We start from the raw sequence: 72,089 nt of genomic DNA, 5'->3' as shown, positions 1-72,089 counted from the left end.
AGGCAAGCAGTTGAGCAGGGTGAGTACAGTAAGCAGGCGAGCAGTTGAGCAGGGTGCTTACTTCTCTTAAAATCTTTGTTTATCATTGTTGTGTTCTGGGTTTGGTCCTATTATTGTTGAATTGGTTACTACAGTTGACTGGGTGATTCTCTTATTCTTGATGATCATTTGATGCTTATGGATCCAGTTTGAAAATTTATGAAAAGTGGTCCTTGTAAGAAAAGAAGTAGGGGGTTGTAGCTCCCTTCCAGGAGAGACTGGAAAACGAGAGAGAGAATTGTAGCTCTCTGCAGGTTGCAGCCTGCGTACTGGTAAAGGACTGCACCAGTACAAAACCATTGTAAAAGGAGTTTCTAATTTGAAAGAAGATAGAGACATATTGCAGCAGGTGGTTTTCACCCACATTGGGTTTCCACCTTACATCTTGTGTTCTTTGGTGTGACTATCTGTTTTCTTTTATTCATGCTCATTATTTTATGGTACTGACATGCAAAAATAATTCAAAGAACAAATAAAGAAGATTTATTAAAAGAATTAGATAATACTGATTCACCCCCCCTCTCAGTATTATTTCCAACAAGAAGTTATCCGCTGAAGATTCCACATGGGAGGATGAGAATTTTATACACAGGCATCCAGCACTACTCAAGCGTTGAGGACAACACTTTTTTGAAGGAGAGGGGCATGTTGGGTCCCTATAATACTAGTGATTCTCCCATTAATATTGTAGTTGTATCCCTTATTAATATTTTTTTGCCCATATTGTCCCTATATTGTTATTACTGTGCCCCATAGAATCCCTCTATTGTTATTTTTGTTCCTTTATATTATTATTTTTAGGTCGGCTTGGTTATATTGTGATCCTTTAGACTCCTATATATAGAAAGGAGGTTTTTTCATTTGAATAATCCAAGAACTATTCATTTGTGTAATGTAAAGGAGGTTGCCCCCTCAAAGAGGTTGAATTCTAAGGTGTTGATCTATCTTTTCTATCTTTTGGTGAGCTAGTTTCATAACAAAATATCTTTCCAAAAGGTGAACCCTTAAGAACATACGAATCATAGTTGGACTCCTACCTAAATAGACATTAGTCAATTGTAGTACTAAAATTTGTGAGTTGAGTCTCATAACTGTATGACAAATACCATGAAAAATAACATCAGACAATAACTTAATCACTCCGCTATACTCGTTGATATTATTTGTAGAGCAATTGATACAAATCCCTTATAAACTCACTAACTTGCCATTTGGAGAATTTATAGCCCAACTTGTAGAAGAAATATTCTGAGTATATGACTAACTCCATGAGAATAGCCAACATATGGTCCGAGGCATGTTGACATCTGCAAACCGGATGTAAACATGATTAACATAAATCATATGAAACTCAGAAGGGAACATAATGCAAACACACCTGTATATAGCATGTACATAGTCCACTACGCAAAAACTCAATCATATTATTTCTTAAGGTAGAACCCATTTCTAGGCCACACCAATGGAACTCCATCGAAATCAATAAGCTCCTAAGCCCCTTTAGCAAGAACACATTTGAAAATTTATGGACCTAGCCACATTCACTCGAACTTCCCTGATCCTAATTTATCAAACTGTTGATCACACAACAACTCAAGGTCTCCTTCTGAGAAGACACGAGGTTTGACTTTCTTATCATATTTTGACTTGATACGTTTCTTATGGGATTCATTAGCCATCACATCGTCATGTTGAGTTTCATCTAAGCATGTTAGATGTAAGAGATGCTCCTCTTTGACAGAAGTGGAAAGGAGGAGTCCAATACGAAGTTCAAGAGATGGAATTTCACATTCAATTGGAAGGATTGCTTCAAGACCATAAACTAATTGGAAAGGTGTGAACTCGGTAGAAGTCATAACAGAGGTTCCATATGCCCACAAGGCCGCATAAATGATCAAATTCCAGTCCTATTCGTGAAACCCTATCATACACTAAAGAATCATTTTGAGAATGTTATTGATTTACTCAACTTTCCCATTCAGCTGAGGGTATTAGGGAGTGGAACTCTAATGGGAGAGTCTTAGCTTGGAAGCCAGTTCAGACATCATGTGATTACGAAAATATTTTCCATGGTCTATAAATATATCCTATGGATCACCAATCCATGTAATGTCATTGTCAAAGAAAAAGAGAGTAGTTGTTTCACTAGTGTTATTGTATGTAGTCATCGCCTTGACCTACTTGGTAAAATAGTCAACCTCTATGATGATATAGCCATGCTCTCCAGTTGAGTGAGGGTTACATGTCATGAAATTAATTCCCCATTTCCCAAATGGTCAAACGACAATAACGAGGTGTAAAGGAGTAGGTGGAGCATGGTTTTTATGATCGTATATTTTGTGGGCATGACACTTTTCAACCGCAAGAAGGTAGTCTCAAAACATAGTAGGCCATAAGTAGCCAACACGCAAAATATTCTTTGCGATGGCATAATCATACATATGAACACCATATGCCCCAACATGGCATTCATTCATAACTTTATTTTCCTCCTCATGAGTGAGTAACCTTCGAAAATCCATTTCGATACCGCGACAAATAAGGGTGTTGCCTATTCTAATATAGTTCTTAACATTATATCGAAGACGTCGTTGGTCAGATCGAGAGGTCTTAGACTAGAAAGTCTAGGTTTGGAGATATATGATAATGTATCCATACGACGGGTCTGATGATGTGATTGGGAAAAGTGACTTGTCTAGAATAGAATCACCAGATATTGTTTCAGTTTCAGTAATGTGAAGATCGCAAATTAGCTCAGCAAAAACTAAGAATTTATTTGACTTGGATTTGATGAACTCCAAATAGAACTCCTGGAGGATGAAATTCCACTTGGATTACCTATCCCCAAAAAACGTTTCATGAAAATATGTACATCATGGGGTTGCAATCGGAAATAACCATAGTTTTGCGGAGCAAGATATAATGGTGAAACCTTTGGACAACTTGGACAACTGCCAAAGACAAATTTTTGACATGAGTATATTTGATCTTAGTATCATTCAAGTTTCGAATATAATAATTAATAGGATGCTTAGTCCCTACATCATCCTCCTGGACCAATACCATAGTGATGGTAGTAACTGGAACAGTAAGGTACAAGAAGTAATCGCATTGGTAATCTGGGGGATACAAGAAGGATGCCTGAATTAGAAAATATTTCAATGCATCGAACACCATTTTAGAAGCCCCATCCCAATGGAAGGGAATCCCTCTCTTTAACAAGTTAGTAAATCCTTTGTTTAGATGACATAGTTGGGAATGGACCTCCGAAGAAAGTTATCCTTCCCTTGGAGTTGTTGAAGTTGAAGGAGGAAAGAAGGATAAGGGACGTATAAGATCACTTTGAATTTAAATGGTTCAATACGAATTCCATGTTTCAATACAATGAAACCGATAGGTCGACTGGAATTTACACAAAACGCACACTTGTACAGATTGAGTCCAATGTTATGATGTCTACAATGTAAAAATATGGCCCTAAGATGCATCAAGTAATTAGCCTGATGTTTCGAGTGAGCACGAAAATCATCCAAAGATGGTTGCACCATGGAAGGCATAATTCATTTCCCTTGTTGGGCATGGCTTCTCCCAAGGATAGTTTTGGGGCTAAAAGCCAATGTTTTGGGACAATTTTGTAATAAATTTTTAAAGTCTCCACATTTTGTGGTCACGGAGCACAAAGGTGTCAAGAGTCATAAAGGGTTGTCCACCCTTATTTTGCAAAGTGTAAGGTCAGTTGTAAAGATCCACCCATGGTACATGGACCATGGGATTATATAAAAATGATATAAGTAAGTAATCTCTAGGGAGATAGTGAATAATGAAGTGAGGAGTTAAGCATTGGAGTCTAAGTGTTCTCGGGTCTTAGTGTAGGTAGAGCCTTTGCAGTTGAGTGCGTGGACCCCAGCAGCTGAGTGAGCAGGGCGGATAGAGTCTATATTAACTTAAAGATATCAATAAAGGTAAGTATTCCGCAATTACTGTGTATCTAGTTCTTGTTAATACATATGCTTATATTGCGTTTGGGTTTAATTTACACTGTTTATGTGATTCACGAATATATGTGATTATATTGGTTAATTGAACGCAAGTAAGAATATTAGTTTAAGCGATGCTAATTGTGATTGATTAGTAAGATAAGTAGAACACTTAAGATAACTTGGGAACCTATACAGTAGGTTGTCATAGCTGCGCAGAAGTACTTGGATCATGGGTTAAGGTTGCGCGAAGGTAAATCATACACCTTTGCGGAGGTACTGAAGGGTAGAATAAAGGGGTAGACTGATAGAGCCCTAAGGCTTAGCGACCTGTGTGAAAATAGAGGCTGAGGGTAAAAACTGACATCACGACCATCTCAGGGTGAAAAAATGTGGTTCCAGCATCCCCCCATACTGCTTCGAATGAGATTTCAATCCATGCTCCTATTGGATTGAGCGGTCCTGACCTAGGTTCATAATTAATCAGCCAAACAAATCCCTACATTACTGGCCCTTTCAGCATCAGCCTACAGAGTGTGGACTGAAGTTTCACCCGAAGCAGTATGGGGGGATGCTGGAACCAAGTTTTCTCACCCTTGAGATGTATGAGGTGTTGATTTAGTCTAATTGTGCCTACCTTCGTGCAAGTCTCCTCGTGCACTCTGCTGACCTGCGAGACCTTCATGATCTATTATAATTTCCTTTGCGTATCCCTAACTAGGGGCTAAGGTGCTTTCGCGCTACTATAGCAGTGATCTGTGGTATTTCCCCAAAATTTATTGTGGATCTTACTTATATTTTTAAAGGTATTAGTTAACCTTGTGTAAATAGATACTTTATCTCACATTCACTTAATTATCACAGTCACATATGTTCGCGCATCATATAAATAGTGGAAACACAATTCATACCCAATACATTCAATGTAGAAAATAGGAAATAAATACATAGAATGGATATGAAACTCCTCTTTATTAATGCTCCAACTGTTACAGACTCAACTTTCCCTATGCACTTAGCTATAGGGGTCCACGCACTCAGTTGTAGGGTCCTCGCGCTCAGCTGTGGAATATGATGCCTCTGCACACTTAGCTATAGATCCTTCTCCTACTCTACAAGCTAAACTAGACTCTACACTTCTGATCTTTCGCTACACTTCTATTCCATCTTTAGATTTCCTTTTTCTCCTAATTGCTTGGAGCCTCACTCTATTTATACAATTCCATGGTCTGTGGACCATGGGTAGATCTCTACAGCCAACATTACATTACAAAATCGAGGGCAGAAAACCCTATGACTCTTTTACAAACTACATGCTCCGCGTGCACAAAATGCAGAGTCTTTACATCAGGGTTACAAATTTTGACCAAAATCTGGGCTATAAGCCCCAAAAATTCCCTTGGGGGATCCCGTTCCCAAGAGTCCACCAACACAAACATCGTGACTTGCCTTAAGTCACTCTATCAGTGCAGATATGTTTGCGTGAATACCTCCCAACTCTACCTCGATCATTGCAAGATCGACAGCGCACTGAGTAGCTGCCTGCTGCACTTCGTGGACGCGCTCTTCAGAGACCGCTGTAGTTTAACTGCATCCTTGAACCTGTTCCTGTGTTCCTTGCATATACACGAGCTCTGCTTCAATAGAGACAGTAAAGACGTACAGCTCATCAATCCATGGTTGTAAGCATACTTTCAAAATTGTTTCCTTATGTCGAGCATCATACACCTGCTCCTTAAGCACTTTCACCTGCTGCATTCTCACGAGCCTTTGTGTAAGGGAAACCATCTACGTGGTTCCTTCTCCTTCACCGTACTTCTTATGTAGCTCGCACACCTCTGTTTCTAGGTGCTGTATGCTTGGGTCCTCCTACAGAGTAGTGAGAACCTCGAGTGACTCCTCGAACAGCTTTGTACAGTCTTTCATTGTGCTATTGACCTCTATCATTGCTGCTGTAATTGTGTTGGTGCACTGTTTCTTAACCTTTGGTGGAGTTGAAGGTTACACCTTCAATTGTAGTTTGGCTATCTGAAGGTTCAAATCCAGTTGAACCTTAGCCATCTCTCCCTTTGCCTGGTGCACCCCTGCTGCTAGTTTCTGGATTTGCACCTCCACTAGTTGCTCTGCTTGGATGGCTAGCTCCAGGACTATCTAGCAGGCTTCCTCGACCACCTACACTAGCTATTGGTTTTGTGCCACTACCTCATCACGCTGCAAGCTTAACTATTCAATGTTGATGCGCTACTCACTCGTGACTTGGAGCACACGAGCTCGTCCGACATCATTTTTTATAATGAGTGCTCCCTCTGGCATCACTATAGTGTTGGTCATTCTGGCGAGCAGCATTTCCTCAGCCGCGGACGTGCCTACTATGAGGCTAGTTGATAGTGTACTAGCTTGTGGAGTGCACACCTGCAACTCCTGTATCCGCGCTTGGAGAGCCCCCAACACCATCTGGTTTTCCTCTGCAAACTACTGGAGGGCCGCCATGGTCATGTCCCTCACTGTCTTCCCAATGTCATGTAGATCCCCCTCAGTGAGGGTGATCAGGTCAAAAGTAGTTTTCGAAGCCTTAGACTTCTTCTATGGCCCTACATGATCCATTGGGGACTATCCTTTCAACTATGTGGATGTTTTCTATGGGTCTGCACCACCTTCCTCTATAGCCATTTCCTGTTCGAGCGAAGGTGACCTCTGGCCTTCACACTCCTACTCTGCTTCCTTAAGTTGTTACTCTACCACCTTTGCAGTGTCGCACGCCTCTTGGGCCTTGGATGTTGTTGCTTTGTTCCTACGTTTCTCTACCAACTGTGCCATCCATAGTTTTTCCTCATCCTTTTTCCTTTGCGAGGTAAACTTCTCTGCTTCCACCCTAGAGCTGACCGAAGCGCGCCACTCTGGTAGCCATGACTCAAGGATGATGAATATGACATCATGCGTTGCTAGATAAGGGAGCTCGTGCCAAGTCTTTGTGGGGTCCTTCCTTGTCCTAATGTACACATGGTGGAAATCTGTGTTGAGCTATTCAAAGCTCTGCAGACTGTTATAGACTGTGGGTAATAATCGTGGCTCATGATTAATCCCCATTCTAATGTTCATCTCCATGAACACCCAGAATATTTTGTTGTCTCTGATCCACTATGCATCTCTGGTTGCCCACATCAAAGCATACTTCACTGCCTCTGGAATATCTTACGCAATAATTGGGAACTATTTGTCCTCAGGTACAACCATAATGCTATTCCAAAATTCTCTTAGAGGTTTAAGTAAGTTATAAAATAAATTCTCCTTCAAGAGATCGAAGAAATTTAGGTTCATGAATGTTTGGGCTCGCAATAGCTCAGTTCTAAAATTTCCAAGTGATGCTTGCTGGACACCCCTTTGTAATTTATGGCGCCTTTTGAATTTGAATTTGACCATTCCCCCACATTTGGTCCATTAATGATCACTTGGTGACAGATTTTCAAGAATCTAGCCCATAAAGTTTGCCTTAACTGCCTGCTTCCCTCTCAATTTGGTCTCAAACCAAGCATCACATCATGAATAGTGACTGCAATGGTCACTTTCCATCCAACCCATGTGACAACGCAGCTACCCTCGTGCTATCACGGACCTTGTGATACTTCGCTACTACGCACAGCCCTAACATCGTTCAGCTCCTTGGCAGAGTAATTTATAGTCCCATGCCTCCTTGTAGCTACTTGGAGCACTAAGAGTGTGTTTCTTGTGGCTAGTCAGATGGCTGGGCCACCTGTGTATGCCTTCAAACAACTGCCATTAACTTTTCCTGGGAAGAGTTCTCCATTTAACCTTACCAACTGAACTGCGCCACTGTCTGTGATTTCCTTAATAACATATGGTCCCAAACAATGCATTCTGAGCTTGCTTGGGAATTTATCGAACTTGCTATCATACAACAACAACAAATCAGTCACCTTGAAGGTTTGAAACTTAATATGTCGATCATTCCAAGCCTTTTCGCACTGCTTTTGCACCTGCTCGTGGAATCCAGCGAAAAATCGTTCTTCTTCGAGCTCCTCCAACTGCATGAGCCTATCCTCTAGGGCTTCGTGATCTTTCATACTTGTGAGCACCACTATGCGTAGACTAGGCACGATGTACTCCATAGGCATTACAACTTCCACGCCATAGACATGCTGTAAAGGTGTCTGTCCCATCAATTTCTTGCATGTCGTCCTATAAGGCCATAATACTGTCGGTATGCATTGGTCCCAATCACTTTGCTGCACGTTACATACTTTGTTTATCGCATTAGATACCTTGTTGAATGCTTCCGCGTGGATAATCTTCTTTTCGATTGTTCTTCCTATGTAATATCTCCCCAAAATTAAGAGCCATTTGCACATTTTCCCCCCCAACACGCGTTTACTGATCATACCTTTCAGTGCAGAGTTCATGTGCATCCGCGCAGGTTGTTTTCCATATGCCTACGTCCACCTGGCCAGACTCACACGTGGATCATCCTGTCCATTGTATTTGTCTTTCAATCACACCCTAGGCTTCCCAAATGACATGTGCATCATTCTCCTACATTCGCGCAAGTTGTCAAAGCTCCCTTTCTGTGCACCCCACAACCTCGTAGGCATAGCACGTAGTACCCAATCCAAGGTCTGGAAGTGTTGCTTTTCTAGTACCTCCCTTTCAAATTTATTCAAGAAGGTGTCTACCCCACTTAGACCATCATAGGTAGGCAGGTCTCTTACTTATGTCAATATGTAGCATAGTGACTTTTTCATCATATTTCAATTTAGTGTAGTTACCTCATGTAACTGATTTTTCCATCACTCCATCTCCTCATCCGAATCCAACGTACAAGAACTTTCGTGCTCCCATGAAATCCACCGATCCATGGTGGGATTCACCCAGTCCTGGTTTCACGCTGTTATCTTATAGATGCAGTGCAAATCATCATCACTTTCATAGTCACACACCATCTCTGTATAGTACGATCCTTCAGTCGAGTCCAGTGGTATAATTATGCATAGTGACTTCTTTTCGAAAATCATTTTCCACTTTTTCAGATTAGTCACCTCGTTCATGTCAATGGCCGAATCAATTCCCAACAACGCGAGGTAGGGATTGTGATCATCAACAATCTCTATCACTTCAAAGTCTGCCAGTGCGCTCACTCCCTCAATGTACATGGTTATTCCCTACAATCGTCCATGGGTATTATTTTCTGTTGGTTCTCCATTCACAGTTGAATAGGATACCACTGTAGAATAGGTCTCCCCATTCACTCCCATGTATGCTTCGGCAAAACATTCACATCTGATCCTAAATCTAGGATAACTTGATCCATTTTGTATTCTCCAATCTGTGACATTAGTCTCATTTCTCTTCCTGTTGTTGTCTTGTGTTTTTCAATCTTCCTAACTACACGCAGTTCTCCTCATGCGGTCCAAGCGCATCTATTAATGAGTTCATGTAACCCTTTTACTGCCTTACTATCACACAGTAGCTTCATACATGTCTCCAGGAATGTTGGGAGCATAGATGGGTACATCTCCAGCTCTGATTTATATTTGTTTCCTGAAGTGGAGGCCTCAGCGAATCTCTTCTTAGCATCCATGAAAGTTTCCTGAGTGCGCTCCAAATCAAACTCCGCTTCTTTTGCCAAAGCTTTGTGAACACAAGTACTACCTTCTAGTTGTTTGCCTTTGTCATCTCCTATCGTGATTCCACTTTAGAGCACAATGTTTACATTTGGATCTTCATCGCGTGCCTTAGAACTCATCATCTACAGGTTATGAGTTAGGGGAGGCAATAACGCTCCTTTGTTGCGTATCCTAGCTATCAGTGTAGGACAATCTTCGGTCTCATGATCAAACGAGTTGCAATACAAACATGAAAGGTGCGATGGATTTATACAATCGTGGGCATAATGTCATGGCCCTCCACAATTGTAGCATATCAACTGTCTGCGACCTCTTCTAGGTCCTTCTCTACCTTGCCCTCGTCCGCGCGTCTGAAATCTTGTTCGCGCCATTCCTGCATTTTCATCAAGGGGTCATGTTTCAGCATAAACTATGTAGGTGGGAGTTCTAACCATCATTAACTCAGAGCTTCTACAGGTGCACTCATCGTGTCCTATAGATCTACAAAAGTTGCAGAACAATTCTTGTGAATTTTTCCTATACTTCTGTAACAAATGGTAGTTGTTTGTGGCATGTTTTCCAGTTATTTTACAAATCGTGCACCACAAAGTAGGCACTATGCTAGGTCTTTCTTGTGCTTTCAGCCTTAATGACATTTGTCCTCCTCTTACAAGGTAATTTGCAAAAACTGGGCAGTGGTCCTTATCATGACACTGACCCTTGCATTTCACGCACCATACCTCTTCGTGCACTTTTGGTCAAGCTGTCCTATCTTGTTTCAGACTCTACATCTCAAGGAATAAATTCTTTAGCTGCACATGGATTTGTTGATCTCCCAATTTAGGATCTTGCATCGGGGTCTCATGCAGTCTCCTCATGATCTATAAGGCCTTTGCCCGAGTTGTTAATTTTTATTGCGACAGTGCACTCCTTAGATGTGGCGTTAAGGATGCTAGAAACCATTCGCGATGTTGTCGATACATCAAATTCATATTAGCTTCACGAATCATGCATTTCAGCCTTTGATCCAACTCCCAATGAGTCTCACTTGGTAGCATTGTTATCCCTTTGAATCCAATGATCCACTATGATTCAGAATTTGGCTAGTTAAATTCTCTATTTAGTGCTGCTTGGATATCTGTGATTCTCGCATTTGGATTATCATTGGAGTGCTTAATATACCAGGTCAGCACGTGGTCCTGTATGGAACTAACCAGTGTTTCTTTATTTATATTTCCATATATAACTCCTTTTGCTTCCCATACAACCCTTACCATGAACTAGAATTAGTTTGGATCCTCATTTCCAAAACCCTTGAACATAGGAAACTTCATTGTGGTTGCCATATTGAATCGCGGTGGTAGCGGAGGTGGTATGGGTGAAGATGCAGGTGATGGTAGTGAAGATGGTGGAAGTTTGGGTGGGGGTGGTATTCACGGAATTCTTTGCCTAATCAGATGGATCGCACTTCGCGGCGAGACCTTTGTGAATTCTTCCTTATCCCCTTGTGGAGGTGAAATCCAAGGGCTAGTTTCGGGTCTGTTACTTCCTTTGTTCCTGTAAGATTTTCCACTTCCCGTAGCTCTGAACATCAAGGTAACTGCATAACCATGTTTTCGCACAATAGCATTTTAATCCAAGTATTCAAATACTTTACGTAATTACCTCATAGTCCTTTGAGAAAGTGTTGCTCGGATTCATTATAGCTCACTGAGGTGTCAACCGATAACTCAGTAATGAATCCTCCTACAATTCGAGCCAATGATCAATGGCACATGTGATATTATCATCCGATGCTTTCAACCTTCACACTAACTCTCGGGTCCACACAATAGGATTGTCGAGTTTCCACCTTCCTTGGCTATTTGTTAGCTTCGTGATCCACTCGTACAGATTAGTAGGGAAAGATGCGAAGAAGATTTCATGGATCTCTATGTACATGTAGTAGTCTAACGACTCTAGTTTTGTTAGTTGCGGGTTCTTTTCTCCTACGCCATGAACTCATGAATTATTCTGTCCAACCAACCTTCAATTTCCTTCTCAGTTGGATTCCAATGATACAACATCAAATATCTCTATGCAGATTCTTGTACAGGCAATGAAACCATTTGCTGGCTTGAGGGGGCTTGATCCAGGTTTAGAGTTAATTATCCAAACAAATCCCTACACTACTGGCCTCTTTGGCATCAGCTCGCGGAGCACGGACTGAAGTCTCACCCGAAGAAGTATGGGGCGATGTTGGAACCAAGTTTCTACACCCTTGAGATGTCTGAGGTGTTGATTTAGTCCAACTGTGCCTACCTTTGTGTAGGTCACTTCGCACACTGTGTTGATGTGCGAGACCTTCCTGATCTGTTATAATCACCTTTGCACAGCCCTTACCAGGGGCTGATGTGCTTTCGTGCTGCTAATGCAACGATTTGCGTTATTTCCCCAAACTATACCATGGATCTTACTTATATTCTTAAAGATCTTAGTTAATTTCTCATAAATAGATACTTTTTCTCGCATTCACTTAATTATCACAGTCACATATTTTCGCGCATCATATAAATAGTAGAAATGGAATTCATACCTAACACATTCAATGCAGAAAATAGGAAATAAATGTAGAATGGATATAAAACTTCTCCTTATTAATGCTCCAACTAGTATAGACTCAACTCGCCCTGCGCACTCAGCTGCAGGGGTCTATGCACTCACCTGTGGACTACTAGGCCTCTATTCACTCAGTTACATAGCCTTCTCCTACTATACAACCCAACCTAGACTCTACACTTTTGATCTTCCGCTATGCTTCTATTCCATCTTTAGATTCCCTTTTTCTCCTAACTACTTAGAGCCTTGCTCTATTTATACAAACGCATGGTCGTAGATATCTATAGCCAAAATTACATTACAAAATTGAGGGCGGACAACCCAATGACTCTTTTACAAACTACGCGCTCCATGCCCACAAAATGCGGAGTCTTTAAATCAAGGTTAAAATTTTTTACCAAAATTTGGGCTCTAAGCCCCAAAACTGTCCTTGGGGGATCCCGCGCCCAACAACTCCACAGGGTGATACCAAAAGAGACAGTAGTGTATGCATTTTTTTGGCTAACTAATGTTGAAACTGGGTCAGGCCCCACAAAGCCAAAAAATGGTTATGTTGCTGGGATTGGAATCTACATAAGAGATGTGTGATTTCATATCACTGGGATCCAACTAACAAAGAGGTCGAATACTGGTTGGATAGGAAGATCCACAAATTCACGGCGTAGGAGAATAGAAATCCATATCTAACAAAGGAAAAATGGTTGGACAGGTACCTATATATAGAAATCCATGAGATCTTTTTATGTTCCTTTTCGGTTGAGTTATACGAGTGGATCATGAAGCTAGCAGATAACCAAGGAAGGTGGAGACTTGACAGTCATATTGTCTGGACCCCAGAGTTAGTACAGAGATTGGAAGCCTCTGAGGATAAGATTGCTCATGTTATCGTTCATTGGCCTGATTGCATCATAGGAGTATTCATGAATGAATTCGTGGTCGATACCTTAGTTAGTTACAACGAAGTGGAGCGGCACTTTTTCAAAGGTCCGCGAGGTAAGTACTTGAAGTCTTCAAATACCTGGATTAAGATGTTATTGTGCAAAAAATGGGTTATGTAGCTACCTTGATGTTTGGAGCTACGAGAAGTGGAAAGACTTATAGAAATGAAGGAAGAAAGGGACCTGAATATAGCCCACTGATTTCATCGTCGTTGGGTGACAAAGAGGGAGTAGCGCAGGCTTTCTCCATGAAATGCAGCTTAGTTAATAAGACAGGGATTCTTGCGACTACCATGTCCATCTACACCACCTCCAATGTCACCACCATCACCCGCGACTTCACCCATACCACCACCATATCCACCATAGTTCAGCATAGCAAATTCAGTGAAGCTGCCTTTGTTTAAGGGCTTGGGAAATGTGGACTAAGGCCTAGTTTTGGTTCATTGTGAAAGCTGTATGGGAAGCTCATGGTGTCAAAGATGATCACATGAAGAAGGCAACATTGGTTAGTGCTTTGTAGGATCATGTGTTATCTTTATACATCAAGTACTCTAATGATAACCCAAACGATGGGTTGGAAGAGATCTAGACCTTGCTAAATAAAGAGTTTAGTATGCCTAAATCTGAGGCACAATCAATTGTGGGTTCAAGGAAATCGCAACGAAACTAGGTGAGGCACTCTAGAAATTAGATCAAAGATTGAAGTGTAAAATCCGCAAAGCCAATATGAGATTAACAGATGGACAAAACCACGAATGGTTCGTGGCTTCGCTCTTCCCTCACGTAAGGGTTCCACTGTCACAATAGAAGATTACGACTTAGGCAGAGGCCATGGAGATTTACATAAGATTGCATGAAATTCCAATGCAAGATCCAAATCTAGGGGTTCAACAGATCCATGCGCAATTGCAAAATATTTGTCTTGAAATGCAAAGTTTGAAGTCGGACACAACAGTTCGAATGGAGGCACACGAAGAAATATGGTGCCTAAAATGTAAAGGTCAGGGTCATGAAAAAGACCACCGCCCAGTCTCTGCAAACTGTATTGTAGGAGGAGGACCTATGCCTTTGAGGCCGCAACCTCAAGCAGGACCGAGTGTGGGGCATGTGTTGTAGTGCGCTATATGTCAGGTAGTAGAGAAACATACAACTAATAATTTCCATTTGCTGCAGAAGTTCGTACAAACACTGCAACAACTATTCTACAACATTTGAAAATCGGTAGGGCATGACGAGCCAACTGTTGAAGTTATGAATTGATGATGGATAGAACACCCACCTATAGAGTATAGGTAGAAATGTGGCCTCCTAACCAAAGCATTGGGATGGCGTGAACAAGCTTTGAGGGGCACAGATGAGGCCATGGCAGAATAGGACTTGGTAGAGGTTGGGGACAGTTGATCTATTACAATTGTGGAGGACAAGGACACTATGCCCATGAATGCACTAATCCAACACGTTCGTTGTGAAAATATTGTACTCAGTTTGATCTTGAGACAGAGGACTATCTTACGCTGATAGCGAGGATATGCGACAAAGGGGTTCTACCACCTCAACCGACTTAGAACCTGCAGATGATGAGGTTTGAGCCTTGCGAAGAGGATCCAAATGTGAATATAGTTCTCTGAAGTGGAATTTCAATGGGCGATGATAAGGGGAAATAGCTGGAAGCCAGCACATGGGTTCACAAATCTCTGGTGAAGGAGGTTGAATTTGATTTGGAGCATGCATCCGAAAAGTTCATGGAAGCAAAGAAGAGCTTCGCTGAGGCCTCTACCTAAAGGAGAAAGGATAATCTTGAATAGGAAATGGACCCTTATATGCTTACAACCTTTCTAGAAACCTACATGAAACTTATACACGATAGCAAGGATGTGAAGGGGTTACAGGAGCTTATAAATAGATGTGTCCGAAACACTCTGGGTGAACTGCGTGTTGTATGAAAGATTGGTAATAATAAATCAAGGAAACAACAAGAGATGAGACTGACTGCATAGATAGGAAAATATGAAATGGATCAGGTTATTCTGCATCTGGGGTCAGACACGAATGTTTTACCAAAGCAGACCTGGGAGAGGATGGGAAGACCCACGGTGTAGTGGTCTCTGATTTAGTTAAGGATGGAAAATTAGCAGAACATCATCCCCATGGGATGATTGCAAGGAGTAATTGTATATATTGAAGGCGCGAGTGCATTGGCTGACTTTGAAGTGATAGAAATTATGGATGACATCAACCCCTACCATGCACCCCTTGGCATTAATTGGGCTACTAACATGAACGTGGTAATCAACCTAAAGAAGTGAAAGATGATATTTGAAAAGAAATCGCTTCGCGTAATAGTATCCCTAGATCCTGCTGAAGGATCTCGTTATATTGATCCAGTACACGATCACGAAAATGATGATGATTTGGATTGCATCTATAAAATCACAGCGCAACACCAAGATTGGGTGAATCTGACAGTGGATGGAAGAATTACATGGGATCATGAGAGTTCCTACAGCTCAAACTCTGATGAAAAATTATAGCGCTGGTAGAATCAGCTACATGAAGTAACCACACTGAGTTGTAACATGATGACCCGTCACTGCGCTATGTATCTTCAGAGGTAAGAAATATAACTAATTATGATGCCTTGAATGATGTAGATGTATTTTTGGATGCATTTGAGAGGGAAGTACCAGAGAAGCAATGCTTCCAGGATTTGGAGTGTGCATTGCGCACTATGCCTGGGAGATGGTGGGGTACATAAAAGGGTAGCTTGGACAATTGGTGTGAGTGTAGGAGGATGAGGCCAACATGATTTGGGAGGTTCAAGGTATGAGTGACGGAAAAATATGATTGGAAGGATGATTCATGCACACACTTGGCCAAATGGGCTAAGGCTTGTGAAGCGAAACCCCAACCTGAATGGGTGCACTTTTTTTGTCACACCTTGGATGTCATCCCAATGAAATGGTACTTGGAAATATAGTTATACCAGGGTACAGGTGAATGAAATATTTTGCGTGAAGGACTCATAATGATGTTTAGTTTCGAAGATGGGTTTGACTGTATTGACGAAGTGCTACAAGAAGTAAAAGAAACAATCTTTAGGATATCGCTGGATCCTTTGGATCTGATTCAACCCGATTAGACTAGTCAGCTAAGCCACTGATATAAATGGAAAATGGCATCAACCCATGGCATTCATCCACCCATGGAATTTACCTATGGTATTGTAAGTGGCATCCACTCATGGTATTTATCCACCCATGGTATTATAAGTGACATCCACCCATGGTATTCATTCACCCATGGTATTTTCCCATGGTATTGTGACATCCACCCAGGTATTCATTCGCCCATGGAATTGACCCATGGTATTGTGACATCCACCCATTGTATTCATTCACCCATGGAATTAACCCATGGTATTGTGACATCCACCCATGGTATTCATTCAACCATGGAATTGACCCGTGGTATTGTGACATCCACCCACGGTATTCATTCACCCATGGAATTTACATGCGCTATTGTAACTGAAAAATACTATAAGTAACAAGTCACATTTTGTAAAAGGTCAAATGGTTCTCCACAATGTAGCCTTTATATTGATTATCGGTTTTAATAAAAATTTTATTTTTGGTTTTATTTACTATGTGTTCTGACATTTTCTTTCTAGCATTGCAATTCTTTAGATCTTGGGGGCCTCCCCCACAAGATCCATTTCAATCTTTTAGATCTTGGAGATCTCCCCCCAAGATCTGGATCAGTGGTATCAGAGCAGGTTACAATTCGATGGGAATGAGGGTTTCATGCATATTTCAGTTTCAAATTTTGGTAGCACTATTCAACAAACTTCAGGCACGCACTGCGACCTCCACAGAGCACTTTCATGGGCCAAGTAGGAAGAATTTTTCTTCATTCCTTTTTGTTGAGCCCTGAAACTACATATCTTGTACACACTTTGCTAGACTTTTTCCCTCACCTAGACCTCATAAGCTATCAAAAATCATTGCATATTGACTCTAAAAGTGCATTTAAAGTTGTTTTCTAATTATGTTTTGTGTTTACTGTTTGAACTACATTTTTCTCATTAGCTGCGGAATCGAGCCACTTTCCGTAGTTGATTTTGTTAAACTCTAGGTTGCAGGTGTCATCAAGAAAAACAGGACACGTGGGCAAGTTAGAAATGACCTGGACATGGATCAGGTCCTATTGGTTTAGCCGGATTCATTAAGAAAATCCATGGTCAACAGTGGTCAAATGGTGGTCCAACGTAGGAGTCCTATGGCAACCGGACTCTGTTTTCAAACACATGATGGATTCCTGGCCATTTCTACATCCCTGGGGTCATGTTGACACCTGTAGACTACCCCACAATGTGAATCCAGCAACCACTCTTGATAGATTGAATAATCTCGGCAACCAGTATGCTAGGCTTACGAACGCTCTCCTTTTACGTGTCTTCAGTTAAATATATTTCATAGGAAAACAATTATGAATCTTTTGTTATAAATAATGTGTTTCCAAACGGATAGAGTTAGCCTTTGTTGATGTAATTTTGCTGTTAAGTTTATTGTGCCTTGAAACTAGTCCCACTGTGGTAACGAGAGGATTTATCCTCTATTTTGAAATATAAAGAAGACTCTATTTTTATATGACTGTGAGCATAATTCTAGACTGATAGCATGTTGACCGAGGCTGTGCAGAGGGCCCCTGTACGCTGAAGTTTTGTTTTTCTTATTGCTGTAAAGTTTTTATGAATTGTTTCATTATTTCCATTGCACATATTTCATAGTTATCCACCTGTGTATATTTCATTTATGGTATTAACATTTCATTTCTGTACATGAATTTTCAAGCTTTGTATACTATTGTTAACACTGATCAGTGTGTGTGTGTTTTAGGATAGAGTAGGCTGGAGCATTTTCATACAATTTTTGCAATAACTAGTGACATGAGATTAGCCTCTCTGCTCACTGTGCTTTTCTTAGTTCTTTTTTAATTCCAGCTATGCTTTGATTTTAGTTTTAATCAATTGCTTTGTTAGTTAGTTTAGATAATCAAATTTCTCATATCATTGACGTTATCTCCTAAAGCCATTGCTTAGACTACCTGGCAAGCTATCAGAATATGAATGATGTGATTTGATTTTAGTTTTATTTTTCTGCAGTTAGATATCAACTTTCTCATATCATTGACGTTATCTCCTAAAGCCATAGTTAGACTACCTGGTCAGCTATCGGTCTATGAATGATGTGATTTGATTTGATTTTTACTTTTCTGTAGTCAGATATCAACTTTCTCATATCATTGATGTTATCTCCTAAAGCCATAGCTTAGACTACCTGGTGAGCTATCAGACTATGAATGAAGTGAATTGATTTTACTTTTATTAGTTTGTAGCTTTTGATTTATTTGAGTACAATAGCTTAACTCCTTTTTCTTTTTGTATTTAGATAAGCAGCAGGGATAGTGATTTGCTGAGCAGTAGTTTGTTATTTGTTTGATTTGAATAGAAGCACATTTCCATTCTTGTTCAAGTGTTAATTTCATCACTAGTATGTTTTAAGACCTTCTGAAGAGTTAAGTTCTGGAAATTGTTATAGAGGACATAATTGCCTTAAAATCTATACCCAAAACTTGGCTTCTAAAGTATTCTTAAAACTTAGGAGTAGGATTATCATTTGCGTTAGGCAACAAACCAAGATAAAACCCCCAAAAACAAGATAAAATTGACAAAAAGTAAGAAAGAGTCTGTCTTGCACATATAGTGTGCCACACTTCAATAGTTTATGTCTCCCAGATTAACAATTAATATAGCAATTTAAGACATACTAAATTGACTAAACATTTTTGGCACCGTTGCCGGGGAAGTGTAACTAGGTACCCAATCTCTTACACAAAAAAGGGAAAATTTGATAACTTCTTGAAGTATGCTCTCCTCTTGCACGTAGTGTGATCTGGAGGATCAGAAAAGAGAGTTGTTAGTTCAATAATTTCTTGATTATGCTCTCCTCTTGCACCTAGTGTGATCTGGAGGATCAGAAAGAGAATTATTAGCCCAACTTGAAAGAAAAAATAAAAATAAAAATGAAATGCATAGAGCAAGAGATTCTAGGGGAAGGTTTATAGCTAGGGCCAAGAGTTCAATTTTCACAACTCTAGCTACTGCAAGGCATAGACAAGATTCACCCCCATCTACTCCCAGCCTTTCGATTCTTGTAATTCAAGGAGCAGCAGCTGAATTAGAGGATGATCCTACACTATCTACTAAATCTGATCTAGGAGCAGAACCTTTCTTCACTTCTATAGGGGAACATATTGTAATCAAAGAAGTAGAATCACCTGAAGAAGAGAAGGAAGAAACTCTCTCTCGTCCACCCTTGATAAAAGAACCAGAAGACTCTAAGGAAACTCCCATGACAGAGGAAGTAGTAAATGGATTTGGCGGTAGAGGTAGAGGAAGAGGAAATAATGGAGGCAACAATGGTGGAGGTGGAGGTGATAATGGTGGAAATAGGGAAGGAAATAACTCATTTGGATTCCGTATAGTTGATGAGGAAACTCATAAAACAACGAAAAACATCTCACCATCTGTCCTCCCAAACTTTTATGGGTTGCGAAGTGAGGACCCTGAAACATTTCTATTTGAGTTTGAAGTCTTGTGCCGAACCTATGACTATATGGGAGACTCTCAAAAACTCAATCTGTTTCCTTCAATATTAAAGGGAGCTACTTTGAAATGGTTCATGGGATTAGTCACTCAATCTATTAGGACTTGGAATGATATGAAACAAACATTTTTGGATAGATACCTGGACTATTGCATGCCCACCAATCATAAGGATGAGGTATTCAAAATGATGCAAAAAGAAGATGAAAATTTGGAGGATTTACTTGAAAGATTTCAATACAACTTAAATAGAGAAAAAATGAGTAATTTAGACGAGGAAACCTTGAAAGCCCTTCTATTAAAAGCCATTAGATATGAATGGATAGATATTTTAAACATGATGGGGTAGGGAGACATTTCTCAACTTCCACTTCATGACATAGCAGAACTGTGTGTCCATCTCTCGAGGGGAAAATCTAAAATGGGAAAAGGGCCTAGAGATCTTTCTCTTATTAGAGCAAACAAATCTACAACTGGATCAGTAAGTAGGGCAAAGATTGGTAATATGCTTGATGAATTCAAACTGATATTCTAGGGAGCCTTAGTGAACAACTAGACACCCTTAAAATACAAAACAAGAAGAAAACAAAAGCTGATGCCTTGGCCATCTTTTGTCCAAGATGTAGGAAGAAACATGCTCTAAGGGAATGCCCCTTGGATGCAAAAGTTGTAGAAACATGTATGATTTGCTCAGAAAGTCATGAGACCAAGGATTTTCCTTCCATTCCTGGGCTCAAAGTTGTCTTTCGGGAAGATCCAAATTCAGTAGAGTCCCTTTGTTTTGTTTCAAGAAGACCCTGGCAGGGGCAACAAAATCAAGGATTTAACAACACTATGAACTTTCAGCCCCCGCCAAATTGGAATTCTTGGCAACAACCTTAGCCCCAACCTCAAAATCCATATCAATCATGGGCACAAGGAATGTAAAATCCTTATGGGATATTTACTCAATTTTATCAATATCCTCCATCTTTTCAAAATCAGCAAAATCCACAACTTCCAAATCAAAACCCACAACTTTCATTTCCATTTCCACAACAACAACCTTCCCAACAAAATCAAAATCCTAAACTCTTACTTCCATTTCAACAAAAGACAAATCAACTACCGGCCCAGCCATTGCCAAATCCTAACAACAAAAATCCTCAGAATGCTTACATGGTAGAAGGACAACAATTTCCTACCTATATGATTGTTCCTCTTAATGATGTATAACTCAGGTCTAGTAGAATTTTAGAAAAACCTTCTATAGATGTTCAAGAGCAAGATACCTCTGAGGAGGATTCTCTTAAAGCCGATAAAGGTTCTGACAAAGCATCTCTTCAAAACCCAAACATTCAAAAAGAAAAAGAAAAACAGTCAACCCCCACAACTCCTATAGTTGAGAAACCTGCGTCTTCATCCATACCTCCTTTTCCTGAAAGATTACAAATTGACAAAGGGGTGGAAAAACAAATCTTGTTGCCTGACTATGATTTTCTAGATGAATTAAAGAATGTCTGTATCAAGATTCCCTTGCTACAAGCCATTAGAGAGATTCCTACTCTAGAAAAAGCAATAAAGGAGTTGAGTCTTAAAAGACCAGGAAGGAAACCAAGAGATACAAGAAGAATCCACCTGGTAGGAAAAATTGCAGATATCATGATGGGAAAAATTACCATGCAGAAGTATGTAGATCTAGGTAGTCCAATTGTCAAGACACATATAAATCGGATAGAAATTCCAAATACTTTGATTGACTTAGGCGCTGCTATAAACATTATGAGTAGATAGACTATGGAACAACTTAAACTTCCTAATCTTCTTTTTACACCCACCTTACTACAACTTGCAGATAGATCAATAATCAAACCAAATGATGTATTAGAAGATATTTCAGTCTCCTTAGATTCTTAGGAATATCCAGTATATTTCATGATTTTGACTCCCAAGAGTAATTTATGAGGGCACCCACTCATCTTAGGAAGACCTTGGCTGGTCATAGCTAATGCTTTCATTAGTTGTAGATCTGGGAATATGTACATTTCTGATGGTAGTTTGATAAAGAAATTCAATTTGTATCCTCCAGCAAAAGCAATTATAGAAATAGGAGACAATGAATGGGTTGATGATGAGGACATTATATAACCTATCTTTACCATTTCTGAAATTAGTGAAGATAGTCAAATTCTGAGCACATTAGAAAATTTTGAAACATCTTCAGAATATGACCACACACAATTGTAGTTAGATTCTGACATTGAGTATTTATCATCAAGACAAATGTGTCTTTACTCTATGGAAGAGTTCGGTAGTTTTACCATTAAGATTTTTCCAGGTAAAATGTTGAATATCAACAAAAATCTGGAAAAGTCACAACGGGAAGAAATAACCAAAATCTTGCAAAAACCTTCTACTGCATTTGCATGGGAGTATACTGACATGAAAGGTATTGACCCTAAGACTTGCATCCATCATATCTATATAGAGGAAAACAGTAGACCAATCAGATAACCTCAGAGAAGGATGAATCCAAATCTTAGGGAGATAGTGAAAGAAGAGCTCCAAAAGCTACTCAATGTAAACTTCAATTATCCAATTTCAGATAGCTGATGGGTTTCTCCTTTGGTTATAGTACCTAAAAACAATGGTAAATTGAGGGTATGCATTGCTTACAGGGAGATGAATAAAGCAAATTTTAAGGATCACTTTCCTTTTCCCTTTATCGATCAAGTATTGGATACATTAGCAGGCAAAAATTATTTTTCATTTTTGAATGGTTTTAGTGGTTATAATCAAATTCAGGTAGCACCTGAAGATCAAGATAAGACCACATTTACCTATCCATGGGGAACTTTTTCTTATCGAGTGCTTCCTTTTGGATTATGTAATGCACCTGCAACATTCCAAAGAGCAGTATTAGGAACTTTTTCTGATCTAATCCATGATTGTGTAGAGGTCTATATGGATGATTTTACAGTTTATGGTGATTCATTTGAAGAGGCATTAGAAAATTTGGAAAAAGTCCTTATAAGATTTAAAGAAACAAACCTTTAATTAAGCCATGAAAAATTCTTTATGATGTTTACTGAAGGTATTGTTTTAGGACATCATATTTCAAGGGATGGGATTAAAGTTGATAAATCAAAAGTCGAAGTCATCTCCAAGTTGCTTATTCCAAATTGTCAAAAAGATGTTAGAAGTTTTCTGGGATTTACTGGATATTATAGAATATTTATAGAAAACTTCACTAAAATAGAATATCCACTCTTCAAACTGCTTACAAAATACTGTGAATTTAAATGGGGTCCTGATTGCCAAACAACATTTTAAACTTTGAAAACAAGAATATCTGAAGCACCCATCTTGAGAGGACCAAATTGGAAACTTCCTTTCCATATTTCTACAGATGCTTCAGATACAGCTCTCGGAGCTGTGTTGGGTCAAAAAGAGTTAGTTCCTTATGCCATTTACTATACCAGTAAAAATTTAACTCCCACTGAGTTGAACTATACTATGACATAAAAAGAGTTCTTAGTTGTTGTTCAAGCAATCAATAAGTTCAGACATTATATAACAAGCTATGAAACTTTTATTCATATTGATCATTCTACAATTAGATATCTAATGAAAAAACCTATTACTAATGGTAGAGTTACAAGGTGGCTCCTACTTTTACAGGAATTCAATATTACTGTGTTGGATAGACCAGGGAAACAAAATATAGTGGCTTATTTCTTGTCTAGGTTCAGAATACTAAAGACGATTTTCCTGTGGAGGACAAGTTTCCCGATGAATATTTATTTGTAGTAACGACTAAGACCCCTTGGTATGCAGATATAGCTAACTATTTGGTTACAGGGAAACTACCTCCACATTTATTTCCTGGTGAAAGAAGAAAGATTATTCAAGAGAGTTCAGAATATTCATGGATTTCTAACGAATTGTTTAAAACAGGGCCAAATCTTGTGATCAGAAGATGTGTTAGGGAAGATGAAATGTCTGATATCCTCAAAGAATTTCATGATGAACCATGTGGCTGACACTTTGCTGACAAAAGGACAGCCTATAAAATTCTCTCTTTAGGATATTATTGGCCATCCCTTTTCAAGGATGCAAAACAATATGTCAAAAGGTGTGTCAGCTGCCAAAGAGTAGGGAAACCTACCCTTTCAAATGAAATTCCATTGCAGCCACAGGCACTCATTGACCCCTTTGAAAATGGGCTTTAGACTTCATTGGACCTATTAACCCACCATCAAAACAAAGTATATATTGGTATGTACTGATTATGTCACTAAATGGGTAGAAGCCAAAGCATTACTTTCTGCTACTGAGCATTCAGTTGTTAGTTTTCTTTATGAGGATATTTTTACTCGCTTTGGTGTTCGAAGAGAAACTGTGACATATCAGGGAGGTCAATTGACATCCAATCTGGTGGAGAAGCTGATGGAAGAATACAAAGTCAAGCACATAAAATCTACTCCTCACCATCCACAAGCAAATGGTCAAGTGGAGTCTACAAACAAAGTTATTGAAGGCATCATTACCAAGACTGTTCATCTACATAGAAGAGATTGGGCAGATAAGCTTCCTGAAGCCTTATGGGCCTACATAACTACATGGAGGAATCCAACAAGAAATTATCCCTATGAACTTGTTTATGGGGAAGAAGTCTGCTCCCCATTGAGTTCCAAGTTAAAACTTTCAAGATGGCAGTCCAGTTGGGAATGGACCTATTGGAAGACCGAAAGCATAGAATGGAGTAGTTGAATGAACTAGAGGAGATCGGACAAGAGGTAATCTTAATAACTGATCTAGTTCGATATCGAAGAGCTAAGAGGCATGACAAATACATCAAAGAGAAAAAGTTTCAAGAAGGAGATTGGGCTTTGCTATTTGATTCCAAGTTCAAATATCTCAAGGGTAAATTTCAGACTCATTGGCTTGGGCCATATGAGATTGACAAAGTCTTTAGCAATGGAGCGGTAAGAATCAAAACCATTGATGAATATCAAACTCCTCTTATTGTGAATGGTCACCGATTAAAGATCTATCATAAGCCACTCTCAAAGGAGGAATTTGTCAAAATCTTTCAGGATAATTCTGCAATAAGGCTGGTGAAGAAAAATCCTTCTTCTCCACCAGCCTAGTCCTTGTTCTGTCTTTGTTTTAAAACTAAATAAATAAATAAATTGTATAAGCCTGAAAACCAATCACTGATTGGTAGTCTTATAAAGAAAATATAGGGTGAAAATCAGAACCTTCTGATGCCCTACATTTTCCAAAAAAAGAGGGGTCTCTGTCTCGCTTCACAGTTTCATGTCACTTCACTTAATTTCACTGCACTTCACTCCATTTCACTCCACTTCACTCCATTTCACTTCATTTAATTTCATTCCACCAATAAAAGTATTTTCATGACATGTTTCATTCACTCGGTCATCATTCATCCGTCTCCATTTAGTCATATGTCTACAGTGTCAGTTTCCACAGCTAAAAACTGATTTCACAGCCAGTTGTTAATTCCACAGCTAACACTCTGTTATTCAGAGCTAACAGTTAGATGTTAGCCAAAAAAATAATAATGGGAACCAAATGCAGGTATGATAAGGAAATTTGTTGAAGATATGAAGCACCTAAAAGCATCAACAGGGAGCAGCTAATCAAAGGATAATGGATGGAAGCGGCAAAAAAAATTCCAAGGTATCAGTAAGATTCATTTCAAATAGCAATTTAAAAGCACATTTTATATAGTTATAAAACCACAACTCCATTATATGTAATGATTGGCATTGATAGCTTCCACAACCGTTCCACGAACTTTACACGATTCCTCCACGAGCCTTGCATTAATTTTTAAATGGCCTCATGATCAGCCTCCGAATGTAACTCGTGTTCATTGGTACGTTGGCATTCCACCTACCCAATTGGGTAATTATGAGGGTGTAATCTATTTGATCACAGCTCTTCCCAACCGCACAAATCCACACCCATTTTGGAAACATGATCACGCCTATTCCGTAGCCTTCTATCTCAAAAGCCAAGTTCATTCTATTCCCATACTATTTCGTTTGTCATTTCTACCCTATTCAGATAAGCCTCTGCTCCGCTTCGTGAACGCATTCCCTACCTGTTCTCTATTTATCCATTTACAATCACTGATTTTTTTCCCATTAACCTTGTCCATTCTCCGCTAACCCAGCCTTCTCACCTCCATTCTTCCATTACTCACGCAGATGTATTTTGAGGTAGGGGAAGGGAATGGGTCTTTTACTAAGAGAAGAACCGGAAGGGCCCAAATTCATGGAGGGGTTTCTACAATTGAAAATCATACTCAGGAGGGCACGGTGGTTGAAGTTCATTTAGAAATTCAGAGGCTACAATAAGGAAATTATGAAGACTTTTTTGAGGTTTTTTAATGGTGTCGAAGTTGAGGTTGGAGACCTTAAATTTTATGAAACAGAATCATCTATAGCAATCGCAACAAAACTCCCACAGGAGGGAGAATGGTGGTTCAAAAATAAAAGCTTTGAAGAGAGGGCCTGCAAGGTTATCCTACGCAATCCATATATGGATATAACTATTTTCAAATGTGGAATCCCTGTCTATGATTTAGAAGAAAAGTAGGCCAGTCTATTATTGATAATCCAAAAGTTTATTACATGTGAGGGACGATTTGGGTCCATGTATATGTACCACACCCGGTTGCTGATGAATTTTCTAGAAAATCAAACCCTCAATTTGCCTTACTTTTTATTGAATAGCCTAAAAAAGATGTCCACAACTATCCAAAAGAATCTGGAGGACATAAAACCCCACCTGTACCATCATGGCCTTGTGAAAATTTTGATTGAAAAACAGTTGAAAGAAAAGAAGGACACCTGGGAACAGTTTTTGGTTAGAAACTTCTTTCAAGATTCACCTGAAACACCAGAGAGCAGCTCAGCAAGGAAGAGTAGGAGAAAGAAAACCAGTATGAGAATTCAAGACACTCCTACTAACATAGCCAAAGAAATTAATCAAGAAGAGAAGCTGTCTAAAAGTAAGAAGGGAAGAACTGAGGATAGGAAGCAAAGAAAATTAAAAGGGAAAAGAAACATTGAGGATGTCTATCACACCCAGAACCTTCCTCAGAAGAGGACCATCAAATACTGTCTGAAAGACTAGTTTATCTTCAAGAACAATCAGCTGCAACAAAGAATAAAGGAAAAGAAAAATAGAGTGTGGAGAAAGAGGACACTAGCTCACAAAATTTAAGGAGAAGCTCCAAAATTAAAGGGAAATCGAGGACAATACAAACTAAAGGGCCCCACTTGAATGATTTAGGAGGGGAAACACTAGAAAAACCTTCAGCAATCTCTCCTGGCCGTAGCCCCCACCATACTCCTATTTCTTAGCCAGATTTTGACATGTGTCCTTCTCGGCCAGATTTAGAGATCAGTCTTTCTCAACCAGATTTTGAGGACAACCCAAGAAAGACTACACCTGAGATAGATCCAAACCAGCAAGAAATGTATGATTATATAGAGTTGTTGGAGAAGATTGCCACAGATCCAGGCACTTCATCTACCCAGCCTAATGCAGCACAGGAAGCTCTAATCCAATCACTGAAACAAGAAGTTTTTGAACTGGAGGTCTTAAATAGACACATCAAAAGAGAAAATGAAACATTAAAGGAACAAAGCAGATTGGATAAGATCATTCACGACAACACCATGTTGCATCTTGGGCTGTGGCAGAAGAAGAATAGGAAGTTGAAGAAAAAGAGCAGGAGGTTGAGTAGAGCTCTTATCAACCTCAAATTTAGGTGCTTAATGAGGAAGCCTAGGATGTTAGTGGTACCAAGAAAGAAGAGAAGAGGGCTGGACATGCTACCAGAGGTCTCAGAACAAATGAACTGAAGAAAGGATGGTCAAATTTTAGTTGCATGGGGACATGCAACACCTTCACAGTGGGGGTATGTTGAGTCCTGAAACTACATATCTCCTACACACTTTCCTAGACTTTTTCCCTCACCTGAACCTCATAAGCTATCAAAAATCATTGCATATGGATTCTAAAAGAGCATTTAAAGTGGGTTTCTAACTATGTTTTGTGTTTGTTGTTTGAACTAGATTTTGCTCATTAGCTGCGGAATCCAGCCACTTTCCGCAGCTGATTCAACTTTCCATAGCTGTTTTTGTTAAACTCTAGGTTGTAGGTGTCATCAAGAAAAAACAGGACATGTGGGCAAGTTAGAAATGACCTGGACATGGATAAGGTCCTATTGGTTTAGCCAGACTCATTAAGAAAAGCAGTGGTCAACGGTGGTCAAATAGTGGTCCAACGTAGGAGTCCTATGGAAACCAGACTCTGTTTTCAAACACATGATGGATTCATGGCCATTTCCAGATCCCTGGGGTCATGTTGACACCTGTAGATTGCCCCATGATGTGAATCCAATAGCCACTCTTGATAGATTGAATAATCTTGGCAACCAGTATGCTAAGCTTGTGTACGCTGTCCTTTTACATGTCTTCAGTTAAAGATATTTCATAGGAAAATAGTTATGAATCTTTTGTTATAAATAATGTGTTTGCAAACGCATAGAGTTAGTCTTTATTCATGTAATTTTGTTGTTAAGTTTATTGTGCCATGACACTAGTCCCACTGTGGTAACGAGAGGATTTATCCTCTGTTTTGAAATATAAAGAACACTTTGTTTTTATATGATTGCGTGAGCATAATTCTAAACCGATAGCGTGTTGACAGAGGCTACGCAGAGGGCCCTTGTATGCTGAGGTTTTGTTTTCCTTATTCCTGTAAAGTTTTTATGTATTGTTTCGTTATTTCCATTGCACATATTTCATAGTTATCCACCTGTGTATATTTCATTTATGATATTAACATTTCATTCCTATACATGACTTTTCAAGCTTTGTATATTGTTGTTAACACTGATCAGTGTATGTGTGTTTCAGGATAGAGTAAGCCCGGGAATTTTCATAGAATTTTTGCAATAACTAGTGACATGAGATTAGCCTCTCTGCTGACTGTGCTTTTCTTAGTTTTTTTTAATTCCAATTATGCTTTGATTTCAGTTTTAATCACTTGCTTTATTAGATAGTTTGGATAATCAAATTGCTCATATCATTGATGTTATCTCCTAAATCCATAGCTTAGACTACCTGGCGAGCTATCAGACTATTAATGACGTGATTTGATTTTAATTTTTCTTTTTTGCAGTTAGATATCAACTTGCTCATATCATTGACGTTATCTCCTAAATCTATAGCTTAGACTACCTGGCAAGCTATCAGACTATGAATGATGTGATTTGATTTTAGTTTTACTTTTCTGTAGTTAGATATCAACTTGCTTATATCATTAACGTTATCTCCTAAAGCCATAGATTAGACTACCTGGTGAGCTATCGGACTATGAATGAAGTGAATTGATTTTACTGTTATTAGTTTGCAGCTTTTGATTTATTTGAGTACAGTAGCTTAACTCCTTTTTCTTTCTGTATTTAGACAAGTAGCAGGGACAATGATTTCATGAGCAGTAGTTCGTTATTTGTTTGATTTGAATAGCAGCACATTTCCATTCTTGTTCAAGTGTTAATTTCATCACTAGTATGTTTTCAGACCTTCTGAAGAGTTAAGTTCTGGAAATTGTTATAGAGGACATAATTTCCTTAAAATCTATACCCAAAACTTGCCTTCTAAAGTATTCTTAAAACTTAGGAGTAGGATTATCATTTGCATTAGGAAATAAACCAAGATAAAACCCCCAAAAACAAGATAAAATTGACAAAAAGTAAGAAAGAGGTTGTCTTGCACATATAGTGCGCCACACTTCAACAGTTTACGACTCCTGGATTGACAATTAATATAAAAATTTAGGACATACTAAATTGACTAAACAATTTTTTTGCAGGAATTTTTTTTTTGGTGGCGAGATTGAAGATTAGATCTGAAACATTTGGTACAATATTTATAAAAAAATAACATATCTGGATTTTTTGCAAAAAAATACCAAAATTCGAAAAACAAATCGGCCAAATTGGAGTCTAGATGAGGGAGATATCGCTGATATAAAATCAGCTATGTTGTAGAATATTTTTCTGACAACAACTGGTGGACGACGACTCCTATCATTTTTTGAAGTTTTTGTGCAGAATTTCAGAAAATGGATTGTAGATCTGAGCTCTTCTTGAAAAATCACCCAATTTCAAAAAAGAAATGTGTCGAATTGGAGTTCGGATGTGGGAGATATCTCTCATTTAAAACCAACTAATTTTTTAGAACTTTTGTGACGGCGGAAAAAATTGCAGCATGAATGGAAGATTCTAGGGTGTCCAGAGAAGGGTTTCCAACGCATGGGAAGATTCAAAATGGTCATTCTACTTCCAAAAATAGGTTATAATAAATATTCTGAGCTATATTTACCGAGTTATGTCCATTTTAATTCTGGAGCAACATTCGGAGTAGGTTCCCATTGGAGACATGCCCTCCCACTACACTTTAGTAGGCACTTGCTTCACATTCATCAGTTTTAGCATAGCAACATTCGGCTTGGGTTATTTGGAGATGTGCCCTCCCACCCCAGGCTATGTAGGCACCCGCTACTTCATCAACAACCCACATCATGGTTATGGGTCAACTGCACAAAGTCCTTGTCGTCGAAGTCCATTTGCTAGGCCGCACACTGTTAGTATCACAGTTGGTCACAAGCTTTATAGGGTATCTCTATCCTCGAATCTTCGTTTGTCATGGTTATGGGTCATCCACAAACCCACACTTCATCGAAGTCCATTCTCTAGGCCACACACTATGAATATCACAATTGGTCACAAGCATTACAGGGTATCTCTATCCTCGGATCTTCATTCATCATGGTTATGGGTAATCCACAAACCCACATTTCATCAAAGTCCATTTGCTAGGCCACACACTGTTAGTATCATAGTTGGTCATAAGCATTACATGGTATCTCTATCGTCATATCTTCATTCAAGATGGTTATGGGTTAACCACATAAAACCGTTCTCTTCAGTGGCTCTTCATATTCAACAAAGGCTTCACAGGAGGGAACTTCACACAATGGGGACCATTGTTTCTTAAGGAGGGAGGAATGATCCAAATGGAAAATGGCATCAACCCATGTTATTCATCCACCCATGGAATTTACACATGATATTGTAAGTGGCATCCACTCATGGTATTTATCCACCCATAAGTGACATCCACCCATGGTATTCATTCACCCATGGTATTTTCCCATGGTATTGTGACATCCACACATGGTATTCATTCACCCATGGAATTAACCCATGGTATTGTGACATCTACCCATGGTATTCATTCACCCATGGAATTGAGCTGTGGTATTGTGACATCCACCCATGGTATTCATTCACCCATGGATTTGAGTCGTGGTATTGTAACTGAAAAATACTATAAGTAAAAAGTCACATTTTGTAAAAGGATAGATGGTCTACCACAATGTAGCCTTTATAGTTATTATCAGTTTTATTAAAAAGTTTCTTTGTGGTTTATTTACTGTGTGTTCTGTCATTTTCTTTCTAGCATTGCAATTATTTAGATCTTGGGGGCCTCCCCCACAAGATCCATTTCAATCTTTTAGACCTTGGAGGCCTCCCCCCAAGATCCAGATCAACCACACGCTAGAATGCTATAATGTGACTGGAGAAGTAGAAGATGTGGATCCATGAAAGATTAATATCCCTGAAACCAAGGGTCACCACGAGGTCGAGGGACCACGGATTGAGAATCCTGATATGACTGCACCACTAAAAATGAAATAGGTAAATATTGGTACAATGGTGGAGCCCAAATTTTCGATGCTTGGAGCTTACTCGGATGACATGACAGTAGATAAGGTCGCTGAATTGCTCCATGAATTCTAGGATTTGTTCCCTACCAAGTTCACAGAGTTAAAGTGGATAATAGGATACCTGGGCATTATGAAGATCACGTTAAAAACTGATGCAAATCTAGTTATGAAAAGACCCTATCATCTCAATCCGAAGTGTAAGGAGAAGGTGTCCTTAGAGCTAGACAAGATTCTCGTGGTAGGCATCATTGAGCCTATAGAAAAGTCTGATTGGGTAATCCTAATGGTGGTACAGGAAAAGAAGCCGAAGGATGAAATAAGGATATGTGTAGATCTCAGGAACTTGAATGACACTTGCGTACATGATCCTTTCCTTACTCCATTCACTAATGAGGTATTGGATAATGTAGGTGGCCAGGAAGAGTACTCCTTCACTGATGGGTTCTCTAGGTACCATCAAATAAAAATTGCGGCTGAGGATATAAGAAGGATGAACTTCACGACTGAGTGGGGATGTTTTCACGATACTTTAATGCCTTTCGGATTGAAGAATGCGCCTGTGATTTTTTCACACGTAGTCATTGCTGCATTCAAAGAATTCATTCATAAGTTTTTGGAGGTGTACTTTGATGACTGGACTGTGTTTGGGTTGGTAAAATTCCATGTGGCAAGTTTGCACCTTATGCTAGATACTTGTCGAAGGTACCAGATTGCGCTCAATCTGAAGAAATTCCTGTTTTGTGTTCCTTTTGGGACTCAGTTGGATCATGTGGTTTATAGACAGGGACTGATGGTAGATCTTGCAAAGATCGTAGTGATACTTAACTTGGAGGCACCAAGGAGTGTGAAACAGATGCATGCAACCTTAGGACATACTACATATTATAGGATGTTTATCAAGGGCTATGCCTAGATCGCCGTGCCTATGGAGAAGTTATTGAAAAAGGATGTCAAATTCTATTGGAATGAGGACTGTAAGAAAATCTTGGATATATTGAAAGAGAAAATGGTCATCACGCCGATTTTAGTCTTCCCAGATTGGAAGAAGGAGTTTCAAGTACATGTAGACACATCATGTATAGCACTAGGAGCAGTACTAACACAGGTTGGCAGAGGAGAATTGGACCATCCTATATACTTCACAAGCAGGAGGTTATCCAAGGCTGAGAAAGACTATTTCACCATTGAGAACGAAGGGTTAGCCATGGTATATGTGTTCCAGAAGTTTAGACACTATTTGTTGGGTGGAAATTTTAAGATGTATACAGACCATTAAACGTTGAAATATCTGGTCAATAAGCCTGTGTTGGGGGGAAGAATTTGTAGGTGGTTGTGATTGTTCCAAGAGTATGATTTTGAGGTTATTGTGAAGCCTTGATGACTCAATCCGGGACCAGACCATCTGTCACGCATCAAAATGGGGGAAGAGCCCACTAATTTGGAGGAGGGATTTCCTAACGCGCAACTATTTTTAGTGCGCGTCGCGGATGGTCACTTTGAAGACATCATACGCTTCCTAAAATTCTATCATTGCCAGATATCCGTATAAAATGGGATCTGATGAAGTATTATGATGATATGTACCAGAGTTTGAAAGGAGCAGTATCCTAGCAGATGCTCATGGGGGCGCCACAAGAGGGCATTATGTAGGAAGGACGACCATGCAAAAGATTCTACGTGTAGTGTTGTGGTGGCCAACCCTCCATCATGATTCGAAAGATTACTGCAAGGCATGTGATGCGTGTGGAAGGACTAGCAGGCCATCGTGAAGAGATGAGTTGCCTTTGAACCCACAGATGACATTTCAACCTTTCAAGAAATGGGTGATAGATTTTGTGGGACCCATTAAGCCCAAAGGAAAGAAGACATGACCAGAGTACATTATCACCATGATTGAGTATTGACTCGATGGGTGAAGGCACGATGTATGAAGGATTTCATAGGCACAACTACTGCGAAGTTCCTCTTTGATGAGTGATCGTGGTACGCACTTTCTGAACGAAACAACCAGTGTGTTGACGAAGGAATTTCAGGTATATCACCAGAAAAGCACGCTTTATCACCCACAAACTAATGGGACAATGGAAGCATTAAATAAGGTGTTGGAGAATGTGTTGACTAAGGTTTGCAATGCTTAGCGAAGTGATTGGGACCTACGCATACCTGTAGTACTATGGGCCTATCGGATGACATGTAAAAAGTTGACTGGACAGATACCCTTTAGGCTTGTATATGGTGTTGAAATGGCGATGACCATTGAATACATTGTGCCTAGTCTATGCATAGTAGCATTCATGGGTGTGACGAATCAGGGGGCCCTAGAAGAGAGGTCCGCGCAACTTTCTGAGCATGAGGAAGAGAGATTTCTAGTTGGATTTCACCAATAGGTCCAAAAGCAGCTCGAAGGACCATGGCATGATTGGCATATTAAGCTGCGCACCTTTAAGGTAAATGATCTGGTTTCGTTATATGACAGTAAGTTTGATAAATTTCCAGGGAAGTTCAGAATGCACTGGCTAGGCCCTATCTCATTAAGGAGATTATCGACGGTGGATCAGTTCAGTTGGTTAAATTGAATGGAGATCCCTTCCCAGGAAAGGTGAATGGTAGCCGATTGATGCCATACACTAGTGATCTGGCCAGGTGACTATATCAGGGTAACATAGCACTCCAAGCAGATGAAAGGAGGCATGGGACTATAAACTACACTATTGGGGTTGGGGAACTGTGCAATTGGAGGATTTTGCAGGACTAGGAAATTTCATAGGGTTCACGACAGTGCAAAGAGAGCTATGCTACCCAGGGAGAAATTGCATAGGTCAACCAGAAAGTGACCGTTAAAGTCACTATTCATGATTTGACGATAGGAATGCGGCCAAAAGGAGTGATTGGCTAGAATTTCAGACAGAACTTATGGGTAAGACCCTTGGACAAATTTGGAATTAATGAAATGAATGTGAGGGGAATGGTCAGATTTGAATTCAAAATTCTCTAAAGATTATAGGTGGAGGCCCAATGAAAAACACTAGGCATTTTAAACATTACGTTGGTGAGATCTCACACATGCATGATCCATGCATTCCTTGAAGCATTGCTCGACTGCCCAGTGTTTGATCAATTCCTAGAATCTAACTGCAAATTCATGCATGATTTTATCTTCGCATCCGAGGCTATGGACACCGAAGGAGTGACAGCCGAGGGGGCTGTGCCAGAAGTTGTTAGGAAAATAGAGGGAGCTGCTCTAGAGGTTGTAGAGGCATTAGATGAAGTTCCCAAATAACCACAGACACCTAGACCGAAGCCGACCCCAATCAAGGAGAGTGCGAAGGATAAGAAGGGCAAGTAGGTTGCGATGCCAGTGGACACATCACCGAGAAGAAACCCACTGAAGGACAATCCTACCGCACAGGAAAAGTGAAAACCCATTGATTTGGAGCTAGAGGAGGAATAAATTGAGGACATCCGGATGGATGATGAGGAGTTGGGGGTGGAAGTGGAGGAAGTTGAAGTCGAGGGTTCTGAACCTATCACTAAGTTGCCCGATTACATCCCTCAAGGCAAGGGCAAGACCAAAGTACCGAAGGAAATTGATGAAAGCAAGGTCACCTTACACACACCTTTACTACCAGACAAAATTTTCTTTGAAGGACCGTGATTGGGGTGGATTCCTCTGTTGAAACTGGAAGATTGGGAATTAACTGACCATGAAAAGTTCCCGCACTTGGTGACAGAGAAGCTAATGCGCATCGTTGTTGACACAACAACAGGGATGACTGCATTGGAACCATGTAAGTGGCTCAGGGGAGTAGACAAGGTAGGTCTGCTCAACCTGCTATAGGTATCGCGCTACAATCGCACCCCCATTACAGTATTGGTCATCAAGCAGCTGCTATGCTTAGTGCACAATGGGTGTCTGTGTTATGAAACCAGCTCACAAAAAGATAGAAAATATAGATCAACGACTTAGAATTCAGCCTCTTCGATGGGGTAACCTCCTTTACATTACACAAATGAATGATTCTTTTCTCATTCAAATGACAAAAGATCCTTTCTATATACAGGAGTCTAAGGATTCACAATATAACCTAGCTGACCTAACAATAATAATATAAGGCACAAAAATAACAATAGAGGGATTCTATGGGGCATAGTAATAACAATATGGGTACAATAGGGGCACAAAAATATTAATAAGGGATACAACTACAATAGTAATGGGGTAATCACTAGTATTATAGGGACCTAACATGCCCCTCTCCTTCAAAAAAGTGTTGTCCTCAACACTTGAGTAGTTCTGGATGCTTCTATATAAAATTCTTATCCTCCCATGTGGAATCTTCAGCAGATAAGTTCTTCCACTTGATGAGATACTCTCAAATTGATCTATTTCGTAGCTGTCGAGTTCTTGTTTCTGTGACTGCTTCCTGTTCTAATATAATTTTTCCTTCCTCGTCACTTTCTGGAAATATTGTTTGAACTGGGAGCTTGTCGCCTATAACCTTCTTTAAACATGAAACATGGAAAATTGGGTGCACTCGAGAAGCTGCAAGAAGCTCCAATTTGTATGCCATAGTACCAATCTTTTGCAACACCTTATACAGACCATAATACTTTGGTGATAATTTATTATCCTTCCTAGCTCACTTGAGGGACATTTGTTTATATGGTTGTATCCATATGAATACCCAATCACCTACATCAAACCTTCTTTCGTTGTGATGTTGATATGCATGTTGTTTCATTCTATTTTGCGCCAACACGAGGTTATCCTTTAAGAGTTGGAGGACTTGTTGTTGATGCTCGATGTGATGTTCCACTGCTTGAACCTTATAATTTTCTTTTAAATATGATGTGATGGATGGTGGCTGATATCCGTAAAGTGCCATAAATGGGATTATTTTTGTTGTTGTATGGAAGGAAGTGTTATACCACCATTCAGCCAGAGGCAACCATTTGACCCATCGTGTCTGTTTATTAAATACAAAGCAACGAAGATATCCTTCCAAACATTTTTTTACTATCTCAGTTTGCCCATCAGATTGAGGATGATAAGATGAGCTATGAGCTAACTGAGTAGAGACAAGAAAATAATTTTGTCCAAAAATTTCCAGTGAAAATGGGATCTTTGTCACTTACAATAATCTTTGGGTTTCCATGTAGCTTTTGAATTGTTTCCATAAATGCAGTAGGAACTGTACTGGCTTTAAATGGATCTGATAATTCCCAAAAGTGTGCATACTTGGTAAGTCTGTCAACTACCACCATGATGACACTCTTTCCCTCAGACTTGGCTAAAATTGTGTTAAAATCCATTGAAACCTCCTCCCAACGTTGGCTTGGAATGTATAAAGGTTGTAATAGACCCAGGGTCTTAATTGTTTCAACTTTATCTTGTTGGAAAACCAAACACTCAACCACAAAATTTTGAAAATCTGATTTAAGGCCATCCCAAAAAAAATAATTCTTAACCTTGTGGTAAGTTTTTTAAAATCCTGAGTGCCCTCCTAAGGGAGAGAAGTGCAATTCCATAAGAATATTTTGTTTGAGTTGGGAATACTTATAGAGGTATAAGTGATCTTTGTACCATAATGAATAATTTTTCCAGCTAAATGTATCAGATGTATTGGAATCTTATTGTAACTTTTGAATAAGTTCCTACACTTCTTCATCATTCTTCCATTCCTCCAATGCTTCGTTTATCCAATCTGGTTGGATAATAGAAATGGCGAACAACAATGCTTCCACATTCTCGTCCTTTCTTGAGAGTGCATCTGCCACCACATTTTTCTTCCCTTTTTTGTAGATGATTTCAAAGTCATAAATCAACATCTTTGTGACCCACTTTTGTTGCTCTTCAGAGGATAATCTTTGCTCTAAAAAGCATTTAAGGCTATCATGATCCGCTTTTACCTTGAAGTGTCTTCCCATTAGGTAGGGTTGTCATTGCTTAAGTGCATGTAGTATTGCGAACATTTCCTTCTCATAAATAGCTTTGTGTAAAAACTTTCCCTTGATTGGACGACTTTCAAAAGTAATGGATCTTTCATCTTGCATTAAAGTAGCACCAATTCCATTTCCTGAAGCATCACATTCCACAATAAAGGTTTTTGTGAAGTCTGGTGTAGCTAAGACTAGTGCTTGGCACATTGTGTCTTTAAGATATTCGAAGGCCTTTGTTGCTTCTGGAGTCCATGTAAATGCATCTTTCTTCAATAATGTTGTTAGAGGTGCTACTATTCTCCCATAATTATTAACAAACTTGTGATAATACCCTGTCAACCCGAGAAATCATTGTAGATGCTTTATGGATGTGGGAATTTGCCATTGCTTAATGGCTTCAATTTTGCTAGGGTCTACCTTAACTCCTTCATGAGATACAATATGACCCAAATATTCCACCTCTTGTACTCCAAAGAAACATTTGGATCTTTTTGCATATAATTGTTTCTCCTCTAATAGTTGTAGCACCCTGTCAACATGTTCAACATGGTCCTTCCAAGACTTGTTGTAGATTAGTATATCATCAAAAAATACTAACACAAATTTTGTAAGGAAGGGTTTGAAAATGGAATTCATCAAACCTTGAAATGTAGAAGGTGCATTGGTAAGGCCAAAAGGCATGACCAAAAATTCATAATGACCCTCATGAGTTATAAATGTTGTTTTCAGAATGTCTTCAGTCTTCATTCTGATTTGATGATATCCTGAATGAAGATCCATCTTGGTGAAGTAAATTGATCCATGCAATTCATCCATTAGTTCATCAATCACAGGAATGGGAAACTTGTCTTTAATAGTGAGCTTGTTGAGCTCCCTATAATCTGGTCACATGCACCATGATCCATCCTTCTTGTGCACCAATACTACTGGAGCAGAGAAAAAACTTTGACTAGGTTGAATTATATTAGCCTCTAGCATTTCTGCAACCATACGTTCAATTTCACTCTTTTGGGCATAGGGATATCTATATGGCCTGATGTTTGGAGGAACACTTCCTGGAATCAGATGAATAGCATGATCATGATCACGAATAGGTGGGAGACCTTTGGGAGTCTCAAATACCTTGGAATGATTGTCCAATACTTTTTGGAGATATGGAGAAATAGATGATTTTGATGTGGAAACATCTAGCGAACATAATTGTGCAATTACACCTCTTTCTTCCTTTTTTAGAAGCTTTGTCATACCGTTAGAGCTTATTATCTTTCCTGGTTTCCCTGCAATACCCCTTAATTCAACTTCCTTTCCTTCCACATAAAATTTCATGAAAAGTTATTGAAACTTAAAAGCTATTGTACACAAGGATTGTAGCCATTGGACTCCTACTACAACATCAACACCTCCCATTGGAATGGAAAGCATTGGGCTAGTCAATACATATTCTCCCATGGATAGCTTGATATTATGGCACTGTCCGGAGAAATTTATTGTTCGTCCATTTACAACCATCACTTGACACAGTGATGTGCCACATGTCGCTATTTCACCGTGGGAGACCAAGGATGCTTAGCACATCAAAGATAACAAGATCTTCCCGATCTTGATGGAAATGAACATCCGCATGGATATCAATCGCAAACCGCGATTGTCGCCTACTATGTTTACTAAACTGTAGGAGTACACGGAGTTCAAGGCAGACTTTCACCATGTATCGATCAGAGCATGGAAGGACCCTAAGTAGACATGGTATGACTTGCCTTACTTGGCAACGGATGATGCAATTGATGTAGTTATTGATTGCTGGCCATGACAGAATTGCACACTACCTCAAACATGGCAGTTGTGTCAAGCAAGTACACTGCATAGCGCAAAAATTAGGAGGCCAAGATCAAGATGGAATAGGTGGCGGAGAAAAGGAAGAAGGAGGCCACTGAGAAGGCCAAGGCAGAGCGTGATGCTGCCTAGCAAACGTAAAATCAGACAAGTGAAATAGAGTGTGGCACTCACAAAGGTGGAAGGTCACCTTCGCCCGAAACAGAGGAAGAAATGGATGAGAAAACAGAGAAGGATGTTGCGGACCTGTAGACAACGTCAAACTGCATCAAGCATCCAAGGTAACAAGAAAAAGTTGGGTCAAGGAAGAAATACAAGGCCAGTAAGGCCTCTTTAGAACCAATCACCCTTACAGAGGGAGATTTGCATGACATTGTAGACATGGTGCAGGATGTCACCATGGAGGCACTGTAGCAGTTCGAGCAGCAAAAACAGCTACTATTTTGGGCCATCCAAATGGGTCTGCAGGAGCCAGAGACACATGCATCACAGGTTGACACGGTGTCCACCAGCCTTGCTATCGGTAGTTCGGAAGCTATCGAGATGCTGCATGTGAAAGTCTCCTGAGCGATAGTGTGCTGGATGGTGCACTGACTACAAAAAATGAAGTTGACAGGCCCAATGTCAACACCCTCAAGTGAGTGGGGTTGAAGTTGGTAGTGTTCCCTGGTGAGGTGCTCCACCTACTGGAAGATGGAGTGATCGTGGAGCTGAGGGCCCGTGAATAGTGCATTGTGAAAGTAATTTATGAACATGAGATCAATAATGTGCAACTGTCCCTACAGTGAGACTTTGCCATCGCTGATGTGACTGAGGTAATCGACCGAAACAAACACATATTTCAGGTCATGGAGGAGGCATGTCGAATGGTACCGGAGTTGGCAATTCCCAAGGGAGAACCAGTCGAGGTGCATGTTCGTAAGCTTGCTATAGGGGTGCGTGATGCTTGCACAGATTTGGCTAAGGTTCAGCTAGAGATGAACCTACAGATAGTAGATTTACAATTGAAGGCCTAGCCTTCAACTCTGCCAGAAGTAATGGAGCAGCGTGCAATCGTTCTCACAGAGGCGATAGTAGTGGTAGACAGTGGAGTAGCAGACTACACACAGTTGTTTAAATAGTCATTCAAGGTCTTTATGAGGTGGCAGGAGGACCCTAATGTATAGAAGGTAGAGACAAAGGCGCAAGAATTGCAGCAATGCTATGACGAAGTAAAAGGTACAACATGCACCGTCGCTCTCACACAGAGACTCGAGAACTTGCAGGAGGCCAAAGCACTGAAAGAACATGTAGATGCACCACAACACAAAGAGGTAGTGCTCAAGGCGTGCTTGGAGCCCTAGTTGGATGAGTCTTGTTCTCCAGTTATCCACTTGTTCTCCTACGCTGATTTGATATCTCCTTTTCCCTTTCCCGACTGATATGCTCCAATTTGGATCGTCTTGTTTGCATGTGGTTTCTTGCTAGAGGGACAACAATTAACTTTGTCCTGTCTTTTCCTTCGGGATGGAAATCTTTCATTTTCTCCTTTTCCTACATAAAAAAATGGCAATTATTAGCTGTTTTGCATTGCATCTAAATCCTTTAGATTTTGTCATCATTTCTTATTATCTACCTAGTTCATGATGCAAAGAGGTTATGAGTTTTAAAGCAAAGATGACAAACTAAATGATAAAAACACACCTTCTTCAGTACTCCACACGCCCCCCTGCTTACCCTTTTTCATGCCCTCATGAAAACATTGTAGTTGACATGTAAGGCGGTGAGAGAGTAGGCTCGAGACGAGATCTCATGTGGTGGTCTACAACCATGATGCGTAGTTAGGTGTTCAAAAAGATGTCTTGTCTGACCCTCAGGCATCTCATACAGGGCTTGGTATCCAGGTGCATGGTGCCAAATGACCGGACTCCGAAACCTATATCCTAACAAGGATGGCCCTGCCTTCAAGATAAGATCACCATAGAGGCTCAAGCGATCAGTGGCTAACTTAAAGTTCTCATAATTAAATGGTTCCCTGAGTTGGATATTCGGATTGGAAATCTGATATCGAAATTTAGCAGTGTCAATGGCAAGGTCTTTGATGGTAAAGAAGTATTATATCCCTTGTCGATTGATTGCTATATGAATAGGTCCTAATGCTTCAATCACACCCAGAGTCCTCATGAGGTTCCTATGTTTCCTCCATAATTGCACTAGATTTCTAGGCTTAGATCTTACCCATAAATATATTCTGTTTTCTTGTCTTTGGAAGGAATTATAGGCTTTGAGCCATTTGATTTGATTAAATCCAAATGAAATAAATGCTTGTAGTTGGATATCCCCAACAAAAGGGCCTGGTTTATGCTCCGTCTCTTGATCTAACACAAGGTTATGTAGATAGAATTCACACAATAATATTTGAACCTTTACTCCATAGTGCTTACAACAATTTATGAAATCATCAATAGTATTAATTTGTATAGGGGCTCCTACTTTGACAGCCTTAATTTTCAATTGTAAAGATCGTTCCATTAAAAACAAGGAATAATTCTTAGCAGGGGTTCTACATGCTAGGACGTCAGTGTACAAAGAGCATAAGGTATCCATTTGTTTGATAACTACATCTAACCTATGAGTTACCTTTGCAACTCTTTCTTCTTCCTTTCGCCATCCTTCAAAAGCCTGGCTTTTGGATAAATTGACATTCCCTAGTTGTTGTTGTAATTCTTCATACTTTTCTTGAGAAACCATTTGTTCTGTAAGTTTTTCTACTACTTGTTGAGCTTGCATCAAACCCTCTCGTAGGGTTATTGTCCTCGGATCACTGTCCCACATGATAGTGGTAAGTGGAAGGCTCACTTGAATCTTCTTATTGCATCGTCTCGTGTTTATGGTTTGCATTTCTTCAGAGGATTGTGCCTCTGTCTGAACTTCTTTGTCGCAGGCCGATATTTCATCTGTTTTCACTTCAACATGGGCAACAGCTGAATGTTGTTCCTTTTGGTTTTGAACGAAAAGTTGGACTTGAGTCCTTCTAACCGTTTTCTTGAGGGATCTCATCGGAGTGGTTGCATGTCCTACCCCCGAGGTCCTTTTTTCTCTCTTTCTCATTTTAAAAACCCTGATTTGTTGTCAAAGTCATGCTATCACATTCAGCAGTCTTTGCTATTCTTTCCGTAATCTTTTAATTTCTTCTATTTTCTTAGAAGGAACAGTTGTCTGTTTACTCAAGCCTGGACTGTTGTCTTGGCCAATTCCCTGGTTTTCTTCTTGGGGTACTCCGTTGCTCTGTTCAAGTTTCTCAAGAGTAAAAACCCTAGTTGGTTCTGTTATTTTCTGGGTGACTTCATTTTCCACCCTTTCTTCTCCATGAAATTCTTTCGGTGTAGTCTGGCTAGGAACAGATTGTTCCTCTTCTGTATCTTCATCACTTTTCTCTCTAGTTATATTTTCATCATGAACGGAATGATTATCTTCTTCTTCTTCCTCATCACACAATTCTTTGGATGCATTTTTGTCTTGAGTAGAATGCTCCTTTGGTTCTTCTTCGATGTGGAGGCCTAGCGGGCTGAGAAGCTGAGCATATTCGCCCATATTGGCCAGAATTTGGGCCAATTCATCCTCTTGCAATGGATTTTGCAACGGGCTTTCTTCACATTGCTCCGTCTCGTCGTCCACCTGCCCAGGCTGCTCGGTCTCTTCCTCTGTTTCTTCTTCCTCATTTTCTTCTATTTCTTTCTCATTCTCCTCTCCTTCCAATTGTGGGGGTTGCTCATCCCCTGAATCATCTATCTCCATTGGTTAGCTGATATTCCCTTGGGAATTTTCCAACCTCCCTTTGATCCATGCCAATCTAACTGATTTCCTCCGTTTCAATGGTCTATTCGGTGTACTGGTAGCATGTTTTCATTTTGGGGCTGACAGAGTTAGTCCCCCGCCTATCATGGCAATTAGTTCTTCCCAACTGCTCTATTGCTGAGCAAGACTGTAGCTAACTATCAGTTGTATTAGCCCATGGTGACTTACTACCGATTCTACATGTTGTGATTTTTTCATGCATCGGGCAACATCATGTAGTAAAGAATTTAAAAATGCAGCTAAATTCATAGAGCATTTCTGTTTTAATATGGCTAAAAGTTTAAGGTGTCATGGTCTTACCATGTCTTTCCTGCTTTCACATGTGATGTAGCTCTAAATGATCTTCGCAAATTCTACCCACGGCTCTCCTAATGCTGCTGATAGAACTCCCTTTCCTCTTACTGTCAGGTTCTGGCCTTCATCTTGGAAGACTTTTACGATTTTTTCGCAGTCTCTCCTTCTTTAGAGTCCACACAGGTCTAGTGGCTGGTAGTCTCGAGACCTTTGCAGTTATGTCATTGGTGACTACTATATGTCTCCCTCTTACCGTGGAGTGATATTCTTGCAAGCTCTGCAAGAATTCTATTGCTACGGTCTCGTTGGATTCTTGTAAACTATTAAGATAAACTAGCCATCCTGCCCTTGCTAGGATTTCTCATGCAGCATCAGAAACTGTCAATACCTGTGGTTCTCTCTAAATTGATCTTCCTCCCATGTTTTAGCACACTGCAAAAATTCAGAGATGACAATGGAATAGTAGGTTGTTCAAACTATTAGAAATACAGAGAAAATAATGAAACAACAAGGCTCGTTCAAATCCCGAGTCACTTACTTATTGCTGCAAATCATAATACAGAAATAGCTTAGGAGAAATAGGCCATGCAAATTGAAAAACAATATACCATTAAGCCTTTCTATTCCCAAGTGAAAATTTTCCAAATAATAGTCTGACACGTATACCAACAAATTATGAGGTCACTTGCTTCCCCCCTGTAATGTGATAGGCCATCCTTGGCCGTCAAATGAGGGAGCGGCATGCCGAAATGCCATGGTACAGAGTCATAAAGGAACAACGTATACCGAAATTCCATGTTTACAAAAGGAGCAGGTTTTCGAAATCGAGGTTTCTGATAGGATCGCTTAACAAATAAGAGAATGTTGTGATATGATGCGAGGCTGGGAGGATAGGATAGCTGACGTGCACAAAAATTCTGATGTGGTCATTATCAACTTTTCTGTCATGATTGGTTATAATAGATTTTCATGTGTTTAAATGTTTGAGGAAGTGATATACATAATCTCATTTGACCTATTACAAAGGTATAAGACAAAGAAGGGTGTTGATGATTGCTATTGGTGTATAAGAAATGTGACTTTAGTACCATCAATAGAGCTCTGTTGCCCACAAGTGTCCATAACCTTGACAGAGTTGTTTGTTTCACCCATGGAACCATGATCCTTTGTGTATGCTTAGGAAGTGCTGTGTAATGTCAAAATGGAGGTCATTATGCTGGCTTGGTAACCAGTTAAACCATAATTCCATTCACCGGGAAAGAGTGAAAGGTGGGCAGTCTGGCTTGTGATGAGACCTCCTGTTCCAAGGACTCTTTAGTTTTTCTGATGTGCCTCTTGGATCATATCCGTGGTGTGATGGCCATACTGGGAATGCCACTTCACTTTCTTCCTTATGATCATGGTAGGCTGGCTCTTGATGAGACCCCCTATCCTTCATTTGAAAACCCATATTAACAAATCATATAAACATTTTTCTCTTTTATAAAGTACTTTCCTATTTATACACAAGGGGTGGTTCAGCACTCCTTAAGAGTAGGAATGGTGGAGGAAGTCTTAACATCTCAATAGAAAAATATACCCTTTGTTCTTATTCCTTAATAATGATCAAAGAAGATTATGGGAAAAATAAGAACCACCATGATAAAGATAACCAATCATATTAGTATTAGTAGAATAATGACAACAAAGTGATGAATAATTGTGTCCTTTCCTCTTTCCTCCTATCAATTGAAAGAAATTTCTTGTTAAAATAGCGATTTTCTGTAATTTGATGATTACAGTATGCTCTAGTTTTGTATCCATTGCATAAGTGTATAGCTGTGCTTCAAAAGATTTGAAACTATTGTATATTGAGAGGAACAACAACTATCTTTTAATTGGAACAACAAGGAGAACAAGCATAAGTAAAAGGAATACGAAAATGTTGTCATTTCAAAAAGGAAGAGCAAAAAAGACAAGTGTTGTTCCTTTGGGAAAGGAACAGTAGAAAGCACAGTTCCGTTCCTTTAGAAAAGGAACAACAAAAAATACAAGTGTTTCTCCTTCGGAAAAAAGGAACAACAGAAAAACACAAGTGTTGTTCCTTTGGAAAAGGAACAACAGAAAATACAATTGTTGTTCCTTCGAAAAAAAGGAACAATAGAAAAACGCAAGTGATGTTCCTTTGGAAAAGGAACAATAGAAAATACAAGTGCTGTTCCTTCGGAGAAAAGGAGCAACAGAAACTAGAAGTTATGTTCCTTTGGAAAAGGAACAAAAAAAATGAGAGTGTTGTTCCTTCGGAAAAAAAGGAACAACAAAAAAACAAAAGTGTCGTTCCTTTGGAAAAGGAACAGAAAAATGAAAGTGAAAAATGAATAGCTAAAACAAAAAGTGTTTTTCCTTAGGAAAAGGAACAACAAAGCAAAAATTTTGTTCCTTCAGAAAAGGAACAACAGAAAAAAAAAAATTTCACACAAGTGTTGTTCCTTCAGAAAAGGAATAGCAAAAATGACAGTGTTGTTCCTTTGGAAAAAGGAACAACAGAAAAGTGTTGTTCTTTTGGAAAAAGGAACAGAAAAATGGTGAAGGTGTTGTTCCTTCTAAAAGTAACAACAAAAATGATGGAGTTGTTGATTCTTCGAAAAGGAACAACGAAATGCAGAGGTGTTGTTCCTTGAAAAAGGAAGAGCAAGGCGTTGAGCATGTTTTTTCTTCCTAAAAGGAATAACAAAGTGCAAATACATAAAAAAAAATTACAGAGAAAAATTTATGCTAACAAAACAAAGGAATTATGTACAGAATGTAAGAACAGGTGAATCACTTAATGAACTAGAGGTGAGGACGATTTCTCTTCCTCCTCCAAAATTTGCATGTCGGAGTCTTCGCGGAGTTGCTGGTAGAAGGATTCCCAAGTAAGTGGTTTGCAATATAGTCGAACTCGGTGGCTGTTTTCCTCGAACGTATGTCCAGATCCATCAATGGTGATTAGATTAAGGGTGCCATTATCATGTACCTTCTGGATTTCATATGGGCCCAGCCAACGAGTCTGAAGCTTCCTGGGAAAATCTTGAAACCTAGAATCATATAGGAGCGCCCAATCTCCTTCACATAAGACTTTCTTTTTAATGAGGGCATCATTCCATTTATCTTGCTATTGTTGGATCAATGTAGTGTGTTGAAGGGCAGAGAGCCTGATTTCATCTCTGTAGTAATCTATTAATCTGTGCCACATTTAGATCTAGACTGACTTCTTGCACTATTCGCAATGTTTGCATTTCAAATTCTATAGGAAAGATGGGTTCCTTTCAAAACACCAGTTGGTATGGTGAATAGTCGGTAGTGCTTTTCCACATTGTTCTGTAAGCCCAAAAAGCTTATGGTAATCTTGCAGCCCAGTCACGTCTATGTGACGCAATGGTTTTTGTTAGGATTGCTTCTATTATTTTATTGCTGCTTTCTACTTGACCATTTGCCTGTGGGTGGTATGGAGTAGTAATTTTATGCTAGATGTGATAGTTTTTTAGTGTTGCAACAATCTTATTACCAGCAAAATGTGGTCCACCATCTATAATTATATCTCTTGGAAGCCCATATCAGACAAATATATGGAATATGAACTATATGATGGAATCCTCTGTAGCTCTCGGTAATGCCTCTGCTTCAGCCCATTTGTTGAAATATTTTGTTGCTACTAAAATATATGTTTTTTGGTTCGATGATGGGTTAATTGGACCAAAAAAATCGAGGGCTCATCGCTCGAATGGTTCAATAACTAGTTGTGGATTTAGGGGCATTTCGTCGGACTGTCTAGGGTGTCCTGCTCTTTGGCAGCTGTCACAAGCTTGAACGAACTTCTTTCCATATTTGAAGATCATGGGCCAATAATACCCTATTTGTAGCACCTTATGTCCATTTCTTTGATTGGAAAAATGTCTGCCACATGGTTCGTCGTGACAAGCTTTCAAAATGTCAAAAATTTCATCTTCGCGGATGCATCTCCTGATGTGCATATTTTCCCCTGTATGGAACAGGTAGCCCCCAATCCAAGAAAATCGAGTACTTCATTGGACAATCTGTTTTCGTTCTTTGGGGATCAGATGTTTCGGTAATTTTCCTACTGCTAAGTAATTTGCAACATCAGCATACTAGGGTGTTTTAACAGTGACAACAAACAAATGTTCATCTAGAAATTGATCTCTAACTGCTGCTGCGTCCACTGGTTTTGGCATTCACAAGAGAAAGATAGCTACAGGATTTTATTTTCCAGGTCGATCCTTGATTGTGATATCGAATTCCTGCAATAAAATCAGCCATCTAGTTATTCTACCATTTGTGATTGGTTTATTTGCTAAGTATTTTATGGCAGAGTGATCTGTATACAAGATAACAAGTTATCCAGTAATGTAATGCCTGAACTTATTGACAACATGTATTACTGCTAAAAATTCCTTTTCAGTAACAGTATAATTCAACTCAGAAAGAGATAAATTCTTGCTAATATAATAAATTACATATGGTTTTTTATCTTCTTCCTGCCCAAGGACTGCTCCAATAGCTGTATTTGAAGTATTTGATGAAATTTGAAATGGTAGGTCCCAATTTGGACCTCTAAGGACTGGGGTTGTTGACACAAGATTTTTCAGATCCTAGAAAGCATGGTCGCATTTTTTTGTCCAAAGAAAGTCAACATTACCTGTTAGTGCATATAGAGGTGCAACAATATGTGAAAAATGTTCTATAAATCTTCTATAATAACCAAAAAATCCAAGAAAACTGCGTACCTCTGTTTCAGTGGTAGGAGTGGGAATTAGAAAAATTATTTGAATTTTGGCTGGGTCTACCTGTATGCCAGTTTTGGAGATATAATGGCCTAGAATAAGTCCTTTAGTCATCATCATATAGCATTTTTCATGGCTCAAACAGAGCCTAGTGGCAATGCAGTGTTGCAACACTTTTTCCAGTGTGTCCAATGCTAGGTTAAAATCATCTCTGTATGGTGTAAAATCATCCATGTATACTTTGAGCCCTTTATTTATTAAATCTGAAAAGATGTTGAGGATAGCCCTTTGAAATGTGGTAGGGACATTGCATAAGACAAAAGGTAGAACTTTGTAGGCAAATGTTCCCCAAGGACAAGTAAAAGTGATTTTGTCTTGTTCTTCAGGGGCAATCTGAATTTGATTATATCCACTAAAGCCATCTAAGTAAGAAAAGAATTTCTTTCCTACCAAAGTGTCTAATACTTGGTCAATGAATGGAAGGGGAAAGTGGTCCTTTTGTGTTGCTTTATTTAGTTCTCTATAATATACACAAATCCTCCGCTTCCCATTCTTCTTTGGTACCACAACAAGTGGAGAGACCCATTTACTATCAGAGATAGGGTAGATGAAGTTCACATCTAGAAGTTTTTGAAGTTGAACTTTTATAATGTCTTTTAGAAGAGGATTAAGTCTCCTTTGTGGTTGGTAAACAAGTCTCACATCTTTTTCTATGTAAATTTGGTGCGTACATAATTGGGGATCAATTCCTTTCATATCAGGATAGTCCCATGAAAATGCTTCTTTGTATTTCCTCAGTAGTTGGATGAGCTTCTCTTCTTGTTCAAAAGTCACGTTGGCATTAATGTTTAAAATCTTTCCTGGCTCTATTTCTACAATTTTGCTATTTGAGACAGAGGTAGTGTATTGTTTGATAGTGTGTATCTTTAAGAGGATCTTCTTCTAATTCATTATCAAATGTTGCTTCTATCATGTGACATTGTATGTGGGATCTGGATTCAAGTTGGCTAATAAAATTGTTAATGACATCATCTTTTTTTTGGTCTTTGAAATTGAGGGCCTCTTCTATGGTTAATGGTGATGTAATATTTTCGGTGAGGTATGATACAGGATGTTTGTTACTTTTTATTATTGTGACACTTGGCTGCGCTAGAGGATATAAAGCTAGATTCTTAATATTAGCTCCCCTAGTTATGGTCATACTTCCTTGCCGACATCCAATATAAGCATCAACAGTTTTGAGCCAAGGTCTGCCTAAAATCAATGAATTCCCATCAAGTCCGTTTTTGGAGTTTATTATCAAAAAATTGGCAGGATATTCCCATGAATAATTGGATACCATGACATCATGTAGTGTGCCTTCTGGCCTAACCATGGATCGGTCAGCTAATTCTAATAAAGTGGAAGTCAGTTCTATTGATGTAATGCCTAGTTTTTGTCAAGTGGTGGTTGTTGAGATATTGATTGCATCTCCTCGATCAACTAAGGCATTTGAGAAGGTTTGTACATTGATTTGTACGGTTATTATTGGATTTCCTGGGTCTTCATATTTAATGGGTGTTTCTTTTCCTGATGATAGGTTGGATAAGGTACCAACTACTTGGATTGTTGTGTTATTTGTTATTTTCCTCCTTGGTTTATTTATACATAGCTCTTTGATAGTCTTTGCATATATTGGGATGTCTTGAATGTCTTGGAGGAGTGGGATTTTTATGTACATATTTTTTAGTTCTCCCAGAATGTGAAAATCAGGATGGCGTATATGTTACACAAAAATATCGTCACCATGATTATTTGCAGTCAGTGTGGGTCTATTATCACTTGTATTGTCCTCCTGAGCAAGTCTAAGACCTCAGCTCTTCAAATCAAGCTTTGGAAATGGGAGAAAGACATTAAAAATCAATGTAACTCTGGTTCCGCACTTTCTCTCATGGTCACCTGCGGTACCGCACCTTATGTGTACAAAAGATGCGTACCTACCCACTCTGTCCCTAACGGTGTAGGTGTGGACCCCTATGAAAGTCAAAAGGCGCAAGTTTTATCTTAAAAAACTCACTTTGGGTTAATTCTAGAGTTTTCTAGAAGGAATTTTGACGTGGATTGTTCGCTCTGAGGTGGTTCATGCATCCCAAACGAGAAGGAGCTAATCCCTTGACTAAAGGAGCTATCCCTTTGAAAGAGGGCTTTATCCCTTTGAAGGAGGACCTAGTAACTTCCCTCCATTGCACTATAAATATAGGCATTGGGGTGACGACTAGGGAGGTTAGAAGCTGAACATTTTGAGGGTAAATGCTGGTGAAATTAAGACTTCCTAGTTGAGCTTAAGAGGAGAGATCACATACCTTTTTGGCTTCATTGGGGAGTGAGTGAAACTTGTCAAAGTATAGGAGACTTCTTGTTGGACCCTGGGAGGAGATTATAAAACGTCAAGGTGAAGGTTGTAAAGTTCTTCTTCTTTTGAATTAATACAATAAAACTCATTTTTCACAACAAGTATCTTATGTTATTTGTTTCATGGACTCCTTGACTTTCATGTTAAATATGTTTTATGCAATTGGTTTTTCAGGTGCTATTTAATTTGTTTGCCTTGTTTGTGTTTGCATATTCGCGAAAAGGAGCTCATTTGGATCAAAGGAGTGAGGGCATCCACAAGTTTGCATTGGACCAAAGGTAGGCCCTAAAAACACTTGTTTGCTATTGTTTATTAAAGCATATTTAGAGAAAGATAGTGTCTGGTTGGTTTGCTTGTCATTAGGTCTTATTTAGATTCTAGGAAGGTCTATCTTGTCTGCAAGATCGACTCATTCCGTGCGACAGTATAGGTTGAGGTATAATTAATCGTTCTGGAAATGGGGGAGAGGATGTGGTTGCTTGATCATGAATTTTTTGTCTAGTCACATCCTCTTCTTGTGGCGGTTGTTCTATAGGTAACTAATTTTTAACTTGAGCGGTTGTATCTCCCTATGTTTCAATGATGCACTTAGATCTTAATTAAAGGTCATTACACTCCCTTAGATCTGTTCCTATCTTTGGTGTTTCAATTATTTGAATAGATTGGACCGGTCTGTTATTCGGATTGGGGTTGGGTTGGACTGGGAGTTGCGGTCTTAAGTTAGACTGGGGGTTTTGTTGTAATGCTGGTAGTGTAGGTTGAGGGAGCGGAATAGTTCATACTGGCTGATTCATCGGTCTTTGCCAGTTTTTCTGCCAAGCTTGACTTTGTGAAGTAGGAGGGGACCATTGTGCTGGATATACATTGGTTTTCTAATATAGTGGGGTATAGGAAAAATTTTGCCAATTAGGTTGGCTTGCTTGATTCTGCCATGGAGATGATGAAGGAAATGGTTGCTATGACCAATTCGGGAAGGGAGGTTTATTTTGCGATATTGTATTATATTGTTGAGCATGATATTGTGGAGGCTAAAAAGAAGAATCTGTGTCTGAGAACATACCTCATTGTCACGGCTGCCATTGACGGCGCTGATTGAGTAGATACATCGGTTCTGTTTCTTCTTCTGCTTCCTTGTATACTACTTTCAATCCAGGAAGTGAGGGATAGCTCTCTGTAGAGTGATATTTTGTACAAATGGCACAAACTTGGACTGCATCTAATGGACACTCCTTGTGGCTATGTTTCTTTCTGCATCTGGGACAAAAGATTGCCATGTTTTGTTCTGCCTCTGCTTGCTTTTTTTTGGCCTACATAATATCAAGTTGTGTTGTTAGTGTCCCCAATATGTCAGTTTTGAATTTTTCTAATAAATTTCCAATTTCTGCACGAGTTACTCCTTCTGCAGAAATTTTGTTATCTCTTGTAAACCTATCATGTTCCGCTAGTTTTAGTCTTGTGTTGCCTCTCGAGCTCCTGATACAGAGATTAATAATGTCAGAAAAATTTTCGTGATAAATATCTCCTTTTCCCATAATATTTAGTGTTTCAATCTGTTGTTCCTTCATTCCCCTAGTTAATTCTGTTTCTGATACATTATCAGGTAAGGGTAATGATGCATAAGGAGATCTTTGAAGATTATATTGGAAACGTTCAACATGCTCTTCTAATGTTTCATTCAGTCTAGCTACCATCTGAAATATTTCATCTTTTAACTCTTTAGACCTACAATAATCCTGATATTTTTTTAGAAAAGACTCTTTCATTTGGTCCCGGTTATTTATAACACCACCACCCAATCCCATAAACCATCTTAAAGTAGCCTCTTTTAATGTAGAGGGAAATACTCTCAGTTTCTAGGGATCAGTGGTATAGTCATATCCTCTACACAACACATCAAATTCAAATAAGAATGCATCCTGATGTTCTGATGTAAGGCTATGGAATGTAGGGATATGGTGGAGGGGAATTGCTTTCATAGGTGCATTAGCTGTAGTATCCACAGTGGGGTTTTGCAGTGTAGAGGTTTGGGTGTTTGGCTACTTCTAGGCCATTTGGTCAAATATATGCCAATAGCCTTCTGGGATATCTAGGAGGGTATTCCTAGGTTTTCAAGGAGGAATGGCTCTAACAGGAATGGCCTTAACAATACTTCCTTTATCTAGGATGATGAGAGTGCCTAATGTCTAGGGGGATTCTCGTTCTTGAGTTTCTTCAACTTCATTATAAATGATTTTTGTAGCGCTTCCCTTATCTGGGCTACTTAATGGTTGAATTATCCCAAGAGGAGATCTTGGTTCTTCAATTTCTCCTGTTTCTGCTCTCCCTTCATGGAGGTTGCTAAGGTTCCCTTCTTGCAATGATTTTGGGCTAGAATTTTCAATTTCTTGAAAATATTACTCTTCGGTTTGACTATGCACCTCAGCAAAGACTACAGGTGGTGATCCTGTGGCCTGAAGGGAACTAGTAGGCTATCTAGAAGTAACTTTTGTAGGTCCTACTGAAGGTTGAGATTCTACTTTCTTGAGGATTTCGTCTATAAAGGTTGATCGTCCAAGGGTCACTGGCCCCTTAGCTTTGTCAGGCTTGGGTAGAGGTTTAGGATTCTTTTCAGGCTTTTTCTGCTTAGTCATGCACACAAATCAAATGACAATTTCTACCCAAAGGAAAAAGCAACAAATCTATAGGAAAGCGGGTAGGGGAGCAGGGCTATTACATGCTCTGTACGCAGGTTCTTACCTTCTGTTTTTAAAACCCAGTTCTTTCCTAACATGTTCTTACATCACTCTGGAAAAGAAACAAATGCCTAGACTCTTCGCCGGCAACGACACCAAAATGTTGAGCAGTAAAAAGGGTCTTTTCCACCTCTATTTACCCCACATTAACTTATCAATCCAGGAACGATTTGTTATCTTAAAGAGTGTACTCAGTTTGAGGCGGTCATTTGCCAGAGTAATTCCAGTAGTATAGTGATCTAAATACAAGAGTAAACGGATGCTTGAAATAGGATCTACTTACAGAAAAACACCTTAAAACTCGAATCATGCACTCAGAAAACTGTAGCAATTTATCAGTCAAGGGTATAGTAACAGTAATTCATCCCTCTGTAAACTGATGCAACTAAAGATAATCAAGGAAAAGATCATCAACCTGGGAACTAGACAACAAATGTCAATTCTCACTACAGTCTCAGATCATTCTGCACACCAAAGCAATAATAATACAAATAACAGGAAATGGAACAACAACTAGTTCTTATAAATAATATTGAACAACAAACCTTAGTCTATGGAAATAAATGTAGTAATTGCATCCTACAGGAATCAGATAACAATATTTACTCTAAAGATAAATCAGACAACAAACAAAAATTGAATGGCAACTAATCAGAAATGGAATATAGAACAACAACTAGAGTCAAATATAAATGTACAATGAACCAAGATAAATAACACACACAACATGCTTAATATTAAAGAAACAATAATCTAACTTCGATACAACAAGTATCAGTCTCAGTTATAAAGAATAACGATTGTAATTCGTAATGGAACAAAAACCCCAGTTGAACAAAAATCGCGATTAAGTGTAAACCATAGATGAATGCAATAATACCAACTTATGAATGTTACAGCAGGGTTACTCTGTAATTGAACAGCAATATAATTCTGTAAGGAAAAACAATGTTATATCAATGATTAAAGGAACAACAATGCGTTACAAAATCAGAATGAACAATAAAACATTCCTGTCACAGAGAACAATATTACTCAATTGAACATAAATGAAATATAACAGAACCGTGATATAAAATAGCAAAACACATCAGATTACCAAACAAAGCTGATAATTAAAACCACACAAGAATTAGAGATAATGGTACAGGAGCAAGTGTTCCACCAGGGCTAGGCTCTTAGCGTCCAGGGACACACCACTTGAGATTACTCCAGGATCAAAGATGGAACGAAAACTAGATTTATATTGAAACATTAAAACAAAGTTACAATGGATCACTTCTCAACGAGAGTCAATGATCGAAGTTTCAAATACAAAGGAGAATTACATAAAATTAACAATAGGTCATCCCCTAGGCTAGTAGTGCTGCCCCTTCTTATAATAGCTGAGCGAAGATATCAATGATGCAAAAATAGTTAAGATAGCGATCCCTCAGGATCAAAGGATCCTGAGGGATTCGCCAAACTTTTAATTCCCAGTTATCCACTTGTTCTCCTGTGCCAATTTGATATCTCCTTTTCCCTTTCCTGGTTGATACGCTCCAATTTGGATCATCTTGTTTGCATGTGGTTTCCTGCTAGAGGGACAACAGTTAACTTTGTCCTGTCTTTTCCGTTGGGACGAAAATCTTCCATTTTCTCCTTTTCCTACATAAGAAAATGGAAATTATTAGCTATTTTGCACTACATCTAAATCCTTTAGATTTTGTCATCATTTCTTATTATCTACCTAGTTCATGATGCAAAGAGGTTATGAGTTTTAAAGAAAAGATGACAAAATAAACGATAAAAACATACCTTCTTCATTACTCCACAGCAAGTAAGAATATCATTTTACGCAGTGCTAAATGTGATTGATTATTAAGATAAGTAGACCACTTAATATAACTTGGGAACCTATACAAAATGCTGCCGTAGCTGCACGGAAGTACCTAGATCATGAGTTAAGGCTGCACGAATGTCAATCGTACACCTTTGCAAAGGTACTGAAGGGCAGAGTAAAGGGGTAGACTAACAGATCGCTAAGGCTTAGTGACCTGTGCGAAAGTAGGGGTTGAGGGTAAAAACTGACATCACGACCATCTCAGGGTGTGGAAACTTGGTTCCAGCATGCCCCCAAACTACTTCAGATGAGATTTCGGTCCATGCTCCATGGGCTAATGCCAAAAAGGCCAGTGGTGTAGGGATTTGTTTGGCTAACTAATGTTGAAACTGGGTCAAGCCCCACAAAACCAACAACCCTCTGAAACATAACCCCAACATTTTTCAATCTAAAAGGAAGATTTCCATATGTAAATGTTCCATAGGGACAAATAAATGCAGTTTTATGTTGATCTAATTGTATCCAAAAAAACCATCCATAAACGAAAATATCTCACAATTGTCACAATCATAAAAAATATGGTCAATGAATAGGGTTGGATAATTATTCTTAAAAAAAGCATGATTAATGTCCTGATAATTAGTACACAAACACAAACTCTCCCTATTTCTTCATAACAGGAACAACGTTAGACACCCAATTAGTTAGAGGTACTAGGTAGATAAAACATGCATATAGATGTTTTTCAATTTTGAATGTAATAGTGGCATCCTTCTTGGGATGGACTGGATGGAGGCACTTCTGAACTAGTTTAAGATCATGATATGTCTTAATTTCATGCACAACAATTTTTGGATCGACACCTATAATCTGTTCATAAGGCCGGGCAAAAATGTCTCTATAATCCTAGAAGAGCGCTTTATAGGTCTTGATCTCATCAGGAGAGCAATATGCACTAATATGTAGATTCTCGAAAGTGTCATGTTTGAGTGAAATATCAAGAGAGATAGTTTCTTCAATATTTGATAATTTTTTCTCAGAATCGACATCCTAAATGGATAAAAAATTCATAGAAAGGAGGAACATTGGTGATGATTGTTGACACCTAATCTTCATGATTGGGTGAATTTTGTGTAAATAAAAAAATGAGAAATGTGAATAGTCATCGGGAGATGAACTGAACAGTCTCTCCCTATTGTATATAATAGACCTACCTGATTGAATGAAATATGAATCAGTTTTACTGCCTATTGGAATTACTATATGGCATGACATGGTATCAGAGCCAGCTCCTTGTTTTAGTTATTATGCTCATGTAACTCCTCTGTCTTGGCCTCTGTCCTGGCCTCTGTCTCCGTAACTCCTCTGTCCTGAAATAACCTGCCTCTGCCATATTCCTTTCCAGCGTTGCGCATCTGTCCATACTGTCCAGACAGAAGCGCTGTACATTAATTTTTTTTGAATAGCGCTGTCATTTCCTATTTTAGCGCTGATGACTGACATGGTATGTTGAACCCTGAGATGCTGAAGGAATCTGCGTTGAATACGCTGGTCAATTGAATACGTTGGTTGCTACTGTGCATTGTGAAACGTAACTTCGTTGCTGTTGTATGGAGCGCCAATAGTTACGTTTGTGAGAGTGATTAAAAAAGGATCGACTGAGGATTTTTCAGGCTTCCCTTATGCAATAGCTCACCCCTCATCAGCAATGGCTCCGAAAACATCTTGGTTGTGACTATCAATGGCGTGGTGTTACACTAAAAAATGTCACCATGGCTATTTACAGTCGATATGGCTCAATCAACAGTCATACTACCCTCTTGAGCAAGTCTTATGCCTCTACTATTCATGTCAAACTCCAAGAAAGAGAGAAAGTCTTTATAAACATGTTTATCTCTGGGTACGCAGGTTCTCTCAAGCCTTGCTTGCGGGTACGCACCTTTTGTTCATAAGGTCTGCGTCCAAGGACGCTCTGTATCTAAAGGGGCAGGTGCGTCCCTCTGAAAAGGTTAACATGCGCAAGTTTTATCTTCAAAAACTTACTTGTGGTCATTTCTAGAGCATTCTAGAAGGTTGTTTGATGTGTATTGAGCGCCTCCAGATGGTTCATGCACTCCTATCAAAGAGGAACTTATCCCATCAATAAGGGAGTGATCCCATCCAAAGAGGGGACTATCCCATTGATGGTGGACCTGATTAACTTCCTCTTGAGCACTATAAAAAGAGGCATTGAGCCAGAAAGAAAAAGGTTGAAAGCTATAGATTTCTAAGGGTAAATGCTGCAGGAATTAGGACTCCCATTTAGAAGCTTGTGAGGAGAGATTGTCATCTTTACTTGTTCTATTTGGAAGTGGGTGAGCTTTCTCAAAGTAGAGGAAGACTCTTGTGGACCCTGGAAGGAGCTTGCACAACACCAAGGCTCAGGTTGTAATGGTTCCTTTTGATTACCTTTAATGCAAATTGGTCCATTCTTCTCAATAACTTGTTGTTAATGGGTTATTTCATGTACTCCTTGGTCTATGTGTTGAATATGCTTTGTTTTATATTATAATCAGGTGCTATTTAATTGTTTGACTATTGGTGATTGCAGGTTTTGGAGAAAAGGAGGAGCTCATCCAGATCAACAAAGCTTGGACTTCTACAACAGCGTTTGGACAAAGGTAAGAACGAAACACTTGATTTCTCATATCATAATGTATGTTTAGAGAAGGATAGCTCCAGTTTGTTTTGTTTGTCATTAGAATGTCTTAGACTTCTAAGAAGGTCAGTTGTGTCCGCACCCTTGACTGATTCCGTGTGACAAATTGGCGACTCCGCTGGGGATAGATTCCATTGATGAGACGAGTCTTTTCTTTTGTGTGAACTTTGCTTTGAGAAAATTGGTTTATTTTTCTGGTTTTGGCTCTGTGATCTTGTCTCTGGGTGGGTTAGCTTAGGATTAGTTTTATTTTGGGTTTTCTTGAGTTTTTCAGTAGGACGCACCCTCTGAGTGCTGCACAGTGCGTCCCTGGACGCACTTTTACTGTGTGCACAGAGCGGGCCCGCACCTGTGCTAACGGGTTTCCTGCGTCCCCTGCCAAAATTTGAGAAAAATCCACTTTTTACCTTTTTTGCTCTTAGATTTTTTTTTTTCTTAGTTTCTTCTGCCCAGATTCATCAGTCCCTTGTCCAGAATCTTCACCTGAACTGGTTTCATTAGCATTGAGTGTTTTAGTGGATTTCGTCGAAGTGTAAGCCCTAGGGTTTGATTTTTGAGTAGGTCTTGTAGTGACTTTAGCGGTAGGAGTTGTCAAGCCTTAGATATCTCTGGTTTTGTCAATATTCTAAGAAGTCAGACCTATTCTAAAGTCTACTTGTAGGAGCAACTTACCATCAAGTTGTCTTTTGGGCCAATTTCGAAGTGCTTGTTGTTTAAGTCTTGAATTCCATTTTACGAAAAGAACAAAAAGATTTGAGTTTTGTTTTGACTAGTCTTTTGATTTTGCATTAGCTGGTCCTTGATTTGATTTTGATCAAGTAAAACATCCTATAATCGTCTTTGTGAGCTTTTGCCTTGTTAGGTTTGCTTAGAATAATCTCTCTTTTGGTTTGCTTGTGAGTCAAATTTTCATAGTTTTGTAGCTTTTGAGATTGTTTTTTGTTAAAGATAGGTTTACATGCTTTATTAAAAAGAGAAAATACAAAAATATCTCCTTTGAAAAAGTTTTGTTTCAAGTAGCTTTGAAAGTTTTGAAAGAAAAAGAGTTTTTCGTGCAAGTAAAGAGTGGTTATGTTTGTGTGCTTGAAAAGAAAAAGAGAATTGTTTCTTTGATTGTCTTTTTTAAGGAAGTTGTTTTCTTTAAAAATTGCATTCTCTCAACTCTCCTAGTTAAAGAATTTTATTGAAAAAGCAAAGTAGCTTAGATCATCTTAGGTGCATCTTTGTAGTGGTTGGAGTCGAGTCTGCACACCATTGGTTTCACTTCCATCACCTTGTGACTTTAAAGAACAACCTTAAAAGTAACGCTTAAAGTAAAATTGAACTAGTAACTTTTATTTTCTAGGGCTCTGAAGCATCAATTTAGATCAGGCTAGTGTCTTGGAGTAGGTGAGTACTTAACTCTCCAAGATAGTAAAACCAAACAAGTAGTCGATCTTGTGATAGAATCAAATCCAATTGTTACATTTACACTCTGGGAAAGCTCCTCTTAAAGGAGAAGCACGAGCTCGTGTCCGAACCAGTGAGGGGGTCATTCCCCCCTCGTTGGGAACGACGCCAGACAGTACGTATTACAAATGGTAAACCTCGGATTAACCATTGTCGAGGAGCCAGGGGTCACTTATCGGTAAACCTTGGATTACTGTCAAGGAGCCGGTAAGGGGATTGAGCTTGCTACTCTGCCCTTGCATGCTGTCGGAGTTTAGACTGTTCCCCCAGGTGTACTTGTGGCCGTTGGTAACCTTAGTGACCATAATCTCTAGGATTCTACCCAAGGTGACGGTGGAGGGAAGGTCCCACTGTACCTGGAGCAGACGTCGGCTATACTCACTTGGATTTTCTGGGGGGTTCACTTCACTCGAGATGGTTAAAGTGGAGGAACTTGGTCCAATCTATTCATTAAGCAGGTTGTCGGCGTAACTGTTCCACCCGCCATTTCTGTACTGAATCCTGCGAGGTTGGACCTAATCACCAACTAGCGCTTTTGGTCCGGAAGAATACTGTTTGTGTTTGGTTTGACGCCCTAGATTCTTTAGGGGTGTGATTCAAATTTGTTTGGTTCTTTAGAGACTTTAGGTGGTTTGATTTGAAATTTTATTTTGTTTTCGTGTGTAGTAGTTAAAAGTTTTAGCTGTGGCGGAATTACCGAGACAGTCCCGTAGACTTTGGGGCCAGTCTCCTGAAGTTGTTTCTGTGGCCGAATTGTTGAGAAGATCCCGTAGACTTAGGGGTGAACCTCCTCAAGACGAGTCCAGTCATTTAGAAGGTTTAAAGATCCTTGTAACTCCTCCTAGTAGCAGTAGAGTAGGTTCACCTGAAGAAGGAGAATCTTCCTTGGTAGTCCATCCAGATTACCAAAGTTTAGAGACAGGTTATAATCCCGAAGCTGTTACAGTTTCTGAGCTTGTTGGTAGTTTTTCGTCTGCTAGTGATACAGGCGAAGAACCAGAAATATCCGAACCTGTTACTCCGACTCCTAGTGTTCCTGATTCACCGAGAATAGAAAGAATTATCACCAAAAATCTTCCTGTTGGTTTGATTGCTATAGAAGAACTTGTTCCAGAGGAAGAAATAGGCGTCTCTGATCCTGAAGATCAAATTACCCTTGATCTAATGGAGCGTGAATCCATCTTTTACAGTCCTCCTAGAAGTACTACTTGGTACCTTTCGTTAACCAATTATTTAGACAACTTTGGGCTAGGTTTTTCTACACCTCGTACTCCTTTTCCACCTGGAGGTATTCATACTCCTGTAAATATGTCTGGTCAGTCATCTGTGTTTACACAAAGTCTTGAATCTTTTTTACACGGCGGTCCTTCTGTTCCTACTGGGTATCAATCTCTTTCTGGTACCTTTGCGGGAGCATCTACTCAACCCATTGATCATGGGTTATTAGTTGGAAACAGTGGTAATGTACCATTGAGTGTAGGAGACATTTACATGATGTCAGGTTCAGTTCCCGTTACCCAACCTCAAGGTGGCCAATTACCGCCTGGGGGGCAACCTTCATTAATGCCTGGGGGGCAACCTCAAGGTACTTCATTCGTGTCTGGGGGGCAACCTCAAGGTCAGTACGCTCCTATGGGGCAATACATACCTCAAGGTCAACCCCAGCCTCAATATGTACCCCAAGGTCAACCTCAGTATCAATATCAACCTCAAGGATGGCAACCTCAAGGATGGCAACCCCAAGGGTATCAACCCCAAGGGTATCAACCTCAAGGATACCAACCTCAAGGTCAACGTCAACCCCAGTACCCGTATTTACCTCAAGGTTATCAACCTCAAGGTCAATACTCAGGTCAAGGTTATCAACCACCTCAAGGGCAATCATATGGGACTGCACCTTATAATTATCAATCCTATCCTCAATCCGGCTATGGATCTCAGTACCCTCAACCTGTTATGGGTCAATACCCTGGAATGTTAGTGTGGGATCCGTCACAGGGTCAACAGATGTTGCAACCAAGTATACAGTCGGTACCTCAAGCAGGACAACCTGTAGTTCCTGGTCCACCCCAGCAACCGCAACCTGTCCAGTCAAGTGTTCAGACCTCTGTAACTTCGGTAGTTACTCAGCCGCCAATTGCACCTAGTACTCCATCTCAAACGGCTGCTGCAACTACCGCCACATCTACCATACTTACTTCTGGAGTATCGATGGCTCTGGTTTCTACTGTTTCTGTAACCACTCCTCAGACATCTGTACCATTGTCTGGATCTACGATTCAAACCACAGTCCAGATGCCTGTAGGCCAACCTGGTATAAGTACGGTTGTTACTACTCAACCTCAATTTGTTCAACCTCCGTACCAGGGACAGTATCAACCTGGGCAAGCTGTCCAACAACCGGTTTACCAGTATCAACCGTATCCTGGGTACACTTATCAACAACCTCAGCAACCCCAGTACGGTCCAGTTAATCCTGGTTTTCCAGGAGGATATAATATCCCAAATGCGACTCCTGTTCCTAGTTATCCTGGATATCCTCCTCCTGGGGCCGGTATTGTGACCCAGAGTTTTAGAGATCCTAACCGGCAGTTACCATTTATCGCAACTTTGGATTTACCAGACTTGACGCGCCTAACGAACGATCCAATTCAATATCTTCCGTTCTGGCCGCCAATGCCAAATAAGTTGCCCAGCGATATACCCAAGTTCGAAGGTAAGTCTGGAGAGGATCCGTCCAATCACGTGATGACTTACCACCTCTGGTGTGCTTCAAATTCCATCTCGGATGATTCGATCCGCTTACGTCTTTTCCAGCGTACACTCATTGGTCTCGCGCCCAAGTGGTACATTGAGTTACCACGGGCCTCTTTTTACAATTTTAGCCAGTTAGCTACCTCGTTCTTAACTCACTTTCAGTTACCGGTCAGATACGATAACGGTACGGAGTTATTAACTTCACTAAAACAATCAACCTCCACGTATATTTCAGATCACATTCATGAGTGGAGACGTCGAAGAAGGCTAGTGAAAGTTTTTATCCCGGACCAAATCTTAGCTGAATGGTTTGTTAAATCATTATTACCAAGAATTACTGAAGATGTAGCTAAGGCCGGAGTAGTTACTGAGGAGCAAGTCATTGCTCAGGCACAATACCTTGACTTAGTTTACACGCAGTCGGGTACATTACACGAGAAGATTCCGTATCTTCCAAAGTCGAACCAAATCGCTGCTGCTCCTTCGGGATCTCATGCCGCTGATGGTATGATTGGTATCGTGAATACAAAGAGCAAGAAGAAGTCTTCCAAGGCTTCAACTACTCCTATTATCACTTTGCCCGATTCCCCGACAGGAGAGTCTTCTCCTGAACTTACCGCCGATATTCACGCTGTAGAGTCATCTACGGCCAAATCAAAAAACGGTGGAAAGAAGAAAGGAAAGAAGAAGGCTAAAGCAGACAAGCTCCGAAGGAGAAAACTGAAAAGTCGGAAACCAATGACGAAAAGCGCAAACCTCGATATCCTTGTCTTATTTGTGAAGAGGATCATTTTACGAGAGATTGCCCTCATCGGGCCGAGGTAGTGAAAATAGTCAAAGGTTCTCCCACTCCTGCTGTGTTAAAAAATCCATTTCCGGAGCAGGAGAATAAGATGATAGGTTCTTCCTCGAATGCCAGTGAAGAACCCATTTTGATGATGTCTCATGTGAGGATTGCGACTCGATCGCAAGATTATGGTAGTAAGAATCCTGTTGATGGTAAGGAAGCAGAATCTTCTCACTCTAACCCATCAACCTCAGCTCCTGGTTCCGATCCACTACAGATCGAGAAACCTAACCCAGACTTAGTAATTAAACCGCCCGCCAAGGGTGTACTTCGAAGGTCTGCTTTCAATCCACATGCGAGAGCGGCCCAGAATTACAACATTGTTGAGGACTTAGCTGTTTCACCCTCAGCAATGTCGGCGTTAGAAGTGCTGCAATCATGTCCAGCACAACGAAAATTGCTTTTGTCGGCTATAGGAGCTGTTGACGTTCAGGATCCGAATCTAATTATCTTCGATCTAGAAAATAGTACACCATGACTCCCCCATCAAATGGCTTTCCAAATTCCAGTGATAGTCAAAAACAGGCCTATTCATCGAACTGTGATTGATGAGGGAGCTTCTACGTGTATTATGTCAATTCAATGTTGGAGATCCCTTGGTTCTCCTTCGTTGAACCAATCCCCCACCATCCTTAAGGCCTTTGATGGCCGTGGGTTCCGTCCGTTTGGTATTCTACAGGAATTGCCTATAGGGGTAGAAGGTAAAACCGTTAGTCTGGATGTGGAAGTGGTTGATGCCCCTCTAGACTACAACCTTCTTTTGGGTCGAAGTTGGTCATATGCTATGACAGCGGTCGTTTCATCGGTCTTCAGAGTAATTAAGTTTCCACATAACGGTAAGATCGTGACAATTGATCAGCTGACATACTTTTCATCCGACCCAACCTCTTCAGAGAGTATCCAGCATGTCGGTAAGACGACAATCCCTTATAGGGACGTTGGTGTAGGTTTAGTTAAGGATTCCGGTTTACTGGGAACTTTTCCTCTCCCTCCACTCAGCGTAGAACCTTCGTTTGCAACAATTCATATGATTACATCAGAAAACATTATTTATGATGATCCTTGGTATGTCCCATCTGACTCTGAGATAGACTCATTCGGTAATGCTATGCCTTTGAGTCCATATGAAATTGCTTATGAAGCTCTTATGTCTTTTACCGATTTTCATTCAACCGAGGTCGACCAAATGAATGTGGTCAGTGAAGAATCACTTTTCACCTCAACCTTAGAACGGATAGCGTTTCCCGAAGTCGTGTCATCTGACGAACAACTTCGCGAAATCCTAAGTGTAGACGATCTACCATGGGAAGATCTCCATCACAGATCTTCGTTTTTACCTAAGGATGATGCATTTGAAAATGATTTTTCATCTATCTTTACCGCTGAATATGTCAAAGACGCTCAGGATCCAACGAAACATTCTGATTCAGAGTTGAATTTAGGGAATATTTCTCGTACTATTCCCATTGATATTTCAGTGAAGCCCGGAATTGAGGAGAACATTCATATAGGTGCCGCATGTACAGAAGAAGAAATCCAAACTTACAAGGCCCTATTCCAAGAATTCCGCGATGTGTTTGCATGGTCTTACGAGGAAATGCCGGGAATCGATCCTGCCATTGTTGTTCATGAAATCAAAACCTACCCGGATGCTAAACCCATCCGGCAACGGTTGCGTCAGATTCACCCTCGAAAAGCGGCTGCGATTAAAGCAGAAGTCGAAAAGCTGTTGAAAGCAGGTTTCATTTATCCGATCCCGTTAACGGATTGGGTATCGAATATTGTTCCAGTCAATAAGAAACAAGGAACAATAAGAATCTGTATCGACTATAGGGATATCAATCGAGCTTGTCCAAAAGACAACTATCCTACGCCTTATATCGATCAAATTATTGATGATTGTGCCGGAAGTGAAATGTTTTCCTTCATGGATGGTTTTTCGGGCTATAATCAAATCAATATTCTACCTGCCGACCAACCAAAAACGGCATTCATTTGTCCATGGGGGACATTTGCTTATTGCAAATTACCTTTTGGGCTTAAGAATGCCGGGGCCACTTTTCAACGGGCGATGTCTTACGCATTTCACGACATCAAGCACATTGTGCAACCGTATCTCGATGATTTGCCTGCTCATTCTTTACGACGAGCTGATCACCTTGACCACCTACGAGCAATCTTTATGAGGTGTAGGCATTATCGAATTCGGTTGAATCCCCACAAGTGTGTTTTCTGTATAGAAACAGGTCGATTGCTGGGATTTGTTGTTTCAAAAGCCGGCATTCGCGTCGATCCCTCGAAAGTCGAGGCGATCATCAAATTGCCTCCTCCTTCGAGTTTGCGCCAACTCCAAAGTTTGCAAGGGAAAGCGAACTTTTTACGTCGATTCATCCCAAACTACGCCGAGGTCACTAAAGGTTTTACACGGTTGTTGAAACAGAACGTTCAATTCTTTTGGGACGAGATTGCCCAACAATCTTTTGATGCACTTAAACACGCGTTGACCCATGCACCGTTGTTGCATCCTCCCAACTACAACCAGGACTACTTCTTATACCTCGCAGCTTCATATTCCACCATTGGAATGGTGTTAGTTCAAGAAGATGAATTCGGAGCGGAACATGTGATATATTATCTCAGTCGAACCTTAAATCCCACTGAGTTAAAATATTCGCATGTGGAGAAATTGGCCCTGGCAGCCGTTCAAGCTGTCCAGCGTTTTCGTCACTACATTCTTCTCCGTAAAACTACAGTTATTTCGGATTGCAACCCTATGATTTACATTTTGACAAAACAATTGCTAGGGGGCAAGTACTCTAAATGGATCGTTATCCTGCAAGAGTTCGACTTGGAGTTCGAGAAGTCCAAGTCTAAGAAATCCTTAGTTTTTGCGGAATTGATGTGTGATTTCCCGCGTACTGACACAGAGACTGTGGCAGAAGAGTCCATTGCGGACGAATCTTTGTTTCTTATCAGTACTTTAGATCCGTGGTTCGGGGATATAATCATCTATCTCCAAACCCAAACCTTTCGGCCTGAAGCTTCAAAAGCGGAACGTCGAAAAATTAGGTTTCAATCCCAGCAATACAAAATTATTGGAGATACACTTTATCGCCGGGGGGCAGACTTAGTTTTTCGACGTTGTCTAACTCACGAAGAGGCTGAGAGAGTTTTGAATGATTGTCACTCTGGAGCATGTGGCGGTCATATGTCTGGGTATGCCACAGCTCAGAAGGTGTTGCGCGCTGGTTACTTCTGGCCATCTATGTTTAAAGATTGTATCATTGCAGTCCGGAAGTGCCACAACTGCCAAGTGTTTGATCGAAAGATGCGCGCACCACCTGCTCCTCTCCACCCTATAATTGCCGTTGGTCCATTCGCCAAATGGGGTATCGACTTTATTACTTGTAACCCTCACTCGGCCGGGGGCATGCGTATATCATCCTCGCGGTTGATTATTTCACTAAATGGGCCGAGGCGATGCCTACATTCGACGCAAGCGGCAAAACAGCTGCAGTTTTCATATTCAATCATATAATAACTAGGTTTGGTGTCCCACAAGCAATTATTACTGACCATGGAAGCCATTTTCGAAACACCATGATGACTGAACTTACAAGCCAGCTTGGTTTGCGCCATGACAGCTCTACTCCTTATTATCCGCAAGCCAACGGTTTGGTTGAGTCTATCAACAAAGTTCTGGTTATCATGATCCGACGAACCATTGGTATTCATCGGTCGAATTGGCACAACATGTTATTTTCGGCGCTATGGGCATACCGAACCTCAGTGAAAACCTCAACAGGGTTCACTCCTTTCCAGCTAGTTTATGGCTTAGAAGCAGTGTTACCCATTGAATGTGAAATCCCATCACTTCAAATGGCTGTCGAATTACTTCCAGCTACTTCCGAAGAGGAGAAACGTTTATTTTACTTAGCTAAATTAGATGAGACTCGACGTGACGCTGCATTGGCAATCGAGACTCACGCGAAGCGAATGAAAGCTCAGTATGATAGAAATGTGACCCCTCGAAGTTTTTCGGAGGGAGACCTAGTGCTCTTATATGATCAAGCTAACGATAAGCTAGGTGCTGGAAAATTCGTTCCTATGTGGCATGGACCCTATATTGTAAAGCGAAAGCTAGCAAAAGGGGCTTATGAGCTAGTAGATTTTGATGGGGACTCTTTGGATAAACCCAGAAATGGACTTTACCTAAAGAGGTATTATGCTTAAATGGTGGGTATGGAGAATTTTTAGTTAGGTTAGGTTTTCTTTCTAGCTAGTATGATTGTTAGTTAGTCAGTGTGCTTAGCTTAGTGAGTGTGTTTTTCGTCGTTATTTTGGCTTATCTTGGTTTTGCTCTTGATATTGTAGATGTCGACGCCCCTCCAAACATACATTGGATTTGCTGATGGTGCTTGTCGTAGTACACGGAATATCTCTTCCGCAGCTTGGGTTATCTATTCACCCTCTGACGAGTTAGTTTCTATGCATGGGGTAAGCCTCGGTCAAACAACGAATAACATTGCAGAATACAGTGCAGTGGTTGAATTATTATCCGAATCTATTTCATTTGGAATTCGACGTTTGATAGTGAGGTTAGATTCTGAACTTGTTGTATTACAGCTTAATAGAGTTTATGCCATTAGAAATCCTGTGTTATTAAGGTTGTTTTTGAGAGTGCGTCTCTTGGAACGTGAATTTGATTACATTGAATATCAGCATATTCCAAGGTCCTTGAATACATTAGCAGATGCAATTGCTTCTCGAGTGTTGGACAGACATTTACGATAATCATGCAAGTAAATTTAAAAAACATTTCATCATACATGTTAAACAAGATAAGCCGGTAATAGTGATATATATATAGATAGGAGTGTGTCAAAAAATATACATCGTCTTCGATCATAGGTTGAAAAACACCTTATGATCGGCAAAATGATAAGTACAAAAAGTCAAAATGTCACATGTGTCTACAAAGTGACTAGCCAATCACTGGTGGTGCTCCCTATACGACACCACTGCACGGGCTACCTTGCGCAAAAATCTCCTCAACGGTCCAGGGACCGCGACTACGTAGCGCTGAAGTCTGATAGGAATATCATCCATAGAAGTCTCCGGTATATCCGCCGTCAGACGCTGTAGATCATGCTCCAACTCAGTCAGTACCTCTGCAACCGGTCCTGTGGGGCCGGTATTGGTGCAACTGGATGTCTCCTCTCGAAAGGCCGGAGGTTGGCTGGACGCTATGGACCAACATCGGCATTTTGAAAACTTTACTGTCAGTTTGAGACGATATATATAAAAAACAAAAAAATACATAATTTGAAAACTCGTGAAAAATAAAGTACCTCTGTCATCCCATTGTTCTCCCTGTGGAAGAACCATGTCCGGATCACCTCGAAAATCTATTCCGCCATACGGAAAGTCCTGAATCGCAAACACCTGGTCCTCTAACCAGTGAAAATAACTGTCAGTAAATCGAACAACTGCCGCACCCTCGTCCGGATGCCGGGCCATCACCGCAACCCATCGTACCAGCTTTGGCTCCTGAGGACCCGAAATATCAACAGTGAGATGCTGAGGGATCAGCATTGGAATCCTCTCTAAGGCAAAGGTCACGACTATAGGCCCATATCCAAAGGTCTTTAGTCTCCCGGTCTTTGCCTTGGTCAATTGGGCTTTTAAGTTAGCCAACAGTGCATCACACCAGTTGAAAATGGTGCCTTCGAGACAATCAATTGCCATCCGAAATTGAGACCCAGTAGCAATATGTAAAGTGGCTGAGCCACAAATCCTGGTCACAGTGAAAGCTAAGACCATGAGTTCACGTTGAGAGACATATTTGATCTCTATGCCTTTCTTATGCTCTCGATCAGGTAGGCACCAATCTGCTCGGAGACTATCAAGGGATTGGCCACCCGGCCTAGTCCCAGCCAGATTGAGTTGCTCACCTCTGTTCGGAAAGCCAGTGAGAAAGTAAATATCAGCAGCCTCTATCTCGAGTTGTTGCCCGCTGATATAAAATCATTGCTCTTGAACATTCCATCTCTCAACCAGCCACTCCAAGAATCTTACCTGAGCTCTCATACCGGGGATGGACCAGTATTTGTATAATCCACATCCTCTTAGGGCATCGAGGGAAGGTTGATGATTGATTGCAGCTTCATCAACCTCCTCATGCTCTCTTTCTCTCCAATCCAGCATGATAAGTACCCTACACATGAATAAACAGGCATTAAAATTAGTTTTGGGAAATTTCAATGGTTAGTTTGGGAGTTTGGGGTTTCAAAACCCGCGTTTTGCGGAGGACGCACCCCGCGTTTGGCGCACAGTGCGCCGGGACGCAGGTGGCCTGAAGGTAACCTGCGTCCCCCGACCTTTTCCCTGTGTAGGAAAAAGTCGGGGGACGCAGGCCAGCCTTTAGGAAACCTGCGTCCCCCGCAGGGCGGTTTCCAAAACCCAAAACCCCCCAAAAATAAAAAATGAAACCTAAAACAAAATTCTAAACGGATGAAATTGACAAGGAGGATGTTGTGAAATACCTGGAAGAGACGAAGTTTGATTCTAACAGTCGGATTTTCCGCAGCGACCACAGGAAGTTTCTTGTCAAAAGCTCCTTTTTCAACCTCAACAGTCAAACGGTAAAAATGACATGGTAAAAAGTCTTTTTATAGGTTTTTTGGATGAATTTGTTCATTTTTCACCATGAAAAGATGTTTTTCGATGAATTTTTGCCTATCTTAAACAGGTATGAGTAATGTGTCGCTTTTGTGCAGGACAAAGGGACTTAGAGGGAAAATTGTAATTCTTTCACAAACAAAATATCAGAGTCATCTTTCAAGCCCTTTTCTGACTCCTAAAACATGAAAAGATTGCCGAGCATTTCTTTTACACTCGTTAAAACGGAAATAAAAGATGGTCCCCTTATAGCTCTTTTCTGACCGTAAAATCAGGAAAAGATTGCCGTGTTTTTGTCGTTTCAAACTCGATACGGAAATAAAACGACGTGTCCTTGATCGCTTTTTACTTTTCAGGTCAGTGACACTAATTATGAAAGTACTCCTTGGTCGCAAGATCAAGCGGTTCCCCCAGGTATTATTTTATACTTTTTCGGGCTTGAGGGACACAAATTTACGAAAAAGTTCAACTTGGAGTTTCCTTAAGTTTTTCAGACTCTCTAAAATTGAAAAACACCGAGTTTCTCCTATACTGGGCTCGTTAAACATTTCACAGTAAAGGACCTGTTCAATTACAAACAGGAACGAACCACTCCTTCCTAGGGTTCGAATCAAAACTTGGTTGGACTCATCCGAAGGATGAGCTTATAATCAAGCATATGTTATCCTCCTCAAGCTTGTTAAAAAATAAAGAGGTACTTGCCAGAAATGGTGGGGGAAAAGAGAGAAGAATGAGCCTATTTGTTACCTTTTGTCTCAAAAGAAACTTTATTACCACTCTTGGACACGACACTTTTCATTCACCTGGGTTGGGAAATCTTTTACCTCACAGTCAATCAAACCACTTTTGAAAGTCTTCAACCGGGTTCCGGGGATTAACTTTGAGTTATTCAGCACCAAACCATCTGTCGTGTCGTTATGTGTCCAAGAGGTCTGCAAACAAAACTTTCATCTGCAAAATACTTGTCATCCATTTGACCATCCCTGAGTCAGTCCTTACAGCAACGTTTCTTCAACTTGAACAATGATTTCGTGTTGTGGGCTTGCCCGCAACGGGTCACTTTCTATCGACATCAGCACATTATCTAGAGAGATGACTTAGAAATCGTCAGTGCCTTGAAGTCTGCATGCATCAATGGCAGGTTTCTCGCCTTTGACGTCAGTTTACATCATTGACTTTCGATCGAAGGATTCCGTGAAATGTTCGACATCAACTCATTCATTCACATCTCATGGATTGTACTGGGTACTTTGAGAACCATTGACATTACTGGTGGTCTCTCTCATGCTTGTTAACAGTTCACATCATTGACTGGTAATCAAGTGGTTTCTACCATGTTCGACATCGACTCATTTATTCGCATGGCTAGAATCGTACCAATTCGAGAAGTAGGAATGAAGACCCTGGATCAAATCTTTACCATCCAGGCTGCGAGGAGTTTTGTATTCATTATCTAAGTAGACTAATCATAAACAGATGGCTGCGTCCATACCGTGTCTACAAAAGTCTATGATTATGATGTACTGCAAAATCATTCCTGTATCAGAGTAGTTAGTCTGTTAGTTAAAGTTTTTATCTAAGTATGGGAATGCCTACCTCAGTGATGATATAATCTTATCCATGTATTTTGTGTTGAAAATTGCAGGTTCTAACCAGGTTCTCCACGAGATAATCCTCGAAATGATAAAGCGCTTCACCCTTCCTAGATAATACAAAACCTTAATCTATTCCAGGCTTCGCACTTTAGGGGGCAATCTGTTACACTAAAAAATGTCACCATGGCTATTTACAGTCGGTATGGCTCAATCAACAGTCATACTACCCTCTTGAGCAAGTCTTATGCCTCTACTATTCATGTCAAACTCCAAGAAAGAGAGAAAGTCTTTATAAACATGTTTATCTCTGGGTACGCAGGTTCTCTCAAGCCTTGCCTGCGGGTACGCACCTTTTGTTCATAAGGTCTGCGTCCAAGGACGCTCTGTATCTAAAGGGGCAGGTGCGTCCCTCTGAAAAGGTTAAAATGCGCAAGTTTTATCTTCAAAAAATTACTTGTGGTCATTTCTAGAGCATTCTAGAAGGTTGTTTGATGTGTATTGAGCGCCTCCAGATGGTTCATGCACTCCTATCAAAGAGGAACTTATCCCATCAATAAGGGAGTGATCCCATCCAAAGAGGGGACTATCCCATTGATGGTGGACCTGATTAACTTCCTCTTGAGCACTATAAAAAGAGGCATTGAGCCAGAAAGAAAAAGGTTGAAAGCTATAGATTTCTAAGGGTAAATGCTGCAGGAATTAGGACTCCCATTTAGAAGCTTGTGAGGAGAGATTGTCATCTTTACTTGTTCTATTTGGAAGTGGGTGAGCTTTCTCAAAGTATAGGAAGAC

Source organism: Pinus tabuliformis, chromosome 7 (assembly GCF_031772625.1).
Source record: "Pinus tabuliformis cultivar Carrire ecotype Pingquan chromosome 7, CPIR1, whole genome shotgun sequence".
In the NCBI taxonomy this organism is placed as follows: Eukaryota; Viridiplantae; Streptophyta; class Pinopsida; order Pinales; family Pinaceae; genus Pinus; species Pinus tabuliformis.
The sequence above is the reverse complement of the archived record's forward strand: the minus strand, read 5'-3'. Positions refer to the sequence as shown.